Raw genomic sequence first — 72,089 nt, 5'->3', positions numbered from 1 at the left:
CACACACACACACATTTGTGCACAATCTGCACATATAATTTCACTAATCAGCCGTATGCCATCATAAATGTGATCACTTTGTGGGCGGACAATGAGCCTCGCCGTGTCCTGTGCTTGATGGCTGCAGTGTAAGTTCTGATATGATCAAAGACGGTTTTCCTTTTGTGAAGCGTCCCACCAGTTCTCTACTCATGCGACGTCTGGTAGACCCTGTACAACAGTAGTTCATTGTGAAAAACGAAACTCTGTAATGTCGTTTTAATGTGATAGTTCGGTTGTCACATTTTGTGCACTTTTATGCTTCTGTGTGGGGATTTTATCTTAACTTATTACTGATTCCATTCTCTGTGGGATCCAATTCATCACAGACGGAATCACTGGTAGAATTTGAATTTGATGCAACTAAACCATAAATTGTAATTTACTCTTTCAGCCTGTAAAGTAGTTAATTGTATTATTTATTTAAATGAATACTTAAGAACCACTTCAGGTGTACGTGACCACAGAGAGCCACAGAAGATCAGTAGGGAAGTATTAAGCGTTGAGTGGTGTTAATTATATAGTATTGGAATGATGAACTGTGTTAGAAAAAACTATGTGCGAGTCTGATTTATGGTTTAAGGGGCAAAATATTTCCTAAAACATCTGGGCTTAGTTTTTAGCAAATGTTATTTAAACAGGAGCAAGTAGTGAATTTGTTGGGAACTACTTTCGGCTGTGGATTAATACACATTTGATGCTCGTGAGTTTTTACGGTAATAGGTTGGCGTTTGTAAGACTGGGACTGAATTTAGTGGGTCAAGAATACTGAATAAGGAAATGTTAAATCTGCTAAAAAAATGTATTTCTTTCGGGCTTTTCTAGAGAAATATTGTATTATTTTCTCTTCATGTCTACAAAAGTATTCAAATGTAGTCTCATAGGGGAAAATCACATAAGTCTGACAGACCTTATTCATATGTTTTCCTCTCCGTTCCTCTCCCACTTCTCTGCTAATTGGATGATTTGGCATTAAATATTAAAGTGTGAGTGTATTGGTCCTCTGTGTGTGTTGCGTAACACTCTGTTTGAGAAGTGCTTGAAAAGGAAGCAGAGCACTTGTCCTAGGGTGCTGTCAGTCGTGGCACCGAAACCAACTGTGGGCTTAAATAAAGAGGAGAGAGACAGAGATGATCTGAGAGAGAGAGAGAGAGAGGAAAAAAAAGAAAGAAGGTTGTGTAGATGCTCAGCTGGGGCCTCACAACACCCGCGGGCCAGCCATCTATTGGCCCACTGGGATGTCGTGCTCAGGATACAACAAGACCATGTTGGGGAGAAGAGGAGAGGAAGGCAGGCAGGGGAGGAAGGAAGTGGCAGAGACAGAGACAAAGAGGAAGCTGAAGACTTCAGAGAAAAGAGTTATGAAAATAAGATGAGTAATGGAGTCGAACATGATTTTGTTTTCAATAGTTCCCCATTGAAATCTTGTCTGAATGTTTTGTGACATTCAAAATCTTTTCTACAGGGCTCAACTAGAAACTAAAGGGATTTACATTGCTTTGTATTGGATTGGCTTCTTTATTGTATTATCGTATTTTGCAGTTTAGAAGGTCTCGAAGGCTTTCGTGTGACATTTGGCACTTTATGTCTATTGTAGTAGTGACATACGTCGTACTGAGGTTTCACATGAAAGTTCAAAACCAGATGAAATGAAACCATTTCACTGCTCGGGGCTGGGTGAAGATGATGTTCAGTCAGATGGTCAGCCTACCGCCCAAAACACGGTGGTTTACTTAACTAGACAACATTTAGGTGCCACTAAAGGCATTGAGAATAGTGCGTATGAGTGAGTGTATAAAAGGAAAAGTCAGAAAGGAAGACAAGATTAAAAGATTTGGGAATGACTCAAAGTTGGTCCATTACAAATAAATGTATTGTTTCGCATCTGATTGCAGGAAAAAAGTGCTTTAACCTCCATCCCTTTCCTTCCAAAGAGTGACCTGCTGCAAAAATTTAACTCCGTCACAACGCTGTGATCTGTTGCTTCATGCAGTGTTTTCCACAGCACATCCACCCACACTGACACAGCATTAAACATGTTTTTCACACAAGAATTTTCAATCAATTGACCTTATTCCCTCAGACTGACCTGAGACTCCCCCTTACTGGTCCAACCTGATTGGCTGGGTTGCTCAACAACAAACATTTTCCCATGCCTTGAACCTGTTGCTTGTGCAATTACTGTAGTGTTTTTTTTTTTTTTTTTAATGTGTCCCCATGTGAGGTTCTCAGGGACGGTCTTATTGGATTGATTCAACCTCTATAAATGTTTGCGTATCGTCCTAGACCCCTATGGATTATTAACTTGTCTCAGCTGCCTCTTGTCACGTTCGCACAGGACTCAAAACGCCCCCCAAACATTGAAATAACAGAGCTGACGTACAGCTTGTTCATGCACGTACTGTTTAAAGGTGGAATGGGAGTATTTAGTGACAAAGAGGGAGGAGAGGAGGAGGAGGAGGAGGAGGAGGAGGTGAATGTTTTGGTTTGGAGAGGGAAAGTGTGCGTAAAGGTTCGGGTCAGCATGGAACCAGGTTATAAAAACACTGGAGGAAACACTATGTGTAATGTAGATGAATGAACTAAGGTTACTAAGGTTACGATTGTACATGCGCTGAACATGGATTTGTTTGTGTGATACATGGATGCTTGAGTGCATGGAATACATTAGCAGAGAGCATAAGAGCAAGTTGTGTTAACATTCATTGACAAAATTGGACAGAATGTAGTTTTCAAACCAAAACAGACTAATAAAACAGTAGCCTGCATTATTCATTTACTCTAATTTGGAGGCTTAATGTTCCCCCAATGTCATCGCTTTTGCCATATTGGTAAATCTGCTGCAGCAGCAGCGACAGCAGCAGAGAAAAGCAACAGTAAAATAATCTAGTAAAACAGAAATCACCGACTACATTTTCTCCTCAACTTCTCCCTCCAAAAACAGTATTTCGAGCAAAAAATACCATTTCAATTACAAGCCCGCTAGTTTTAAACTTATCACTGTACCTTGTTGATTGCAATTATTAGACACAGACAATAATGAGCAATAGAAGTATGTTAGATTTGTGATTTGTGCTCCAAGATAAGCCAAATGTCGTTTTGGCTTCTAAACCTATTGGAAGAGTATGAAGTCACAATTAGATGGTACGGCAAAATGTGTAAAAACTTACAATAATATCCAAGTGCACAAAGGATAATCTACACATAATTTATTACACTCACCAGATACTCCTCATTATTTCGGTTGCTGCCCAAACAGCGCAGATCTAATGATACTAGGATGGGGTAAATATCATGTTACAATTGTCTGCGGCCTCTGAGATCAGCACTGTTATTCATATATGCCCAATCAGCAACACGTCCTCTAATTCATCAACATACCCGACCCAGTGCATCATGGGATACATTTTGCTCTTGGTAGGCTTCAGCTAATGGCTAATGACAACAACAACAACAACTCCTTTCAATGACACTGCTGATCCTAACGAACTATTTAGAGTATGAATGTGTTGCATTATGTTTATATCTCATGATACATTTCTAGTTTGTGACCACAAGTAGGCTACATGTTGTCAGTGACCCGCTCTTTGTTAGTGAATTAACACCTCCACAACTTTTGTCCAGTTGTGGAGCGTATTTTCTCATTAATGATAGCATTATTTTGAAAGGGCACATCGCCTGTGAGTGAGGACACAGACGCAGTTAGATACATTTTCAAAAACAATCCTGTTCTGCCTGCTGCTTAATAATGATAATAAGGTGTGTGTGTGTGTGTGTGTGTGTGTGTGTGTGTGTGTGTGTGTGTGTGGGGGGGGGGGGGTTCACAAAGGAAAGATCAAAAGACAATGAGACAGGAGAGGATAGAGATTGGGTCATCACCTCCTCACAGGCTGACAGAGGCTTTGTGCTTCCTATCTATTAAAAGAGCTTGTGTTGAACTCGGGGTCGAGTGAAAGTGTGTGCATGCTCTCCGGTGGTTAGAGGTTAGGGTCTGTATAAACAGGAGAGGATTCTATGCATCAGTTCTTTTCTGATTCACTACCTCGTCCATACATGTCATCAGATAGCGTGTGCATGTGTGCTTCTATTTGACCTGCAGGACACCAGCTCAGACTGCTGTCTCCATGGCGAGGGCTGCTTCCTGTCATCGGAAGGCTGGGCTTCCTGTGCTGAGGGCGCTGTTACAGTTGGTGAGTGTGCTATATAAATTTCTCACATTGGATTACTTTTCAGCATCAAGCAGATGGGTGAGTCCATACGTTCGTATACTATGAAAAGAAAACAAATATCCACGTACTGTTGTTCGTGGTACATTCTACGTAGGGACAAAAATATTTCTGTAAAAGCAAATCTGAATTCACCCCTGACCCAAAACACCTCACTGGCCGGTCTTCATCCCATTGTTCGAATGGCAGCAGGTTGGGGAGGCAGAAACAACAGGCAGGAAGCTGTTTTCAGTCCACAAGAAGTCCTGCACACTGTATGACCCCCCCCCCCCCCCTCCACCAATCTTGATTAGTATTCTGCTGTAAGCACAAGACCAAAAAGATGAACTGAAACAGAGGTGGGAGGGTGATGTTTGGGGCGAAGCTCAAGTTGGAGGGAGCCTCTCAAAATAGTAGCAGTGGCAGGTCAAAGCCATTGTTTGAACTGTCCCAGTGTCTGTAGACTACTCCATCCCTGTTCACCACACCCCACTACTCTACACTGACTGCACAGTAGACACAGAGGCACCGAGGGGGGGGGGGGGGGGGGGGGGGCTGCTATTCTTTGAGGATGGCTATGGTAAAGCTTTCAGTAAAATAAATGACAGTGCCAAATGTAAAACGTTTGCTCTTGTATGTCAGTATACATTACGTTTTATGCATTTTTAATACCAGCGCTTTCTAGTTATAAGTCATCTTATAGTCTGTGTAACTGTGTTGTTTGCATGCATCGACAGTATAGCAGTACAGCACAGATACATTATAAAGTATTGTTAAAGTCAGTCCAGAGTGTGACTTCTTATTCCCACTGACACTGAAGCCCCCTGAGTATTGATGGAAATGTCCATGAACTTTTCTACTTACGTTGCAGCCTTCTAAATGAACGCAGTGATTGACTTACATAACAATGCAAAGACAACGCAAAGTCTTAAGGCTGTTTTGTAACTTTATAAGTATAAGTAAGTATTTAATAGTGGACTTTGTGTTTTTTGAATTATGGTATGTTCATGTGCTTTAGAAAGCTCAGAATTTCTATTTGCCAGCGATATCAAACATGTCGAGAAAATTTTGAACACATTTTGGTCTTGTATTTACAAAGGTGATATTTGTACAACTTTATTGTTATAATGGGTTATAATAAGACACTGTTTGGACAACATAGACAAATGGTTTACAAATTCTGAAAGCTGTTTTCAAAACCATTTAACATTCATACTTCCTGTAAACAGAGCATCTTCCATCAGAACTTTTGTAACCACGTCACAGAGGTAGACGCGGTACCAGGTTCAAGCTAATTCTGATACCGGTTTTGAGTCCAGCTCTTGTTCCTGTGACATGCATCAGTTCTAATATGAAATAACACATTCCTAGACATCAGGCCATTGGATTTTCCTATAATGCATTCCATAAAATATTCATGTGTCTGGTATATATATTGACATTTGAGACTGACAGTGGGAGATAAAAAGTGTTGATGTCCATCTGTCTTTTTGTCTTCTGTCAGTTAAAATCTGTTTTCTTTTCTCTCTCACAGCCACTCCCTGTGGCATACAAACACTTTTTGACAAACAGTTTTTTGCTAGTGATTGTTGACATACGCAGCAGAAGTCAACTGTCAAAAGTCAACTGTGAAGAGTTTTCTGCAACTGACAAACTCACCTTACACTGTTGAGCCAATGCCATCCATCTAGAGCTCCACACAGGGTACAATGTACACTGCCACTTATTTGACCCAGTTCTGATAGTCATCTGGCCAGGCAAGACTGGTACTGCAGCTCTGCAGTATCTGATGAAACTGTTCTTCTGACAGCACTTGACATTTCAGAGCAGCACTGCTCCCTGCACAGTGAGGCAGTCAGCATCTTTACGTTATAGCTGATATGTATCAAGCAGAACTAAGAGAGCGATACAGAGTGGCGAGATTGCACAAGAACACCCACTCTATCTAAAAAAAACGGTGTGTGTGTGTGTGTGTGTGTGTGTGTGTGTATGCTACCGCGACTAATCGGTCCATAAGAAGCAGTAGGTGTCACAGCAAAAATATTCAGGATGTCGGAGTTACAAAAGTGAGTTTTCAACCAGGAAAGTTGCTGCCTACTCAAAGATTAGATAAAAGACAATAAACTCTGTGCACAGAGGCGTCGTTGGAAACCACTCAAACCTGGACCGAGGCGTACTTAAAATACTCCACTTATAATCTTTTCTGAGGGCTCGGACAAAGAAAAATGCAATTAATCGACTCTCAAATAGTTTCCTGAGATTGTTAAAACTCTATGACTCATTGTATCGTCCTGCGAGGCAAACCATACCCATCTGGCACACGAGGAGGATAAATGAAAACCTGTGAAAGAATTTGCAAATAGCATCTGTCCCATTTTGGCAGTTATCTTCAAAACTGGCCTCCTCTCCCATGCAAATAGTGCCACACACACACACACACACACACACACACACACACACACACACACACACACACACACACACACACACACACACACACACAGACTTGCAGCCAGAGACACATTGGTGGTTGTGTTAAATAGACCAAAAATAGACCAAAAATAAGAAGTGTTATGTCATAAAAAAGGTGGCTACCATTTTCCAAGAAGGCACCCTTTAAGTAGTAACTAGCTTTAGCAACAGTAAATAAATAATGTACTAATGCTTTAGAGCTCACTTATTAGGCATTGACAAGATATAATTATGAAACGTCTTTTCTTAGACATAACCATAAAATTTAGAGCTGCTTTATTACCAAAGCAAGTATAAACACCAGCCAATGGGATTTTTCACAACCTGGCCGGCAAAAATGTTCTCTTATATGGTTGTAATTCTTAAGATTTCAGTCCTGGTTGATGTGCCAACACCTGTGCTCAGCGGTGGTAGCAAAACATGCGGTTCAATTCTGCAGCACTGTGAAGCCTCGGTTATACTTCCAAACATGTACGCTGACTGCTGCGGACATCACAGACCTGCGAGTAGTTTTCTTTGTACTGTCCTCTTGGAGGACGCGTCAGATTTCATGCTCCGTATGTTATTTAAATCCAGCGTGAGAATGGCGGACTCCACCACTAACAACAACAAAAATATATGAAAAGAGTTCATTGCAGATAGAATACATTTAAAAGCCATTGCCAAACTATTTTAACCATTAAGAATACCATTAGTTACAACTTATAAACCTATTATAAATGGTGCTTCATTAAACAATGGTGCCACGATGCCTCTTTTTTTCCACAGACATATGCACTGACCCCAACCTTCTGACGTGAATGACCCTCATCCCTTCACTCCAATGACTAATCCAGCGTACTCCCGTGACGCAACCACAAAGTCAGTGATGTAATTTTGGCGTAACTGCACCGATAGCCTTTGGCACCGGTGTTCTTTTCACCATAAAGAAGAGCGTCAGACTGAGACGATAATATTCACCGACAGACAGAGACAGAGCAAACTCACAAAAATGATTGACGTTAAATGTTATGTAACCTGGTGTGTGTGTGTGTGTGTGTGTGTGTGTGTGTGTGTGTGTGTGTGTGTGTGTGTGTGTGTGTGTGTGTGTGTGTGTGTGTGTGTGTGTAGAAGTTGTTCACTTCTTATGCAGCAGTGGTTCTCAGGTTTTATCATTTATCAAAGAGAAAATAATATGCTCACACATTTTTCCCTTTTGACCTCTTCCCCCCCTCTATCATTCTCTTTTATCCAGCTTTATTTAGCTCCGTCTCTTCTTCTTTACTTTCATCTTTTTCATCATTTCTACAGATATCCTTGTATCCTTCACAGATCTAAGCTCATATGTAGACACATTGTGCTGTGTTTCTCAATGAGAGTACAAGTTAAGTGAGCACACTGCTGATTTATGAATGTGCTATATCCTTGCTGGGAATACAGGCTGATCGCCGGCCCAGAGAAACTAATTACTCTGTCAGTTGGAAGCAATATGCAAGACCAGGGTGGAAGAGGATGGTGAGGAAAAGAGCAGAGGAAATAAAGAAGCTGATGTAGGAGGAAGGGGCGATGAGGAATGAAAGAAGAAGAGAAAGCGAAGATAAAAGAAAAAAAGCATAAAAGGAGGTGATGACTATGAAGAACGGAGGAAGGAGGATGATGGAGGAGCAGTAAGTAAGATTTGAGACCTGATAATAAACAATTTGGAGGAAGAATGTGAACAGGGTAGAGAAATACAGAGCCAGAACCAGGGGGAGGAGAGAAATGCTTGCTGTCATAGAGGAGTCAATTAGTAAGGGGTGATGAGAGGAGAAGGAAAATAGGAGGAGACAGAGCAGACAGAAGACAGAGCGCACACACAGAGACACACACGGAGTCAAGCAATCAGTGGTAATAATAGTGATGTCACATTTCCTTCATCCTTTTTTTAATACGTCTTTCTCTTTGAGACAGATGGGCCTGCTCTGTATGCAAGACATGACCCACTTCCCCTCATCTGCCCTCTGTGTGTGTGTGTGTGTGTGTGTGTGTGTGTGTGTGTGTGTGTGTGTGTATATGCTCATGAATTGGCATACCAAGATTCAGTCACCGAGTAGTTTCAGCAGGCCCCCAGTATACACAGACCTGTCCCGCGCACTCATTGGTTCGTGGGGGATGTGCCTCAGCCAATTAACTTGCAGCAAGATTTTATGGCCACGTTTGTGTGTGCAATCAATTTGTGTGTGTGTGTGTGTGTGTGTGTGTGTGTGTGTGTGTGTGTGAGAAAATACAGAGAGAGAGAGAGAGAGAGAGAGAGAGAAAACAGAAAAGATGGTCAAGAAAGAACATTAATTAACACGTCTGTGTATGTAGGAAATGCAATGCGTCTATGGAAATAGAGAAGATGCTGCGTAGTGACACATTAGAAGCAATGTAATCCTTCTCATGAGGCACCAGGAGTGATCACGCACACACACACAGCACCTCTTTCTCATTCTGTCTGACTCTCTACCTCCCTCTCTTTCCCCCTTACTCATGCCAGCTTATGGTTAAAGGAGCCGGAATAATCCCCTCAGGAATCAAATCGTAGGGGTCAAAGAACCACAGTCTGCAGCCAGCGTGGTCAGTGGTGCTTTGTACACCATACCTGTGGGTTCTCTGTGGATTGGACGTACAGCTTTTTGGTTCCATTTTGCTGCCTTTGTTGTCACTGTGTGGGATCTAAAAGACTAAAAGAGAACCACTATGGTAGAGTGCACCGCCCACTAGTTTATTTTTATTACTAGAGAAATTTCAGGTCTGTTTGTTTTGGAGTTAGTAATAACATGTCTTGCCGGGCCACATTGGGATGCTTTTCCTATAGTGTTTACAGCTTCATGATAAAGTTGATGTCATAAAATATCTGATTGATTCAGCACAAATCTTTGGCCTACTTTGACAACCAAATCTTGAAAATCTTACAAAGTCAAATTGTGTCTTTAGGGAATGATTTGTTTTTCCGAGTCATTTTCCTTCTTTTTTTGTATTTTTGTTTTTCTCTGTTTTTGTCAGGAGAGTATATTTTCTTTCTCAGCTCACTATTCCCTGGAACACGGCCGGAACATTTCCATTTCAAAGCAATGCTGGAGTCTCTAAATCAGCGTGTGTGTGTGTGTGTGTGTGTGTGTGTGTGTGTGTGTGTGAAAATGCGTGCATGTGTACGTGCGTGTGTGTGCGTGTGTGTGTGTGTGTGTACGCACATCAGTGTTTGAGTTTGTTTGTGTGTCAGGCGGCTGAACTCCGTGACGAGACAGCGCTCTGAAATTTTCTGCTCAAATGTTCAGTGACATCTCTCTTTGCCGCTTACCCAAAAGCCAAACTGTTATCTTATATACACACTCTTCAAAGGCACACAAATGAATGCACTTTTTCCCAAATAGGAAGTAAGTGAGGTGAATAAGGAACAGAAGGAAAAAATAGTCCTCAGCAGACCTCTGTCACTGCCTGCATATAAGAAGTGCTCCCTGCAAGGAAACACCGTTTTATGTAAAACAACTTTGGCTTCAATTAAATACCTAATGCTTGGTTCATATTTTGCCTATTTACAACTAGTCACATGTATTTGACATTATTGTAGGAGTGCATTTTCCCACCCTCAAGTCAGCTACAGATTTTCTTGATACAGCACAAAGGATACTTGATTTGTTTGTTTATTTGTTTGGGGGGGGGGGCAACCATTATTCAATTAAATAGTAGACCTTTTTGTGCAATATTTTTTCATTGTCCATGCTAAAACAAACTGTCGTCCTTTTGCGACATAAATCAGTCATGCATTTAAAACACCCAGACTCTGTGCCTTAAATTTATTGGCATTATTTCTCAACACAACTGCAGTTTGGTTAAACTTGGATTAAGATTTTGGTGATATAGTCTAAAAAAGGTTCAGCTCAGGTCTTCATACAGAGAAGTAATCTGGTTTGAATCCAGGTCACCAGAAAGAAGTTAATTCAAAATGTCTCTCCTCCTGACTTGCACATCTTTATTTATTAGCACACTACTTGCTGTTAATGCAATTTTTTGAAGACCAGGTTGACTGGTGATGTATTTCTCCTAGTTGTGCTTCTCTTTGCAGTTTGGTGCATTAAAAACTGAATAAAAAGTGCCACTTGCGATACATTTGATACAAAGAAATGACTTTGTAATGAATGTTTTGAGGCTGAGTCCTGTATTTCTTTTGAGTTTTGGTTTTGCCTTTCCCTCAGCAGAAAACACACATGAATGAATGATAAAGGTGATTACAAAATAAATATGGGAGTGTGAGATCTAAAGTAGCAATGTGTAGATGTGTAGTGATCTTGGGAGTGGGTGTAATATGAGAGCCTAACCCCCCCCCCCCGAATAGCTAACAAATATACATGTAAAACAAAAGGAGAAAAACAACAAGCCTGAAAGATGAAAGAGAATAAGAGATGAAGTGTTTCTCACTGGGGGCTACGACTCAGCTCGCTCTATCTTTCCCCTGCATTTTCCCTGTTCAATAAGTTTATGTTTATCTTTTCAGAGTATTTTACATATCTGTGTGTGTGCAGAAGTGGATGTCATTGCCTATCTACACTGCATATTTATTCTATATAATACATCTTGTGTTTTTTAAGTAGTGTTACTTCAGTAAATGTGCAATGTAGACAGAAAAGAGCATTGCCCTTACTGTAACAGGATGAACATCCACTGGCAATGATAAATCCGTCCAGTCGACCTGTGGGGCACCGGCAGTGAATGTTGTCCTTCTCAACTATGACTTTTAGCAGGAAAAGGAATTTAAAGGACAGGAAATAGCCACAGAGGAAAGAGAAAAAGCTCACGCAAACTTTTAGGGTCATCTATCCCGACATCAAGAGAGCACAACTGATAATGTGTCACAGTCAGTATCCTGGTGAATGGGCCACCAAAAGTCAACACAGTCTAACACCGGCACGTCGGTAAACCTTTGGTGTGCTAAAGGAAACTCTACCACTGGAATTGGAATTCTCACTGATACTTATTCAATAAAATCAGCAACACATCTTCTGATGGTGGGCAAGAGTGAGTCAATGAATTGATGCCAGTTAACTTGCACGATTTAATAACAATAAATAGTCCATATTGAATGAAAAACAGAACTTCAATGTGGGACATTGGTTGTTAATTCTGGGACAGTTGAAAGTATGTTGGAACAGTAGCGGGATACACTGAGGAAAAAGGTTCATTTCCAGTCTTGGTCGGGTGGGCGCTGGTTAAAAAACTCTGACCCTTGTATCACCACTAGCTAGTAGTTACTTCAGGAGGAATTTACGACGCAAATTTAGGAACAGATTTACGTACAGCTGGTGCGATCCAATCCTGGACTGAGTCTGCTGGAAGCAACATGTCATTGTGTTGCTTTGAAGTCTGTTGAGGTTGCTGTCAGCGGAGGAGCCGTTGATTCTGAGAAACCGGCAACAAAAGGCTGACATCTGCTGTTGATGCTCAGAGTGTTGTTCTCACTTAAGTTTGCGTCAAAGCCTTTGTTAATACATTACATTAAGAGGGAAAATGAACTGCAAGAGAAATGAATTTGGCTCCGGACATACAGTTTTTGAATTCACTGTATATTTTACCTACTTTGGCTTTCATCTATCTGAATCCTCAGTCCCGGCACATATATTTGTTTGTGTGCTCTTGGTTGATATAGTGTTAACTTCTACTGACGGATCACTGTATATGTGTGTATTGGGAAAACAGAAACCAGGCCACATCCCCTGGGGAGACAGACTGAGGCTCATATCCAATGCTCTTTATGAAAGAGAGCTGTCCCCCCTGTCAGAGCTCTCTTCTCCCATTGCCTTCATCTCTCTCTCTCTCTCTCTCTCTCTCTCTCTCTCTCTCTCCTCTTTATATTCATCTTTTCTTTTCTCTCACATCTACTCACCCCTCCAGCACACTCCCCTGTATTTCATTCATCTCTTCATATCTTTTCTCAGAATCTATCAGGATTTCACTTTGAACTGGTTCCCTCCTCTCTCTCTCTCTCTCTCTCTCTCTCTCTCTCTCTCTCTCTCTCTCTCTCTCGCTCTCTCTCTTCGAACTTGTCCGCGGCATTCATGATGAAATTGAAATTCTTACCTTACAGCTAAAGCAGATGATGACTTATCTTTCACAATGAATAAAATCACTCCAGACTTGTAATTAGCCTTGTAACTTTAAATGATTAGAAGATCCGTTAATAACCTGTGTGCTTTTATAAAGAATGCCATCAAATATATCTAGTGATTCATTCAATGATGCTCTTTTTATGTTGGCAAAATAAAATCCTTTCTTTCTGGATTTTCCAGGCGGTATCCGATGTCTGTGTCTGTGACACGATCTTACACCTTATACGGCTGAAGCGCCTGCTGCATGGCAAAATCACTCTGCAATTTCCACAATCTACTCAAGTTTGAATCCTGGAATGTCCCTTTTCCTCGTATCAACATTTCTCATCTTTCCTCCCTCTGCTCTTGACCCCCTCATAGTGTTAACGTGGCGATGGGGGGCCGGCGGTTGCTCATTGGTGTGGCGCCAGATAGGAAGCAGCTGACCGCTGTGCAGGAAGTGGACAATAAAGGACAAACTGAACCTCAGGCAAGTAAAGAATAGAATGAGTGTGTGTGTATGTAGCCTATGCGTGCATGTATATATAACCACATTGTAGTGTGCTAACATTTGTTAAGTATTCATATATTATCTAAACATAACATGCGTCAATATGCATCAACAAACAAACAAATACAATTGCATTTGATGCCAATAGCTTAGTTAGAATCTGTTTAACTGACATTCAGCTGCTGGTAAACGTCTGAGACTGAGATCATAGTTGTGTAAGCTCATAAGACTACTTTACAAGGTAAAGAGTGAATATAAGATCGGGGCAAAGGGAAATGATTGGCATGCCATGAGCCTGCTGAGAGACAAAAGGCAGAAACAAAGCACGTCTGTAAATAGTGCTGCTGTACGTCTGCGTGCTCTCTGTGGCTCCTGCAGACTTCCTTATCTGAGAGGCATTGCTTGGATCGCCTCTCTGAAGTCAACGCTTCCCATTGTTCCTGGAGAGGCTGGAATTTCACTGCTGGCTCAATGAGAGTGACAGACAGCGGTGCACAGGGGAATAGTGAAGGGTTGATAAGGACCATACATGTAAAGAGAACAGACAGTAGGAAAAGTATGGAACACAATAAGACTTTTTTTGTTGCCATATTGAGTTAGCAATGAACCAGCTATGTGTCAAAACATAAGGCTTACATTACTACAGTCTAGTTCATTCTAAGTAAAACAACTAATATACAAATGTTTTTACGTTGGAGCGATTTTAAAATGGTGACACTATTGCACTGAACTGATGACCTTATGACATAAACGTTGCTTGGACCAATAGGCAACAGGAAGAAAAGAAGATTCATGATTCACCACAGGCTCAATATCTACTCCCCTGTAATTCGCTGACTGTCCCTTTTAAATTCTGAATTTAGCACTTCGACTTTGGGAGAGACTAAACCTACAAAAAAAAAAGTTTTAAACAGTGTAAAAAAAACATATCCCTTATGAATAAAGACACTTTTCATGCCTTGCGCGGAAACTTTCCAGTTTCATAACTTTTTCAGCAGTTCAGCTCAGTTGAGATGTTAAAAATCAGGGTTTGAAACAGAAGCTTGTCTTTATCTTTTTCACCAGTGCTCTGGCTCCAAACGCTCTAATTTGTGCTGCAGGGGAAAGAGTGTTGTGTTGAGGTACATTTTGGTAACTACGACTGTACTATTTAAACTGCCAAAAGTTGTTATTCAAAGAAATCACAATTTTAGGGTTTGCAATCTCTCTGGAAATCAAATTAAATGTGAATCCCTTTAGAAGGATCTGCATTTGGAAAGATACATTTTTTGACTAGTGTTTCAGTATAAAACTATAACTGCAAATGATTAGTTGACTACTTGCACGTGCATCCTATGGGCGTACTCCTGCTGTCTTTAATCACCAAAACTGGAAATGCAGCATGCATATAACAAGTGTGTGTGTGTGTGTGTGTGTGTGTGTGTGTGTGTGTGTGTGTGTGTGTGTGTGTGTCTTTATTCCTGCCTTTGTGTTTTCTAGGCAGACTAAGATCATTATCTGGTCAAATATCTAAAGATATGATATAATGCCCTTCTCTCTTTCTCCATAGAGACACATGACTCCGGTGTGTGCTCGCGTGTGAGCAGGTAATACGTCCCCGACTCCCCCCCCCGGCTTATTCCTGTCAATCGTCCATTGGAGACTGTCTTACTGAAAAGGTCACAAGGAAGACAAACAGACGGATGGAGAGAGAGATGAATACTTTGAATAGTTATTGGATCAAAATAGAAAGGGGATGAGAGGTTTGCACCAAAGTCTGAATTATAACGGTTCCAACATCGGCACTCAACACACATTTTTGGTTTGTTCAAAATGAAGTCTGACTAGAACAGAATGTTCCTATACCTGCCCTGCTCAGACTAGAGACCAGGTAAATCATACATCTCAGCTATGCAGCAGCAGCCCATCACAACTTAAGGCAGGACGCCAGGGCCACTGTTCCACTTTCTGCAGACATTTCACACATACAGTACATACTTCACATTCTAAACCTTTCACGTCACGTGCACAACTTTCACATCAGCTGTTGTTTCCCCCTTGACAACACATCTACAGTATTATGACGTCCTTGTTCCCCAAAAAGATCCAGCATGCATTTTTTAAATGTTTTTTTTTTTGTGGGTATAGGAAGTCAGAAAATGAATCACCATCCATATGGATTTTACTGGTGCAATTGTTCCTTTACTTAATGTCATCTACAATAATATTGATGTAGACCTAATGCAAAAAATACTGGATACATGCAATGTCTGAAATCCCCAAATGCACACCAAAAAAAACCTAGGTTATGCTACTAGGTTGTTCAAATTTGCAGCCATATATTTTTTTACATTCCTTGGATTTTGTTGCTTTGGAAACCCCGTGAGAAAAATCGTGCAAAGCTAATGATACCTTAGTGTTTGGCGCTCCGTACACAGATACAGTATGTGCTATAACATGTCTATGTCCCAAACAAACACTGGGTGCACTCTCACGTACAAACACGCACACACACACACACACACACACACACACCCTTTTTAGAGCATCATTTTGTATTGTGTGTAGAATTACAGACAGAAGAGAAACAAACAAATTAGATACACAGCATTAGTGCGTAACACCACATGTATCCATATCATTACAAATAACTCCTATATTAATATACACATGAACACTCTGCATAACTAACAGCACGCGTACGTGTACTGTACACATGTCACACCACCATTCAGACATCAGATGGTGAACATCTGATTTATGCGCATCAGGTGACTCAACCACAGCACCTCTGCCAAGCCTCCGAGACATCACCACACCTCAGCGGCACATGTTTTTGCCTCGTTCTTGCTTGTATGTGTGGAGATTGTTATTGAACAACGCTCTATGAGGGCGAAGCAGTCAGACAGGAAGCGATCACAAGTGAATGTAAACTCCAGAATCTAATCGGTGACTCAAATGCAAATAAATTATGGTCGCTGCAAACTGTAGGAGCAGATTCTGCATTAAGAAGAACATTTGGGTGCCATCCCTTTTCAATCATATTCTTGTTGGTTTGTTAATTAATTACTTACTTTGCTCTAATAACCAATCCATATCTGAGCTATTATAAAGATGTATTCATACACAAAACAGTCAAACATAGAGTAGTAGTAGTTTTGACAGCCACACATAAATCAAAAGCATACAGATACTAACACGGTCACTCGCCTTGTCACTCTAGTTGTCCAAAATCTCACCATTTTTCCTTCCTATTAATCAGTGATTTCACTATTTCTGCATTTCTCCCCAATCAATCATTCATTTAATCAATTATACAGTACATGTCCTGCAAGCTGTCCTTTAGCTATACCTACAAAAAGTAATGCGCCTGTAATTCATAGTAATATCCCACGAAATGATATCGTATGTTAGCCACATAATCCTGAATGAGGAAGTATAAAGACTGCAAAACAAACACTTAGGGAGGGTGGGAGCATTGGTGGACCGGTCCAACAAACAGCCACCTTTCAGCCGGGAAACAACCATCCGTTCCTCATGTGAAACAAAAAGTCAACATTGATTTATTTGTCACGTCACACGGATTCCTCAGTAACGGCCGTAGTTATTGTAACCCAAACGTCGATCTTTCCCCGAAGTTGTTTCCTGTGAAGAATGAAGTTTGACACGTGTTGCTGGCTTTCGTTGGAAAATGGACGAAAAATAAGGAGTCACTTTTTCGTAAGATATGAACCGTTGCACTGAGATACGTTGACGCCCTGATATGCCCCCTTGTAGCAAAAAAATATTCTTGTTTGGTTGAACATCAGCAAAATGGGTGAAACTTATTCGCTTGTTCTGAAGCGTTTAGCTGTATCACATGGTCCGAATCAGGCGATATGGAGATCAGAAGACGTCAGTGCCATTTCCAAATTCAATAACGACGAGGCAAGATCAATTTTAAGTCGATGATATGATGATAAGTGCTTTGGATTGCAGTTTGCGCTCAACTTGCTGTCAGTGTAAAAGATGTCTAGCTGTTTGTGTCCCAGTAACCCTTGCTAGCTGTGAGATGTCTGTTACAGCGAGACGCCTGAGCCTGGTCTACTGAAGTTCTGTGGATTGAGCGCAATGTCTTCAAACACAATGATGTTCTGTGTTCAGAGAGAGTTATGTCCGTCTCTGAGGCGATCGACTGATGATGACATGGTTCAGAATGACCATTGTGTTTGAAATGTACTGTAGAAACAAACTTACCTTGCGGTCTGAAGAGGTGTGTACAGGGTTGGACAATGTGACAAACATTCTTGACATCAAGCCAAGACTAAAGCAAACACAATTTACCAACTGTCATTATATTATAATATTTCAATTGTTTTGATCTAACCCGTAAATGTGGTCAATTGTTGCATTGTTGGGATTTTTCTTTTTAAATCCTGGAATAAAATAATATAATAAAATAATAGATATATAAGAGCAGGTCATTGACTCAAGTCAAGTTTTAAATTTAAAGTTACTTTGACAATGTTAACAACAGGAAAATAGTTCAAAAACCCATTCCTCTTATCTCCCCCCATCACTATGTCTTTTTACATACACCCTTAGCATCATGCCATAACATGATGACCTATATACACTAGATTGGAAGATTCATAAGCTTTGGGCTTGAGGAGGATATCAAGCCTCAAGCTCAAGTCCATATAAAGTGAAAAGTCCCTTTCATATGTCATGTTTCATGTGTTTTATTGTCAACAAATCCCATTTAATGAGCAAAACCAATTATAAGTTAGTTTATTTCTCAATATTTCTTTCCTATCCTGTCTGTGGCACTCAGCCCCGAGTCTATTCATTCCTCACGATGTAAATCCTTTAAAACAAGTGATCTTCTTGAACAGCTAGGCAATGTTTTTTAACAAATGTCACTCAGAGAGGAATATTTCTGCTTTTGTTGGGGACTACTTTCAGCAGCGGAATAATACACAGGTCAGGCCAAATATAGTTTTTTACAGCAGCAAGATGTGGGAGTAACTCAAGATAAGATTGTTTATTTATTTATTTTTTTTCCTGGTCTTTTTTCACAATAATATCATCCTCAGCCTTATCCTTTAAAGTCAAAACTGAGGAGCAAGTCTGTTTTGATACGGTCATGTCTAATGCATTAAATATGTGACTTTTGTGTCTGACTCCAATCCAAGTCACGTGACTTGACGCCACACAACTGCAAAGTACCGACACTAAACCATATTTATGCCTCCGAACCGGCGACAGCCGTGGCGTTATGTTTTTAGGTTTTCCATTCTCGTCAACGCGATATCTCAGGAACTCCTGGAAGGAATTTCTTCAAATTTGGCACAAACATCAACCTGGAAACAACGATGAACTGATGAGAAGTTGGTGATCAAAGGCTAATTATGACAGTTTCTCACAAATGTCTAATTAGATAAGGATAGGATGGAGTGATGGAATTTTGCACATGGAGGTAAACTGCAACACAACTGGTTGGCGGAGGCTTGCAACCGTGATACGGTAATTCTCGTTGTCAAATGAAACATTATGTAAAGTAAATCCTGAGTGAGGGAGTCTCACCCGCTGCGTGTTGCAGTCGCTGCTCCTGTTTTAGCTGACTGAGCACACTTATCAGAGTCGGCCAGTGAGCCGTCGTAATTGGTTGTCTCCTCTCCAGTTCTTTCCCTCTGTCTCCTTAGCTCAGCACTGCAGTGTTGTCAGTCCCACTGGGACTTGTTTCATGGCTGCACTCCCACCCACGCACACCAATGCACGCACACACACACCAACACGGTACTGTACCCTGGCAAACAAAAATACACAACCTCACACAAAGGCACCAAGTGGCACGTAAGCATGTGTGTGCACCCCACTAAAATCTTACAACCCATCCCTCTCTTTGCAAACAATACTACTAACTCTTATGTCTCTCTCTCTCTCTCTCTCTCTCTCTCTCTCTCTCTCTCTCTCTCTCTCTCTCTCTCTCTTCTCTCTCTCTCTCTCTCTCTCTCTCTCTCTCTCTCTCTCACTCACACACACACACACACACACACACACACACACACACACACTGGAACCAACAGTAGGCAAGTGGCTTCATATATGCTGCTCATTAGGCAATGATAAATTCAGTAAGCTTGACTTGAGGCCCTGGAGAGCCTAATAAAAAGTATGACATACACATGCAGATGCACAAACACCCTGACACTCCCAAAATGGTGTTCATCACTCTATTCATTAGTCAAATGTGCCTGTCAAAGTGATTTAATGTGGTTTACTGCGCCTGTCAACAGTCTGTATTTGCTTGCAGGTGGCAGTCCTTCACTAAATCTCAGTTATTGTTATACCTAGCACACACACACACACACACACACACACACACACACACACACACACACACACACACACACACACACACACACACACACACACACACACACACCAACTTCTCATCTTGTTTAATGATCCTCTGTCATTCCAACACCTTTGCTTCCTGAAATTATTCACACTAAACAAATGTTGTAACTTTGCATATATGTGCTAACAATCTCACACGCTATCACGCGCCTGATCAACGCACACACACACACACACACACACACACATACACACCTACAGATGCAGATTTTTCACCCGGTGAATCAGATTTGAAGGAATCGAGAGCTTAGCGACAAAACGTGTGCAAGGCAGGGTTACTATTTTCAGCGTGGAAGAGAACATGCGGTGGTGTGTGAGAGAAGCACTTCTAGATGCTCTTTGCTGCAGCCGGTAAAAAGCAGAGCAGAAATATGGTTAATTCATGAAAGTGAGTCTGAGTCGAGAGCCGCTTTTCTAAAGACAGTTGATGTGAATGTGTCTCAGAAAACCACTTGCACAACACAGAGATGCATGCAGTCAGGTACACATGGTGGAGGGAGTTTCGGGGCATTGTTCCCAGCGATGAGCTCACCGTCTGGATGTCAATGGCCAGAAAAAAAACTCAACTTGTGGGCAAGACGGCAGCCCATTACCCTGAGTCTCTGAGTGGACAAGCAGAGCTAAGGAGGGCAGTGGAAATTGATCGTGTTTGATGCTGTGGTAACAAGTCAGACGACAAAGTAAAACAAATAGAGAGAGGAAGATATGCTGCCAAAAATGCATCATTTCATCATCTTCTCTTCTGCAATGTTGATTTACTCTTTTCTTGCAAATGCAACTTGCTGTAAATGTGAATATTGTTAATCTAGCTGTTGAGGTGGAGATCTCTTTACACTGTAAGGCTTGTAGAGCAAGAATAAACATAATCGATTTCCATTGATGATCTTTTACTGCCCTTTACACTATGATTCTAATTTGGGCTGGAAAGTAATTTTGCCGAATGTATATGTGAAATGAGACACATTCTCATTTTCAAGCACTGTATGAGTTTAAAGATTTAAAATATAGCGGTAATAGAAAAATATTTTTCTCATTGCGTTAGTTTTGTTCGCCCTGTCTGTGCTGTCCCTCAGATGCACTGGTTTCATCAGTGAGGCGAGTTGAGTCAGGGTGTTTTCTCTCTGAAAGGGCTGAGGAGGATTAACAGATTCTTTTTTTTTTTTTTACCAGGTCTTCGGTACATGATCAAAACATGCCCAGTGGAGCTCATTAGCAGACTGAGATAGAAAGTGTATACCACCTCTGACCATCACAAGGACTTAAAACCGCCTCACTTGGCTTTCTATTAAAAGTTCTCGGTCGGAAATAAATTGTCTGATTATTCTGGGGAAATAATAAGCGTGAAAATGCCTGTAAACACATCAAACGCCACTGATCACGTGGCCGTCACGGTTTGAGGCTGTTTTTGAGGAGGAGGGGTTGTATATGAAACTTTACTGCATCGAGCTCACTTTTAGGAAAATCCATAATTTATTGACTTTGCGATAATTTTGGCAATTCTCTGAACCATTTAAGAAAGCTTGTTATTAATTATGTATTCGCTGCATTTGAATTCACAAGAGCAGCAGAGAATCTTTGGGTCTTTAGGGAGATCACAGAATAATTTATGTGCTATTGAGCTATGTATTTGAGTGAGTGTTGCGGTTATGTAAGAGTGTTGTTGCTGTCAGACTATATAACAGCACCCTACAGATCTATGAGGAGATATTTTGGCAGGCTAGGTTTTTCTCTTCTTTTACTTTTCTGACTGGATTCACCAAAGCAAACCACTGGTGCTCAAATGTCAAGAGCCCAAAAAAAAAGCTTTTTCTTCTCCTTATTTCATTGACTATATGCAGTGAGGCAAGTATCAAAAATGCACTTAATAGCTCAAACTATCTGTTATATCTTTGTGTGCTATTTTTGCGTAGCCCTTTCAATTAAAACCATTTGAGGGCTCAAGTTAAAAACAACTCTAAGGACTAATAATATGTAAAGTTTTACAGCAATTTCTTATAATTCAATATTTTACAGGCAAATTTGATTTTAACAGATGCCGGTGAAACCAAGTCATGAAAAGCTTTCTGTAGAAGAAAATAACATTGTTTGCCTCTGTTGGTTAAATTGCAGGCCACCCTCGCTTTTTATCCAGCTGGGTGCAAAGCTGATTTCACCAATCATTGTTGCGTGTCATTACCGACGAGTCACAGTTGATTGACTATGACTGATCCTGATTACAGTGAATACTGCACAGTCACTGTTTCCCCCCGCAAGGAAAGACACATCCGTCTCAATATGAAGCTGGGGAAAACTGGCTCGCTTGCTCCGTAATGAGAGTTTAATTTCCGCATATACGCCGCCGAGTGTTATTAAGAAACACCTTGTAATTTACTCAGCGAGATGAGGTGGTGATTTTTTTTTTGTCCCATTGAATTATCAGGCTCTTAACCTTTCTTTATAATTGGTTCAGTCTTGATCAATACACTAACAGTATTATTGTAATTAATAACACTCCAGCAAAGTTGTTTATTTCAATATATTTTCTGCAAATCAAATTGTGCATTTACAGCATTTCCTGCAAAGTTGCTAGTACAAATGTTGCACAGTCAGTTAACTGTCACTGAAACAAATCTTTTTACATACAGGCCACATCTACATAAATAGATCATAAAGAGGAAGTATGATAAGACTTGACTGAAAGGAAGCAGAATTTAATCCGGCGTTTATACCTTTGTGGATTCATTTTGAAGGATTAGTTTAAGAAAAATACACTTTTTTTTTGCTTTTGGCCAAGAAGTTCCACTGGGACTAAAAGCCACTGTAGTAGCAGAAATGGAGAAAAATCATAAAGTCAGTAAAGGGACTCAGTATTGCCACATTGCCTGCAATTTGCTAACATTAGCCATAAAATACCGGAACAAGTAAAGCTGTGGCAGCAAAACTGTTGAGTCTATTGGATTGAGCAATGGTGTGTAATTCCATTCATCTTCTGATTTGTAACTCTTGTTTTTACAATCATAATATAACACCTTAATTAGCGATAATTTGTATATTTCTACCTTTTGACAGGGCCAAGTTGTTTCTCACTTCTATATTTGTGTATATGCATCAAGTTAAGACAGTTACCTGCATGGATTCCTTCATATTTAGCATAGCGATGTGAAACTGGTATTAATCTTCTCGATTTGGCAAGAAAGCAAACAAACTAATTTACCTTAATGTCAAACAGTTCTTTTAAAGATGCTGATGTTTTTGAACTGACTCCAAGTGACCAATTTAAAGACAGAAACAACTAACAGTCAGTAGATTCAAAGACCAAAGATCTTGATTTTCACTCCAACTAACCACGGTAAAAACTGTTTTCACTGACTCATACCAAACACGAACTGATCAGATAAGAGCAGTTACTTCTGGTAAAAAACAAAAGAAACAAAGGATCTAGCCCCAATTATAATTCAAGTCACACTTTGACATTAGCCGCTAGAAATGCCTCAGGCCATTTGAGTTTGTGAGCTACAGTCGGCAAAGGTCAAGTCAAATCCAATTTCCTCATCATGAGTCAATTTATCTTCATACAACGGTTCGTATGATCGTGTACAAAAAAGTTACGTTTCATTTTTCTGTACGACTGTCATTGGCACCAAAACTACCTGGTTTGGGTTGGGAAAGATCACAGTGTGGATTAAAATAGGTACATTTCTTGCCTGACTTACTTATGTAGCGTTAGTCAAGAATGCAAGTTACGTAACACAGCTAAGGTGATATAAGTCACAACTTGGGTTTGCACAGGACATGGACATCAGTCTCCTGGGTAAAAGTCCTGTGCTTGTTTGAGCCATCCAGCCATCCACCCTCTATGTGGACTTTGTCACTGTTTAGACTACGCCTCCTGACGTCCTTGAAGAGAGCGCCGCACGTCAGTTCTATAAAAATTAAATTACATTTCGTAGGTATAAGTAGGAACAGTGAACGATATCGACCTGGATGGGTGATGTTAAGCAAACATCAGTTGTTAATTGGACATTGCAATTATTTCAATGATAACAATCTAACTGTTCTTTCTTTTGGCTTAATATTTAATTTATTATTATTTATTTTCAATGCAATTTAGCCGACTCGCAACTAGAAACATTTTGTTATTTTTTAAAATTATTTTAAAGATTTTATTTGTGTTGCCAGGTTTGCTGTGCACGTTAAGTACATGGACTCATAAAAGGAACATGATTCATCTTTATCGTTCTTGAGTCACATCAGGAAATTAAACTACCCCTGTGTTATAGGTACAAAGGCAAGGGCATACACACAGATATGATTACATGTGTGTGTGTGTGTGTGTGTGTGTGTGTGTGTGTGTATGAAAGCCATCTGGATCAAAGCTGGAAAGATAGCACACTACATTAAACCCTCACACACTTACTGTGGTGGAGACATATTTTGGGTGTCCCTGTCTTTTTCAGTCAGACAAGAAACGAGAAAGAAATCATGAGAGGATGAAGTGTGAGGTGGGTTAGATTGAAGGAGGAGGGAGAGGGAGAGGGAGAGAGAGAGGGAGGCGCCACCATCGACTGCAGCAGAAAATTGAGCGAGCGGAGGAAATGGGGGAGGGCAGTGTGGTGATGAGAGAGGGAGAGAGGGAGAGAGGGGGAGATGGAGAGAGTGGCGGCATTTGCTCATTGCAGAGCCTTTCATTGATAAAGTAGCGCTGGTGTGAGCTAGAGGACTGCAGCTGGACACATCACACACATGCTATACTCTCATGCAAACACTTCCTGGGTGTTTGTTTACAGGCTGACACCACGGCATCGACATCAATGCATTCACTCACAGTGCACTCCAAACAGCACCACTGAGGACACACACACACACACACACACACAAACACACACACACACACACACACACACATCACACACTGAGACACTCTCCCAACCCTCTTTTGGGCATGGGAGCATAGTTCGGTAACAACAGGGAAGAGACACCTGAGGAGCAAGGAGTTGGTGCATTTGATCCAGGATCCTTGGATAAAAAGAGGCTGTTAAAGGTGCAGCAGAACCAGCCAACACACCAGTATAAAGGTATGGAATGACGAAGGCATGTGTGCACGCAGACACACTTTGGAAGGATATGTAAAGACGCTCTGCATGTGAATACACTTAACACACGCATTGGTAAACTTCACACACACACACACACACACACACACACACACACACACACACACATCAGACAGCTTACTGACTCCGTGGCTGTAAACAGAGCTGTTTTCTCCTCACAGCAACAGGAGCGGGTACCTTCCTCCTCCTTCTTCGTCTCTCCATCTTTTTGCATGCATTCTCTCTCACATCCTCCCTGTCTTTTTCTCCATCCTGACCCCTAGTCGTTTCAGTGATATCATTTTTATTGCAGCGTCCTGCCTCTGTCCCTCTCATTTTTACAGTCCATCTGTTTTCTCCACCTCCACCTCCACCTCCTCTCACTCTCTTTCTCCCACCCTCTTTTTTTTGCCACCTCTCTCTCTCTCTCTCTCTTTCTCTCTCAATGCAGGAGCGTCCCTATCATTTCATCTACCGCGCTCGCACTCTTTCTCGTGCCTTAATCAACTCTTCCTCTTTCTGTTTGAATCCCTGTCAGTCTCTCCGTCACGCTGGGATCTACAGAGGCAAACGGAGTGCCGGTGTCGGCCATGAAGCTGGTGAACGGGGGAGGAGGAGGAGGAGGAGGAGGAGGAGGAGGAGGAGGAGGAGGAGGAGGAGGCGGGGGAGGTGGGGGAGGTGGAGGAGGTGGGGAGAAGACTGCCTTTTCCTTTAAGAAGTGCTCTGCTTTCCAGTTTGTCAAGAGAAAGGTCAGTTTGGGTGACACACACACACACACACACACACATTTTGGGATTGATGCATCTGCGTGTGTGTCTGCCTACACATGCACCTACACTACCAGAGTGAAAAGTGTGTTGACAGTAAGAGGAGGTGTCACAGCCGGAGTGTTCCCTCTCTCTCCTTGTGTGTGTGTGTGTGTGTGTGTGTGTGTGTGTGTGTGTGTGTGTGTGAATGCCAAAGATGATGTCATTGTAAAAGCTAAGCCTTGCTAATCAGGCACAATATTCGTCTCCCTGCGTACTTGGGTTTACTGCAAGTGTGTGTGTGTGTGTGTCTCTCTTTGCATGTGTGTGTGTGTGTGTGTGTGTGTGTGTGTGTGTGTGTGTGTGTGTGTGTGTGTAATGCATGCTCCAAAACACTGTTTCAGTACAGAACCCACAAGTGTCTGTTGTGTTAAAATCATGACATCACCGAGCTGGCGAGGTCCTACAGTTAAAGATCTGCTCAGCATATCCTGCATTATGCTGCAGTGCTGTCACAAGGCTCATTTCCTGTGCAATGCTAATGGTTTGCGTTAATTAATTGGTTTTCTTGGTGTGCGTGTTTGTGTCGAGTGTGTGCGCTGACGTCGACATTTGGTACAGCTTTCTGTTTAGGCGCACTTCATAAAGGTTTTACTGCAGGCGTTTTCCTCATCCAACTTAAGTCAAATTGCAGTAAATGTTTACTTTTTAGCATTACAATTTCATAAGTATGTCTTGGACATTTTATTGAAGATTTACATCCTAAATACCTTTGTAGACTATTAAAGTGGATTATATGATTAATTATCATTTGTCACTGACTAACTAACCCTTGTAAATGACTTATTTTCAAATAATCCACCAAATCTGCAGTTATAAATGTTAGTAAATCATTAATAAAGGGTCATGGGTTGGTTACCTTTAAATGAGACATCAAGATAAGAGAAAGAGCGAGCTAAAAGCAAAAAGGAAAGTTTCCTACAGGGGGATTTTTCACAATCAGGAATCTTACGTTGTCCTTATTACTGCCCTATAGGCATCAACACATTGTTGATTATCTTTAATCAAACCATTTATTCCAACTTGTTAACCCTCTACGGAGTATGCCATACTAGAAAGTAGAAGATTGTGCTTGAAGTATATGCATGTCATGCATAAGAAAAATAACAGATGTAGAGCTAAGAAAAAAAAGAAAGAATGCATGAACAGAAAATGAATCAGCAACTATAGTTTGATCATTTATTAATCAGTAATCATCAGAAATTGTCCGAGCAAAAGTTCAAACAAAGTCAGGTTTTCCAACTTTTCAATTTGCAATCAATTAATCAATCAAAAAGTCTGATTAATTGATAAATACAATTGTTAGTTTAGGAAAACTAAATGAAAACTAAATCCATTTAAATATGCATGTCAGTGACACGCTGACAAACCTTGTGCTATAAGCTAATGAAGAAAGTAGAAAAGCAACAAAGAGAAAAGATGCATATGTTGATGCATCTGGGTGCCCATTGTTACCCAGTGAGTTGTTAATGTAAGTGACGTCATAGTGTTGACATGATCTGGACTTGTGAGCTTCAGTTGATATGCTGTTATCTGTCAGAACCCCAATTAGTGTTTGTTACACTCCCTCAAAACATGCCGAGCTTGACAAACAGTACAACTTCTGCTCCCTCAGATCTGAATGATTTGCCGCAGATTTACATGAGATCAAAAGAAAACATTGAGCAATATGACTTCGGGGCAAGATGGGAAGGAAATGACTAACATTACTTCCAGCTTGTGGAGGAGAGGCGGATTGATGCATTGATTCAATAATTACAGTATTGCTTTGGGAGTAATGGCACATCATTTTTTCCATTACCTAAACATATTATAAATCAGATGATAAAGTAAGTGTTTATTGCACAGGTTGTTGCGTTCAAGTTACCACATTTTCAGCCTCAGGGAGTGAATACATTTCAACAACAATTGGAAACAATCAACCCTCATGTGTACTTGATAAATACTCCTTGGTTTTAGGTTGCTGGGAATACTTAGATACTTTTCTAGTCTGGTTGTGTCATCGACATGGGTTCTTGGTCACAGTAGGGTTTTTCCGAAGTGTGTGTTGGTCTCAGATGGTGTACAGTATGGTGTAGATCCCTGATGACTCGGCCTGTTGATATGAGCAGATTGTGTTGTGTTAACACCCACGCACAAACACACATGCACTCCCACAGGCACATTCTGCTCCGACGAGTCTCCCATGGGATTAAAAAAAAGAAAGAAGTCAAATATTAATCAGGTATGAGGCTCCATCAATCTATGCATCTATGATACATCTTTAGCTTTTCTTGCCTTTCTTGTGCATATTTCTGTATAAAACTGGCTTTCCTTCTGTGCTCCACCGTATAAAGAAAAATATAATCTTCCAGATATGCATCGGCACATCGCCCCAAATCAGAATGAATGCCTGCTGCTGTTGAGCGTTTAATTGTCCCTCTATTTGTGTCTAAATAAACCCGATTACATAACGGGGACAGCAGACAGAGCTCTGTATCATACAAATGAGTACAGGAAATGATGGAGGAAATATAAAATCAATCGCTCTGTGCGTGCGTGTGTGTGTGTGTGTGTGTGTGTGTGTGTGTGTGTGTGTGTGTGTGTGTGTGTGTGTGTGTGTGTGTGTGTGTGTGTGTGTGTTGTTTTGTCTGTGAATTTGGACTGTATCAAGTGAACATTTTGAAACGCAACATTTAAACAAAGTTTAAATGACGGTAATGTAATGTAATGTATACAAACAGAAAAAACCCATATTCCTACTGCTGTGAGCACTGTGTTTCTGAGGTGAATACGTGTTAAGGTCTGGATGACAACTCATCAGTATCATGGTCAGAGTGACATGTTAAACAAGAGGTATGACAGCGCACTGTCTGATCCACAGGGCAATGCCAAAACATGTGTGGCTCTGCTTTTGATGCGATAGCAAATATCAAAGGAAAGAATCCTCTAATTGGATGTAATGTCAATCCAACGTTCATGTTCTGTGTGAAGAAACTTGTGTGGTAGTGTTCTTATTTTACTGTAGGTGTGTGTCATCAGATACGTCTGCTAGTCCTACAGTGGCTGGTTTGTTTTTGTGGCGACCTGCTGGAGTGTTTTTCCAAGTCTTTTTTTTTCCGTCAGACCCGACATGCCTTGACGTGCTGTCTGGCTACCCTTCGACTTAGGCATTCAATCCCTGTGTGTGAATGTGTGTGTGTGTGTGTGTGTGTGTGTGTGTGTGTGTGTGTGTGTGTGTGTGTGTGTGTGCGTGCGTGCCACAGCTGTCTGCACTCTGTGCTGCACAGTCACACAGGCTACTGCCCCCGCTGTGTGTGTTTGCTAAATGTTCGATTCACGCTGCAGGATGAGATTTCTTAAATCTTCTCCTGAAAATGATGCTTTTCTTTCCCTGTTGCTATCCTTCTGTCTTCCATGATCCACTTTTTCAGTTTCCTCTCCACTTTCACTTTGCATGCACCAACTTATGCATGTGAATTAAACACAATGTCTCGCTCATTGTTTGCATAATGTGAACATCTGTTAGTGACAAGGACGTAGAAGGGCTTTTTTTCTGAAGTATTGCTGACATTAAAACAAGTAAAGTCAAAGATTTTGACATTACGCTCAGTCATATTTGAGGGTTCTATCAGCCTTTGTGCTTTGTGTCATCTACATGCGACTGGTGTGTGTGTGTGTGTGTGTGTGTGTGTGTGCATGTATGTCATTTTGTGTGCGTTCCCCTATCTAATTCATGTGTTCAACGTGTGGCAGAGAATAGAAGCAATCTGTGCCTCTTTGAAGGTTAATTCGGTGTGTCTTGAAATGACATGTAATCAGGGATGATGAGAAACTAGAACATGTAACAAGTTAAAGTGAGGTCAAACTAACCTTTTTCCCTCTACGCTTATTTCCTGCGTAGGTACGAAGATGGATGCGAAACCCGAAGGTCAGCGTTGAGAAGGCCCAAGGGAACGGTCTCCTTTACTCCTGTCCAAAGTGTCCACTGGCCGATGACCTGTGGTACACACACTTCCCCTCGCCTTACGGCTGCTGTCACTACAGCGGCCTGCAGGGCGGACAGTACTACCACCAGGAGACGAGCTCGCCATGCCCTGCCAGTGGGCAAACCGGCGGCCATGACAAGAGCAAAGGCTGCAAGGTAAAAAGAAAAACAAATATATATATATATATATATATATATATATATATATATATAGAGAGAGAGAGAGAGAGAGAGAGAGAGAGAGAGAGAGAGAGAGAGAGAAAGAGAGCGTGAGAGTGCCAATGAATGCATTTGTGTCAGCAGTCAGTCATTAATTCACTGTACCTTACATAATCACCTGCAGTATCATTTGTCACCTCCATCACACACACACACACACACACACACACACACACACACACACACACACACACACACACACACACACACACACACACACACGCAGCTGTAGGCAGTGAATACTATGCCCACTCTTCATTTAGTAGAACTTAAGTCTTATTTTCAAAGCTTGGTCACCATTTCTATCAATTATAACAACATTGTATTTACCAAAGACATCATAAAGTTCAACAACGCAAAATGATTCAATAATAAATTAATTTAAAAAAATAATATTACAGTAATGTCAGGAGGAATACATTTAATTGCGTATGACATAATGCATTTAAAGAAACATGATAGGAAATCTAAGGGTTAAATGAAGAGTTAATAAGGACAATGCAATCTATTTCATAATGTGTGCCATACAAAAGAGGAATGTCCACTCCCATCATCCTGCCTTTCTCTCACCACAAACGTCCTCGTCTGGCCTGCAGGTGCAAGTCGATCCACTAACACACTCTGTAACAACACTCATTTCACACAGCTCCCTCTGTTTGCCCATTAGCGCTCATTAAAATAAGTCAAAGAAGCGAATTAGGTATATTAACAGGACCCTAGACATTGTTTTGTTTGTCTTTATTCTCCCTTTAAGCTCTACCGTGAGTGTCGTTATGTAACATAAACAGTAAGAAGACTGGGGCGTTTTAAAAAAAAAAAAAAACGTTGTTGTTGTTGCTCAACACGAGCTGGTGTTACTGACCATGAACATTGTGGTGTAATTAAATAAAAAATTAACTCCAGAGAATGCTGTCAACAAAGGCCTCGCCCAAACACACCCCCAGTCCATTCACTCTGATGCTGCTGCAGGTGTCTAGGTTATCCTTGCAACTGCAATCATAATAGCCATCCCCCTCTTATCAATCATCACCCATCAGATGGTTCCCTGCTTTTGTGTGTGTGTGTGTGTGTGTGTGTGTGTATGTGTGTGTGTGTGTGTTTCTCCAGTCCCATGGGCGACAGGAGAGAATGAGTCATCACTGTCCCAGCAAGACAAAAGCCACACTGTGCACTGTGTGTGTTTGCATGTGAGTGTGTGCACCGAGAAACAACGTTGACTCATGTAAGGATTTATAAAAGGACCGTGTTGTTGTCCATCGGTTTGCTCTCTTTCCTTCAGCCCCTAAGTTTGTGGGGGTTTTTCTCCATTTTGTTTCATTTAGCTCTGGATTTCTTCCAGGCAGTTCTATCTCACTCTATCTCCCCATCAATTCCACCTCTTGCCCTCACAACCAATAGATCTGTCACTAATGTCTCACTGGAGATAACCGGTGAGTGTGTGTGTGTGTGTGTGTGTGTGTGTGTGTGTGTAGAATGAATGGGTGTTTGGAGCAGGCTGGGGGTGGGGGTTGTTAAAGAGGAGGGGTTTCTGCGGTGAGTCATAGCTAGTTCACACTGCATAGTATGTGTAAAGTCAATGAAGGTCAATGTGGTGTTAAATTGGACTGACCTATTGCAGCTACTCCACTGTGGTTTCGTGATCGAAGACTCAATCATTGATTAACCACATTCAAACTGGAAACTTACAACATAGAGCAGCGGTTAGATGCACAACCTAAATATGGACTGAAATGCACCCTTCCTGTGTGCCGTTGCCAAATAGTCCACTACAAAAACACACAGACGTCATGTTCTGCGCTGTTGCATACATACTGTACCATATCTCGGCACACTCTGTCCAAACACTTCACAACTCAGGCCCTCGAGTTGGCTTGCCAAACACTCGCAGGGCAGGACGCTTGTTCAACAAATGTAACAGTAACGGAAAAATTCCCCGTCGCTCCAACGAGGCCACCCACGTCCTGACTCAGATGCAAATGAGCAGAGCTTCAATAGGAAATTTGTCAACCCATCAAAGTGAACCGAATCAGTCGCTGTCTATACAAGTGTCTCAGACTTAAGAAAGTGGGGTGATGACGCCGAGAGGCTGCTGTCACATTTTTAGTGGAGGAGGAGATGAATAAGACGCCAGGCGTTCACACACAGTGTCAGTTTAGGCCCATACTCCTAAAGGGTGCAGAGACAGAAGGGAAAGCTACAGGGACATTTGTCATGTCTCATACGAAGCTTTTCATTTTTTGCTTTTTATGCTGTTGTAAATGTAGGATAGTTTTCACTAACCCCTTCTAAATCATGAGCTCTGCAATATTTGAATTAATGTAAGGACAACTACCTCGGTTGTTCTCTCTCCAGAACAGCGTCCATGACAGATTGCCCACCTCCTACTCATTGAAAATCCATCACAGCAGCTTTTGTTTTTCTAATTACGAAGCATTAGCACCCTTTAGAATGCAGGTAGCTTAGCTAAGCCTTGACCCAGTGCTTTGCTTATAGCCTTCACCCCTCTGCTGCTTTAGTCTACCACAGCCAAGGCTAAAGATAGACCAACTTTATGGTGCTGATCTTATTATATTATGAAATCAGTGTACTCAATTTATGGTGCCTGCATTTTTTTTTTTCTTCCATGGGGCGATAACAGCAGGTACAATAACAAAGAACAGGAGGGGAGGTTTACTGTAAGTAGGAGGAAAGATTGGTAATTCGGAGGAAATTAGAATTAAAAATAGACAAAGGGTAAACAATAATGGCAGGAGAGGAAAAATTAGTCAGTTGAGGGATTGGTGGAGCTAAGGGGAGAGACGTAAACACTGGACAGTGATATAGAGAGAGACGAGAGGAGCTGAGAGGACAGTATTATCAGTAGATGGAGGATGAGGTCAGAGTATCTGCCCCACTGCCTGAGCATGACCAGAAATTAAAAGCTTATAAATCCTCCTGATAAGGACGTCCTGTACTGTCCCATGTACGCAACATCACGTAGATATGCCACACACACACACACACACACACACACACACACACACACAGAGCTAATGCAAACGCAGCCTTTCCACTAATCTCTTACATCAAACCTGTACTGTTCTTGATGAAGACTAAATTAAAAATGAAAACAACATGAACTTTCGCTGACTGCTGGTTGTGCCGTGATGTTATCTCTCTTGTTATCTCACAGTTTCAGTACTTTTCTAGAATCTTACTGGAACTTCAGAAAACACTTTAGATTGCATTTTGTAATCAAACTGCTCCTGAAACTTCTCATCAAGTCAGATACAAGAGACCAACAAAACATTATGTATTATATAAGCCATTACCCAAGTGACTTATGGCATCATTTTCACTTCCTTATGGTCATTTCTGAGTATGGATCATGTGATAGTGTTGTTAATCAGTCAGTATATTTGCTATTGTTTGAACACCAACTGTATCCACAAAGGCCTGACCCGCTCTGTCCATTTATTATTCATGCAAGAGAATAAGAGAGAGAGAGAGAGAGGGCATGAGAGAGGAGGAATGAAGAAAGGAGAGAAGGAAGGCAGGAAGGGAACAAAAAAGATTGGGGGTGAAGAAATCCAGGGAGATGAGAGAAGCCAAGCGTGTCCAAGAAGAACAGTGATTTGTATCTGCTCCCAATGCAGCCTGTGTTGTCAACTATTGATTAGATCTCAGCCAAAAGTGGTGAAAAACATGAATTTCTAGAAACCCCATTTGTCTGCGAGGTAATCTCATTTTGTTAACGACGGCTGGAACTAAAAGCTTGATCAAAGCTATACCTTTTCTTCACAGTCAAAAAAACACCACCCAGCTCAGATGATCAGTGGCATTTAAAGAGTGCGTTTCTCATGTGGAAGTCGGCCGCACCGGTTCGCTCTCCACAGTGACGAAACAGAGGGAGACGACGTGTGACGAATCTCCCTCTCGTTCTCCCTCAGCAGTGACAAGGCCCCTGCAGGCTGAGCTCTGTTCCACGAATGCTAATGCATTGTGTCTGAAAGAGTGAATGAGAACGCGAGGAAGGCAATTGTTGGTGGACTGATTTAATTCAAAGACCCTGTCAAGTGAGTCTGTCAGTCGATAACAAGCGCAAATGCAATTCAGGTGCTACAATCAGATGACAATTCGGGGGATTTTAGGAACAGAAATGCCCACACCTTCCTCCCACACATTAACTTTTGTCGAACATTTTAACATTGTCTTGTCTTGACTTTCATGGTGCCCGAGGTTTTCTAGCGTGAGAATACGTTTCTGTTGGACTTTGGCTCTTGACATAGTCTTATCTGTGAGGTGTCTTGTGCGTTCTGAGAGGGAAGTAGATCACTTCTTAGTGAAGCTAATGGTTAATGACTTGTGTGTCCTATTTTACTTTTTAATGGCACTTTACTGACCCTTTCAAGGCAAGGACGCCAATTCTGGACTCTAGCCATCAGCAACTGTTAAAATTTAAACGGCAATCTCCGGGTGGAAAATCTTGGTTTTTGGATGATTTGGTGTTTTTCCGCAGATAGTTAAGTCATTATTAGAAACAGAGTTATGAAACCAACAAACAGCTGTCTAAAATAGAATTATAAACTCTCGGACACAGTCTGAACAAAACAGTATGATTCATTGCAGGGCTGTTGTATTGGATAACTAAGTGCACCCAAAAACATGAACTTTGTTGTCTGTGTCTTTCCAAACCAACATTCAGTTCACTTGCCAAACAGCTTACCTGATGAAAAACTTCCCTTGAATTCCAGCCGTTGATGCATTAAGCATGAATTACATAACTGTGAAAGCGTTTTTTAGCTTGTATTTGGGAATAAGTGGATATTAAGAGGATCAACCCACATGGTCCAATTATATTTGATACAAAGAGTCACACAGAGAGTACTGGGAGCAAAAATCAATTTCCAAGTGGTTGGCTTGTCATGCATATTGTACCAATACCAGGGAGAAATGCTTCTCATTCCAAACTTCTGTTGTACTCTTTTAAACAATTCAGCTAATTGACTCAAAACTTTCTTTTCTCCTTGTTAAAGACCTCAGCACATATTCATATTCGCGGCACAGGTCAGAATCCCCTGAGTCTTTTACACTCTGCACTCAGTAATGAAACTGGTGAGGTGCCAGCTTAGCGTTGGTGTTAAGCCAACTTTGTATCAGTCTGGCACACTTCCAGCTCCTTCTTGTCCTCCTGGTAATACTGGTAAAGTCAGCTGGTTGACTGTTGAAAACCTTGCCTCTAAACTTATTGGAATCATGCTCTATATCCTTTACAACCTTGATGATTTCCTGCCATCATTCATTGCTCTTCCTGTTGTTATGACTCTACTATGTTTTTTCTCTCCTCTGAGTTAAACATATAATTTAAGCAGCATTTAAATGAGGAAACTATCCCAGGCTCTGGAAAGCAGTTTTATGCTATACCCTGTTTAGCATACACTTAGCAATGGGAGGCTACTAATCCTCTGGCGTTCATTTGTTCCAAGGCCAAGAGCTCTGGCAGTGGAAGAACGTGGTTTGCAGTAATAACCTTTCTTGCATGATCTCTCTTCTTTGCTCACAGTAAGCGTATACACGCACACACACACACACACACACACACACACACACACACACACACACACACACACACACACACACACACACACCCCGAAATGGCACAATGCATTTGTTTCTGTTGCTACTGCAGCATTATACAGGCTTCCTCTGCCAAAGCACAAAAAAGGAGATAAATACAGAAGGCACTTCATACCTTGGCTGCGGTTTGCTGGATTTGTCGTGACACAGGGGGATGTGTGAATTAGCTTTGTTGTGTTTTACCACAACCCTAGCTATAATAAACTAGAGTGGAGCTGAAGAAGGAAAAGTATACGCAGGTGGTTTGTGATGCTAAGAGCCATCCTGTCTAAGCTGTGTCTGGTTTGATACAGATAACCAAGGCATTCGGTGTACTTAGAGAGAGATATATCTGCATGACTGCATGTTGTGCGGTGAAATGTAAGGGTGAGTGGGTGTGAAGAAGTGACACATCTTCATTATTGATAAGACTTTCAGGGTTTCAGTGCAAGAGTGCTTGAAGAAAGAGGTTAATCGTGAGAACAACTGATATTGACTGACTGAAGTGGACTATAATGTAGGATAAATATTAGTGAATAATCAGTCATTTGAATATTCTGTATCCGTTTCTATAACTCGTGTGGTTCAACTCCCTCCGTATCAGGGAGATCCACTAGTATCCTCCCTTCCCAGTCTCATTGTGGGGGAATTTGGGAATTATTGTTGTTCTAATCTACCCTGAGAACCCAGCTAATCCCGTCTTCCATCTTGATGTTCCACAGCTAATGCCAAGAAACTGCTGAGCCACAGAGACTCTGCAGCACCCTGACTATGCAGTGTAATTTTTTTCTTCTTCCATTTCCACACTCAGCTCTGTTGAAACTGCTTAGTGCATTGAGGTTTTGGGTCTTATGGCTCTCCCTCGACAACTAAGCCTAGAGTTGACCTGATCTGCTTCCACATGGACAATGTGCTTACTCATGGCATTACTAGTGCACAACAAGCTATTGTACTTGTACTTTGTTACATACTGCATTTTGTTGTTCTGTTAAAGCCTCAAACCTATTATTCCATTTCCACTTCAAGTCAACCTCAAGACCTCATTCTGGTTTTATGGTGCTAAACCCTGAATCCACGAACACAAAACCAACGTCATGCAGCAGCAAAAAGTAGGAGGAGATGCAAAACGAGTATATTGGCATGCTGTGGAACCTGTGTTTTGAATGGACAGTTAGCGCTGATATCCACCGCTTTGATCCAAACTGAAATATATCAGCAACTATTGCCTGAATTTTGAACAGACATTCATGCTCTACTGGCTTTTTCATCTAGCACCACCAGGATCTTATGTGTCGTTTTGAGTGAAATGTCTTCACAACTAGAAGTTGGATGACTTAGGTGACTTTTTTTAAGTGAGTGTTTTTAAAGTCAGTGTACCAAGGTTTCCACCTTTGGCCAATTCAGTCAAACTGTGCTCATGTAATTTGATATGTTTGTCTATCTCGGTGAGACAGGAGGTGTGGCTTGACATCAGAACAATGGAGAATGAAACAAATGAATAAATAGGCTTTTCATTGCAGAGATTGAGGCACACTAGAGGACCATGAATAGGACTATTAGTCAGTAAGTCAGGGTTGACCTCAGCGCTCCTCAGGATTTATGAAAAGAGTCAGAATATGACCCCAAAGGAGGAAAATGGCCTCAAAGCAGCTTCAGTTTGAAATCCCAAACTTACTCCTTTGTCTGTTCCCCTGTTCAACAATAACGTTGCAGTTCTCTCTGTCCTGCTCTCTTTTAGTAGACTATTTTCTTTAAAAGTTTGTGTTTGCGATCAAGGAACTAGCAAAAGAAGACAGAGCAGTGACCTTGTCGGTTATCTCTGTCGGGGAACGGGACGGCTTATGCAAGAATATCTCACACTCTCGTTCTCTCTGTTTATCTTTTTGTCTTTCAAACATGTTTTTCTTTGTCTCCATATCTCCACTCGCACCTCATTCCTTTCTTCTACTTTATGATCCCCCCCACCGATGCTCGCTCGCCTTCCCCTCATTTCATTACTCTTTGATGCTCAGACATATGTGGGACGTCACACAGCTTGTTAGAGGTGGAGGAGCACACCGAGGAGAGCCGGTAGAGGACAGAGAAGGATAAGCAGGGCGATGCAAACAAAAGGGGGGTTACCAGGAAAGAGGGTCATAACACAACATAAGAAACACCTTACGATGCAATACAGCAGCGTTAAACACCAGTTTCAAAAAAACATATTACATATTTTGCCAGATCAGCAAATAATCTATTACATGTCTTTCAGGCACTGTGTGTTTCTGACCGCTGTGCCTCTCTGTCAGTGCTGTTTTTCTCTTGTCTACCCCTTTATGCAGAACCTGATCTGATGTATTATGCATTTGTTTATCATGAAGTGTATTTGCAGTATGCACAGTGTTGTTGTGAGCCGTAGCAATGCGAGTGATGTGTTTACGAGAATGTTCACAGCTTTATCATTCAGCACTGTATCGTATGGCTAGATCATCTGTATGAGAGCAAAGGGCAACTCTTAAGGTAAAGGTTTTACGTAACTCTGTCAATGACTCAGACACTGTTGTTGTTGTTTTACATCTTTACAAGATGATGTGGAAAGAACACAGGCAAAGGGCAGTTGAAGAGGTTAGTGAGGAGAAGGCAAAGGAGACGGAAGTGGTCTGATGAAGTCTGGTATGGTGTGTGCATCCTGGCTGTAGTATGAGAATGTCCCTGTATTATATTACATCCTGAGTTTATGAGGTGAAAGGACACATCTTATAGGACAGGCCTTATGCAACCTAACTAATAGCAGGACCACTGTTGTCTTAAAGGGTCGCAGCACAAAACCAGGTCAAAGGGGAGGGAAAGGAGATGGTATTCATATACGTGTGTGTGTGTGTGTGTGTGTGTGTGTGTGTGTGTGTGTGTGTGTGTATGTGTGTGTTATACTTCCTGTGCACATATTTTCTTACCCATTAAAGGAATGAATGGTACTTTCTCTGGAAGGCTCAGTAAGAGGCCATACAATAAAGAATAATTTGAATGCTAAACATGTACAGTTCAGACTAATAAAGAGCAGTTTATGGGTCTGTACATACATAACTATGATGAAATGTTGCCTAGAGAAAAAGTGTTTTGGCAATAAATATGTATGTGCTTTACATATTCACACACATGTGTTTGAAATAAAGAAATATCTGAATTAGATGTGAAAAATATAGTGATGTAGATTCAAAAGAAATAAACACAAAATCCAACATATGTCTGGTTGTGTCCAAAGGTAACCAAATCTGCCTAACTGAGTTTTATAGGTGCTTGTTGGCAGATTTTGTTGGACACAGGCCAGGCTAGCTGTTTCCACATTCCCAGCCATTGTGCTAAGCGAGGCTAAGATAACCAACAGTAGCTTTATGTTTAACTCTCCATCAGAAAGCGACTAAACGTATTTCCAAACAACGCTTTAATGGTCATATCAATGTATTTGATTGAATACAATTTTCACAATTTTGGCAAAAAGTTACTGTATCACTTTGATTTCACAGTAGATACAGATAGCTGTAGTCCTTAAACACACACACACACACACACACACACACACACACACACACACACACACACACACACACACACACACACGCACAGACACACAGTGTTGTGATGGAATGGTATCATATTGTGTTTGACACTCTGTGCAATTGTTTGGATCCATTTTGTCCTTCCAGCACTGAGCTATAATTATAGTCAAGGGAGCAACCTTTCATGCACAGGGAAAGTTTTTTTGCCGAGTTGCAAGTTTTGAACTCGCACGATCTCTCTCACACAAAATTTCCCCATGCCAAGTTGTGGTAATGCAGAGGCCAGTAGAGCAGCAGCCACTGATAGAGGCCTTGATAAGACTCATTTAAAATGGCTGCAGTCATTGAACCTGTCCACTCTGTGTGCCAAGGACACCATTTGCCTTATATAACAGCCATTCTGGGTCACTGATCCACCTACAGTATGCAATTTGGTTTCCTCAGGAACTCCCTCACCTTCTCTCTCCTGTAAATGTGTGCTTGAAGGCTATTTTTTTGGCTTATGCCCATGATATGTATTCAGTCAGTGTTGCCTGTCGCATGCTAAATGATTGAGTGTAGCTGTCACACGGGAGGAGATTTCTCCCAAAGCGGAGATCTTACTCACTGCCTCCAATGCAAATGTGTCCCTCAGTTATTTTACTCATAAAATGAAGGTGTTGACTCAAGCTGTGGTCGTTTGTTAGCTGGTCTTAAATGTTGCTTTTCTTCCACATGTAGTACTTGGTTTTAAACTATTGCAAAATACACCTTCACTTGTCTTCGCTTTCAGGTCAGGAAGTGGAAGATGCTTTCCCGCCATCACGGCGACGATACAGGCAAGCAGAAGGAGTCAGATGTCCACCTGGGCGGTTGTCAGTCCTGGGGGATCCACGCGTCGCCACTCATGGCCAGCCCTGTCATGCTGGAGTGCTCCATCTGCAGCGGGCCCTACATCAGCTACGCCATGGAGGATACCTGGCAACCACGTCAACGCACACAGGTAAGTTAGCCAACAGCTAATTCAATTACAGGGAGCAAACACTAAGTTATTACGTTAATCAGTGGATCGCAAAGCAGGGGACTTCCACATGTCCTTGATGGAGGTTTTAAGGTAATCCCCAAGTTAGTCGTGTACAGTAAAAGATTATTTACATTGTGGTTTTTTTCAACTTTAACTTTGAAATAACTTAAATTCTGAGCATATCTAGTGCCTTCGCAGGATTCTCCACATGGCATCTGTTCACTGTTTTAGTACTGACCAAAACTGTTAATTGGTATTCAACATAACATGACCCACCTTTGTATCAGTACTTGTAATTGGGCTACTTCAGAGAGCTATTTTAAATAACCCTATGGCATCAGCAGCATTTGGTCTAACCAAACAAGACTGCTAAAAAAACAGTTTAGAAAAATGTCATAACATTTGCAAATTCAAGGAGAAAGGGGCATGAATGGAAAAGTGATTGTAGACTGCAGAGAGATGTTAACAGTATAAGGGGATGTGAACAACAAGCAATATGTGTGTGTGTGTGTGTGTGTGTGTGTGTGTGTGTGTGTGTGTGTGTGTGTGTGTGTGTGTGTGTGTGTGTGTTTGAATGTATGTGTGTGTTTGTGTATGTGTGTGTGTGTGTGTGTGTGACAGCAAAAAGGAGAGGAAAAGATGGATAGACAAAGCTGCTGTCAGCTATATTGAGACTTACATGCAGATGACATGACCATGTCATCTGCATGCAGGCAGATTGTTGAAGTGTTCTCACACTTAAACACACGCACACACACATGCCTCAGCTTGTCTGGCTCTCTGAAAACACCTACGGGAGAATACTGAGTTTTCAGAGCTGCAACGTGGAATTGCAAACTAGGCTAACACTGTATTTAACAGCAATACTTGCAAAGGCCCATTAGTGACTACAACATCAAGTAAAATCTGACACAACGGTGTGGCTTCACGGGAATGTCCTGTGACAGCTGCCAAACCCACTGTTAATGTATGTGAAACGGTAAAGTGTGACAGACTTACATAGCTGCTGTTGAACAACTATGTGAGACCTTGCGTGCACATTCTTGAGTCTTTACTTGTACATTTCTGTGTCATTCAACCTGCCATGTATGTAGAGCAATGTATTGACAATTATAATCAAAAACGGTCACACACAAAGACAAAAACACCACTTCACATGCACTGGTGGAAAGCAGTGCATGTGAACAACATATGATACATTTGTGGAATAAATGTTTAATTAATCTGGTGGTTTAAGCCTTTACAAAAACGCAATGTCTAGTCGGGGCCCTTTGTGTCTGAGTTGGTGTCAGTTCCACTAAAGAGGTATGTCCCCTCTGAACCTGCCAGACTGTTTTATTTTGATAATGGTTTGGGGTCCAAATTATCCATTATTTCACAATAAAAAAATATATATTTTCAATGATTTCATCAGTACTTTTACTTTCTAAACTTTAGGGACATTTTGCTGATAATATCTTTGTACTTAGGATTTTGAATCCAGGACTTTTACTTGTTATGGAGTATTATTCCATTAATATATGGGTTTACTTAAGATCTCTAACACTTCCACCACTGCCCACATCTGATAGATAAAGAGAGATAAATGGATACATTTGAAACTCTCTTGTGTCTCTATGTACAGTTTGAAGACATGCTGCAAAGTGAACTTAGCCTACAAGATCAAGAAGCAGTTCATCTTCTTTTCATGGCGTTCGGTCTCACTAAAGCACAATAACACGGTGTCGTCATTTTGTTAGAGCAGAGGTTTCTCACCGCTTTCAGCACAGGACTCGAGTGATTTAATGCAGTCTCACCCTGGAAACCCGGCCTCGTTAAAACACGCCACGCGTGGAAACCGACTGAAACTGGGGCACGAACAAGTCTGGGTCAGAATCAGTGGTTCCAGAAATGTTGACTCAGAGTGCTGCTGTTCAAAAATGTTTCATTTCTTTTCTTTTAAAGAGCTTATAAGCAGCTTAGATCAGTGTGCGCTTCCCCCTCTTCACAGGTTACATTTGTTCGTTTGTTCAGTTGTGACCACTTCAACCGGCCATCCGGAGTGCTATCCTATCCCCCTTTAGATTTGTCTTGTGACCTCCTTGTTGGGATCTCAACCCCCAAGTTGGGAACCACTGACCTAGTTTGTAGCTTGGCCAGCTTATTATTTTATTTATATAATGAGGGCTTGAAAAAAACATTACAAGCCTAAGGGCTGTACCGTTCCACAATGCTTAGAACACCTTTTGTTATTCAACTGAATTCAAACAATATATCCAAAACCGGATTTGCAGGGACGTACGCAACCAAGCCAGTGTGTTGCCTAACATGTCAGGTCAGTTATTAATGAATATGCATTTCTTATAGACTTTGAAAGAATGATTTGATGGCTTTGGAACTGAATCCACCACAGTCTGAATCTCAATTTGCTATGTGGGTGCATCTAATACTGAATATATACTTTGCATGTTTTTGTGATTTATATATTCACTTTGTTTTACTAAGTAATGCCATATTTCTCCCCCAGGCGATGGACCTGTACTACCACAATGAGTCAGACCCAGACAGCTACTGTTGCCCTGGTGAAAACAGTAAGTCCCCGGCGATTAAACCTGTACTTTTGTAGTCCTCCACTTCCTCCTTTCCTTCCCTCTTTCCTTTCCATCTTGCACACCGTGACTCTCATTCCTCTGTTATCTCTCTCCGTCATTCCTCGCCGTCAGTCCTGAGTCATTTCTCTTTATTGTCTGCAGTTTTGTTTATTTTCACCTCATCATTCCATAATAATCCTCTACCATTCATTCTCTATTTTTCTCTTGTTTGTTGTTTGCTTTCTGTCCAAACATGATGGCTGTGGGAGCCAAATGATTCAGCCTACACACACACACACACACACACACACACACACACACACACACACACACACACACACACACACACACACACACACACTGGGTAACTTTAACTCACCTCACCATTCTAATCCAACCTCATGAGCTCCCATAATAACTGTTGTTCATAAACCAAAAATTACTATTTTGTTGTTTTGTGGAAACTGGGCTGGAGAGCAAAACAGTACTTACAGACATAATACTGAGCGCTGATCATCACCACACAGTTACCTTTCCCACATCTGTTCACAACTTTTGTCATTCGCTGTAGTAGAAATATGTGTTTGTTTCTGTCCCTGGGTAAAAGTCCAGCATCGGTTTACAGCCAATTTACAGTAAGTGACTGTAAGTTTAATATTCCACCATGCCCCTTATTTGTGCCACAAACCATAGTCCAAACCAAAGTACACAGTATGTGTGTGCGTCTCATGCCTTGGCTTAAAAAAATCCTTTTTTTATTGCTACTTTTACCTTCGCTGGGAATTTAGCGTGAGCTCTACACATGAGTGTGTGTAATGCGTGTGTGTTTGAGCTCACCATATGTCATTTTTAGCAACACTTTCCTTTACTTTGGACTCAAAAAAATATCTAATTCTGTGCATCTTTAAACTGCAATAGTTAGCAGATGAAAACCAATATTTGACATTTAATTTGTAATGCATTGCTATAACATTGTTTTACGATTAAATGTAGAAACCATTCATTTCCGCTCTTGGATAATATGCACATCCTTGTCACAGGCAGTGGAGGAAGGAACTTAAGTAAAAGCAGTACTGTAATTTTAAAATACTCCTTCACAAGTAACAGTCTTGCATTGAAAAGTTCACTTAAAGATGCTGGATTTGATTTTCAGAGCATTAATACAGCAGCAACCAACTGTTTGTTATGTAAAGATACGGTGGAAAATTGTCTATCTGAACAGAGACTGAAGTGGCTTTTCCTCTGTGTGTGTCGTTATCCGAGCTTCTCCTTCATTTGTTTTCATAGCCCGGCCGGTCGCGTGCGCTTTTATTGCATTTTAGTGCATGTGAGTGTTCCCCACTGGCTAGCTAATCGCCGCCACTCTGCACCGCTCTCATGCAGCGGTTACAGCTGATAACACCATTTCGGTATGCATTAATGTGTAAGTAGTATTTTACTGTTGTAGAAGGTCGAGGCCTAACACATTTTCTAATATATTGTTGGGTACTTTAATCTATAATATTGCATTATATTATATTATATAATTATTTTTTAAGTTCACAAGAGCATTAAATGGAAATACTACAAGTACAAGTAACAAAACTTTGTGGCAAATGTGCAGGTACCTGCTGCCTGCTGGAGAGAAATGTGACAACAAACCATTTCAACACGCATAATAGCCATGTTCAGATTAAAATGTTTTTCACTGGGAGTAGCCTGCCTGTTAATTATGGGAGTTTTTTCGGCACATGGAAAGACATCCAAGCAATTAGCCAAGCTGGTGACAAGCTGTTTCTGTGGCCTCGGCGGTAATGCTGCTACACCCGGTTGTTCCAAGCTCAGCAATTAGTGGCTTTCCGAGCACAAAAAAAAAAAGTTTGTCGCATATGAGTTATTTACAGTGATGCAGCGATGTGGGTGACAGAAGGAGCGGTAGAGAGCAACGGCGGAGTGCCAGGGATGGATACGGTAATAATAATTATAGGGAGTAGAGTTCTGGCCGTCCAATTTCACAGAGGAACAAACGGCAAACTGTGTGTTCCCTCACTGTGTTCTCATGCATCAAAGAGCATCTGCTCATTAAAACATGTTAGTACGCTCATCATCTTGCTAAAGAGCAGTTGATCAGCATTTACATGCTGACTTATTGCATAGTGCTGAGATGCTAACATGTTTAGTTTATGTGACGTGTGACTATATCGCCTGAGCATGTTCTCTTCTGTTCTCAGTGATTTAAAAAAAACCCATCAACATAGCAGCTCCCTCTCTGAAGCTGTTGTTTACTCTTTTCTTCCACCACTCATGACACACAGCTCACCTGTGTCAACCTGCCCTTCATACAAGCAAACATACACACCTACGCACGCACACGTCCTCAAACTGTACTTAATAATCCAAGGCGCTCCCAAACCAGAGACAGTTTAGAGACGATCGTCTGAACATGTTTTTTTTCTTCCATTATACCCTGAAGATTTGCAGTTAGACAGATTTGGTTGTGTGTACTGTATTCAAAGCCAGGGCTGCCAATGACATAATCCCTGTTGCCTCCATCACAACCTAATTCTAGCCTTAATCCAGTAGCCAAATCCTTGCCTCTCTTTGCAGAAATGCTCTCACATATTGGGGCGTCCAGATGGCCAAAAGGGGTGAAGAACGCAAGTTTTTACACTTCACGTCCTTCTGGACCTTTGTTGCATGTCATTCACCATCTTTTTTTTCCCAAAAAATAGTTTTCAACTTTCTTAATTTTAGCTTTTAAAAGCTAAGAGTTCCTAGAAATAGTAACAGAAGTATTAGAACACACTGTAAGTCTTATTTTGTATGTATTCATAGCTTCCTGTTGACTTACTAGACTTGTACAACATTTGGAAAGAACAGAAATTCAGAGAAAATAGAGACAAAGTTCTGAAACAATACGCTTTTTTTTTAAAGTTTATAAGCAGCTTTGGATTTCTTTAACACGACTTCTCCATTATAACACAGGTAAACCGGTTTTCCTTGATTATTTATTTCCATATGTGTTAAATTGTATTGTTAATTGTTTGCATGTCTAGCTGACCTCCTGTGCACTGACTTATGCTAGCAATTAATTGAGAGTTAAATAATTGGTAGTGTGCTTCCAAACAATTGACAGTTATATCTATTAATTTCTAGCTAATTATTACAAAACTCTCACACACACAGACCAGGAGTTACCTTTAACAGACAGAAGCCCAAGAATACCACATTTCAAACAGTTTGGTAGCCTGGCTAGCCAAACACTCAACACACACCAGTGGCAAAATAAAAGCCTAGCTGTCCTCTCCGAATGGCCGGGGCCTTTATGTAATGGTGTCATCTGGTTTCTCACCACCGAGGCTCATTCACATTCAACGCCAGATCAACAGTAGCCACAAACATCCTCATCATCCCCGCCACAGAGAGCGGACATTATAAGACGGAGGGATTGGTGGACGAAAGAGATGAAAGGATTTAAGGGCTGGATGTCATCTGCCAGAAGACAGCGTGAATATGGAGATATGTTACTCTTTGTGTGTGGGTATACTGTACGTGTGTGGGCTGAGGGAGCGTGTGTTGATACTACAACTCTAATATCCTGCACCTCAACCCCACTGGCACTGCAGCTAAACCTCTTCCTGTCCTTGTGTGTGTGTTGTGTGTGAGTTAGTCAATTCCGGCTTTGGCATCAATGACAGTGCCACTAGTGGGTTACATAACAGACTAGTGTCTCACACACAGACACAGAAAGGCAACAAACACACAACTTGAGTATTGTGGAGCCTCCTCTTGTTCAGGGCCCAAGCGGTCTTGCCAATCCAAAAGGAATAGAAGGCCAGATAGGAAAAACACTGAGTGGACCTCTTGTTAGTACTGCTCTCTCTCTCTCTCTCTCTCTCTCTTTCTTTCTCTCTTTCTCTCCTGATCTTACCTTAACACCTCTCTATCTCTCATTTCGTCCCGGGGGTATAACCACAGATGCAGACACAAGAGCAGTGCTCACATCCTGGCGAAGGTAACGTCTTCTTCATGCTCACTTTTAATCTTCACCTGTCACATGTTTTACTTGTTATTACTTGGAGGGAAATGCAAGAGTAGCAGCTCGTCATTCGGAGGTTAAAACCACTTTGCTTCTGTACATCTGTGTGCAAGTTTTTCAAGGGCATCGCCTTTCTTATTGTTTGAGAAAGCAATATGTGATGTATGAGGTTTTTGCTTGTTTTCCCACATGGACTGCTACTGTATAGCGTTCAGTCGTGAGATATTGTAGATTAAATGAATGTTTAAGGACGGCAACATGTGCTGATCTCAAGGAGAAATAATCGTTTTCTAACAGACAGCTCAAAGTTCCCCTTTGGTGCAGTGAGGAAGAGGTGTGTTGGACACCTTGCGGGAATTTAGGATGTACCTGATGTGCCCTTTCTCCCTGTCTCTCTGTTTTAGAAAGAGTGTGCGTGTGCATGTGCAGGTTTGTTTTGCCCTCCAGCTTTGTGTGTGTGTGTGTGTGTGTGTGTGTGTGTGTGTGTGTGTGTGTGTGCGTGCACATCAGGTGGCTATGGGGGACAGATTAATAATAGATTTGACCTGAGTAAGGGGGAAAAGAGAGACAGCAGTAGAAAGTTGAGGCTATATTTAAAAATTGCAGTCACACGTGCACAATGATTTTCTACAAGAGGCTGGGGGTCAGGAGCAAAAGAATACACTCGCTCTCTCTCTCACACACACACACACACACACACACACCCATATTCCTGACTCTTAGTCATTTGTGTACAAACCTTAATTGCTGCTGTCTGATGCACATTTCCCTGGTGTTTTCCTTACTGCATAACCTGTGCATACCTTCAGTCCTCACATTCTATACTCTCTCACACACTCAATAAGACAAAAATCTTCAAACATTATCCTGAGATAACGTCCTGCGTGTATAGGCACCTGCAAAAATAGTCGGGAGTGCAATGCATCAAGAGTTGATGATATGGCTTCAACTTGTTGACAGCTCCCAAATTTTTAATTAAAGTAAACTCAGTGAATTTCCAAATTCGGGTTACTTTTTAATTTGGAGCTCTGCAGGTGAATGACCTGAGCTTATAGGCTGTAGTGGAAAAAAAACTGCTAACAACAAAAATAAAAGGAGGTAAACCAAATTCAACCAAGTGAAATGCAGATGACTGAAAAAATAACTAACTAATGGTTAGTGAAATGGTTCATTGGTGAGAATAATCATGCGGATTGATTCTATTTCCAGAAGCCTAATTCATTTTATTTGGCTCAAAAATCCATCGGTGTCCTGTGTTAATACCTTTCTATCCATTGTGCTGCAGGGGGGAAGCAGCTGTCGATATAAATGAACAAATGTGTTGTGTGTTTAATTGTGTATGAAATACTAAGTGAAGTCTATATTTCCAATGGTTGATCTCGGAAGTAGGAGCTTATGAGTAGCTTTTGAAGGCAGCACGCCCCCCCCCCCGAAGGAAACTCATTCAGCCTCGCATGAAACGCCAAAGTGTGGACTGGAAGGAAATAGAGGCGGGACGTCTCCGCCCTGAAAAGAGGGAAGAAAAAAATCTTCAGGATGAAAATCTGGAATGCGGTGTAGTTCGATTACCTGTTTGCCGAGGAACCATATAGCGTCTGTCCTCCGGAAAATAAAGCGAGCCTATGAAAGACAGAACGACCGCTTTGACGTGTAAGTAGGCTGCATATTCATTTTTTAACCGACCGCGATGTGTTTCCCCATTCGAAAAACAAATCTCACGAGAGCCATACTCCTGTAGGGAACTCTTGGTCCATTTGGACTGAATGGTTTTCCTGCGGTTACCAGCCTATTGTGATATTTATAGTGTCTCTTTTAAGGGTAAAGCTAAAGCTCCCTAACCTACTTTCTGTGCCTGGAGTGTGTGTGTGTGTGTGTGTGTGTGTGTGTGTGTGTGTGTGTGTGTGTGTGTGTGTGTGGTTGGGAAGAAAGCGCTGGAAGACATAGGCCTACTTGGGGGTGCGCTCCATTCACCCCATATAATCCTTTGATCTGGATTCATGGTGCTGTTATGTATGGCAAAGCCTCCCTGATTAGGGGAGTCTGTTAAAAAGTGGCAGAGGAACTTTGGCAACTCTCTTTTGCAACTTGTTGATGAACCTTGGCGCTCCAGGCAATGCAATGAGAACCCCTTCAGACCTGAAAGGTTTGTTTGTGTTCTGGAACTGAAGTGCATGGTAACATACTGGCGTATGTTTTTATTCTCTCCCGGTAATTTAGAAACCTGTGAATTCATACAGATTTTTTTTTTTTTTTTTTGCGTAATTGTCATTGTTGTATTTTGTTTGTAATGTGCATCAAAGTTGATTGTTTGCATTGTTCCAACTCTGCAGCGACAATTTAGATATTTTTTCCATGTATCCTTTTTTTCGCACGGTTATCAATAATAATTGTTACGTTATACTGTATTGCATACTTCCATTCCACTCAGGCGTGTTGATAAAACTTGAACTAGGTGCCTTACGTAATAACTGAGCCCGTCTGCTCGTCTGCGTGCCAGCGCGCAAAACGAGAAACGACTGGCAATTTCTCCCAAAATGTCATTCTGATCATCACATTAGAGTGTTTTTGACTGCTTCTGAGAGCCAGGTCCACACAGATTGTGGGTCTGATCTGTCTTTTTTTCCCCTTTTGAGTTGGATGCTTTCAGAAGTTTCTCCGTCTGTACTTTTCCACTACCAGCGTCTTGTTTTTTTTTTTTTGTTTTTTTTTCTTGGCATCGGGCCTTCCTCGGCTCAGGCTCTCCCCTCGAGAGTCTTTTGTATACCAAGGGAACCTGCGTCACTCCCAGCGGTTTAAACTGAAACACAGCCAAATGGTGAAGCCGATAGTCCAAGTTAAGAGGTTATTTGTGATCATTTCTACGGTACAAGGTTGCAATCTCGAGGGGGATAGACGGGGAGCATAGATGCACTGTTACAAACAGTATCAGGAGCTTGGAGAATAATCCCGAATGACATGAATGTTCACTTTTTGTACAGTTTATTCTGTACTCCTGGTACATTAAGGGTCCCCATATGTCATTACTTGACACATCTGGACATCATTAACCTATAGGATTTGTTTTCAGCTGTGTGTAAACTGAAAAGTTGCTGTTTTGGTGACACAGTTCAGACTGTGTGACACGTGGGATGGTAAGCAAAGTTGCCATGGTGTTGCTTTTCCACAGCCTTTCAGTGCGTTGTGGGAAATAACTTATTTATTTTTCCATTTTTTTTTTTTTTTTTTTGCCGCAAGCACATCGTGAGGCGCGGCTATGACATGCAAGGAGCGCAACGGCCTCTGATTGGCCGAGCATAGGATCGATCATCTTCTCTCGATCCATTTAGCTGAAAGAGATGTTTCCAGAGGATCACGCCCACCCAGGGGGGTGTGGGTGTGTGGAGCAACTCCTCCCCCAGCCTCTTATAAAGCAACAAGCCAAAGGCATGATCGTTATATTTTACTTTTGAGGCAGCTGATGAGTTGTAGATCATGACGGTCAAAACGGAAACAGAAGCGTCTGTCCTGACTTACTCAAAATCTAGAGGGCTCGTGGCATTAGTCACCGGTATGGAATCCTAACTATTTAAAGGCGACTCTTCACGACATGTATGGAGTACTTTTTTGCTTTTTTATTTCAAAATCTAAACATTCTTTTTCTTTCTTTTTTTTGTGTTGCAGCTTTTATGAAACAGAGGAGGATGGGTCTGAACGACTTCATTCAGAGGCTCGCCACAAACTCCTACGCCTGCAAGCAGTGAGTATACCATCTGACTCATGTTATTGTTCTGCATTCACTGGAGGACTAAACATTGAGAAACACAACCAGAAATGCCGGTTATTTGTCCTCTGGAGAAGCTTTGTGTGACTCCCAGATCGGCCGATTCACATAAAAAAACAACAAAGTGTGGATGGTTTTGTTGAATGAACTAAGATTGAACTCTTTCCTTTTTTCAGTCCCGAAGTTCAGTCTATTCTGGACTTGAGTCCTCCTCAGGATACTGAGCTCATGAACGCAAATCCCTCTCCTCCTGTAAGTATATCTGCATTATCCTCTGTTTACATGTTTATCATACATTTTGGGGTTCATAATGTGGCTCTAACTTCCTCATCTTCTCCCCCTCTCTCAGCCCAGTCCCTCCCAACAGATCAACCTCGGTCCGTCCTCCAACCCTTCTGCCAAACCCAGTGACTTCCACTTCCTGAAGGTGATCGGCAAGGGGAGCTTCGGCAAGGTCCTGCTGGCACGCCACCGCTCCGATGACCAATTTTACGCAGTCAAAGTCTTACAGAAAAAGGCCATCCTCAAGAAGAAGGAGGTGAATGTGGACGCAGTCGTGCCGAAAGTACACACACGCGACAAAAATGGGGTCTCCTTGTCAACCTCTCTAACCCCGTGCTCTTTGCATTCCTCAGGAAAAACACATAATGTCAGAGAGGAATGTGCTGCTAAAGAATGTCAAGCACCCGTTCTTGGTTGGCCTGCACTACTCTTTCCAAACAACGGACAAACTCTACTTCATCCTGGACTACATCAACGGAGGAGAGGTGAGTTACCGGCTGAGCTGCTGCCAGTGAAAGATAAGGATATGGAGCAGAGATGATGGAGGAGAAGCGAGCTGTTTTAAAGAAGAAGCTACAGATGAATGAATAGGGTAGAGGGACATTTTAACGATGGAAGAAGGGAAGTTTTAAGAGGAATGATGTAGTGCCAGAATCAGAGATTAATATTGAGGCAGAAACACAGACAGAAAGAGGGGATATCCTGTCATGAGAAGCAGAATAGAAGTTGCCACTCTCTTGTCTTTCTTTCTGTAAAGGAAACGCCTCTCAGGAAATCATGGGGTGGGTTGGGACAGCGGGAGAGACTCGGGGCCAAAATTAGCAGCGCCATTCAGACTCAGTGTGTGTCTGATCCAGCTAATTTCCTGCGATTGTTGGACGAGCAAAGACAGTGCTGATTAAATATGGGCCTCATCGGGGAAACGGGACACATTTACTCTCCTTCTCCCCTTTCTTCCCCTCTTTTCCCCCCTCTGTCATGTTGCTCTCTTTCTCCACCTCTGGCCCTCGTCTCATCTGTCTTCCCTTGTCAAACTTTTTAAGCCTTCCTGCCTTCCGGTTTCCTCTCTGTCTCTGTACCTGTCTTTTCATCAATGTTCTTCCAATATCCGTTCCTTGCTCATGCTGATAATCTATATTAGAGATAATCTATAACACAATCAAGACATTTTAAGGTTTGTTAACTAAAAATATATATTTTGTTTCTTGTCTTCCAGTTGTTCTACCACCTACAGAGAGAGCGCTGCTTCCTGGAGCCCAGAGCCAGGTTCTACGCAGCAGAGATAGCCAGCGCACTGGGCTACCTCCACTCCCTCAACATCGTCTACAGAGACCTGAAGCCAGAGAACATCCTGCTGGACTCACAGGGTCACATCATTCTCACAGATTTCGGCCTCTGCAAGGAGAACATTGAACCCAATGGGACCACGTCAACCTTCTGCGGTACACCAGAGGTGAGGACAAAGTTTTCCGGTGATTCCGAATTTGACATGCCCTCTGTAATATTCAGTATTGTAGCTTACCACTTCTCTGTGTCTTTTTCTGTCTACAGTATTTGGCTCCTGAGGTTCTACACAAGCAGCCGTACGACAGGACAGTAGACTGGTGGTGTTTAGGAGCTGTTCTCTACGAGATGCTCTATGGCCTGGTGAGTACCATTGACATTCACCTCACATGATTTTAGAGTAAAGTTACACCTCCCCCTCAATTTTGTCTTAAATGTCAGAAATATTCGAGTGATACTGTACGCAGTGGTGCAATCTTACCTCATCTTTGTTCCACTTGTTTGCACATGCGTGATTTTTAAAATGATGCAATCAGTGTTGGTCATGTGGATTCCTTGCTCCTTCTTGTTGGCCAAGATGCTAATCGGTTCTTTTTGTCCCTTTTGCCCAGCCTCCGTTCTACAGCCGTAACACAGCGGAGATGTACGACAACATCCTGAACAAGCCGCTGCAGCTGAAACCCAACATTTCTAACGCAGCCAGACACCTGCTCGAGGGCCTGCTGCAGAAGGACCGAACCAAGAGGCTCGGCTGCACAGAGGACTTTGTACGTGCTTGGTCATTTTGTCGCATGCGTGTTTCTGTAAAGAATTCATATTTACATATTATGTGCGTTAAAGGACATCATTTAATTATTCATCATTTGTGTCTCTTCACAGACTGAAATTAAGAACCACGTGTTCTTCTCCCCCATCAACTGGGATGACCTCAATGCCAAAAAGATCACCCCTCCCTTCAACCCCAACGTGGTACGTTCCTTTTTAATACCCCAATAAGTCTTGATTATGGCAGATTTAGGATTTTCTACAGAGTCCACAGACTCGCTATTGTCTTAGTCCTCAGTATTTACATTTACACGACTAGATCAAGAGCATGGAACACCCTCGCTGGGAATTCACACATTTCCAGATATGGCAAGGTATTTAACAGCCTGACTAATCCCTACTTGTCCCCCCCCCCCCTCCCCCGTCTCCTTCCTCCCTCTCAGACGGGACCTAACGACCTGCGGCACTTTGATCCAGAGTTCACAGACGAGCCGGTGCCCAGCTCCATTGGCTGTTCCCCAGACAGCGAGCTCGTTACAGCCAGCATCAAAGAGGCTGCTGAGGCCTTTGTGGGCTTCTCTTACGCCCCGTCTATGGATTCCTACCTATAGGAACACAGGACACCAATTCAGACTTACAGGACATGGAATGTGGCGTGTCCATGCACTTGCATCTTGACCCCCCACCTTACATTTACAATTGGGGTGAATACATTTTTCTGAACCAACCCCTGCAGCAACTCTGCATCTGCAAAGAATTGAAACATGTATACTTGCCATAATTTCTCCAGCTCTTAAAAAGAAGACTTGCTGCAAGAGGAAGCCTGCTTTCTTTAGATGACTCATTGAGGTCGTAGTCCTCCATCTTACCCTGATTAACCAACGCACAATTTCTTCAATTTTCCACAATTGCCCATCTTTTTACCTGATAGTGGAGGTCCTTTGCATACAGCTCAGGCAGCTTAGAAGCCCCCTCAACCCTGAACCGACACACACAGACACACACACACACACACACACACACCAACTTCCACCTTCTCTCAAAATAGGAAGGCTGCACCCTACTGTACCAGCCCTGACAAGTATTTCCATCCTCATCTATGGAGACAGTCTTGAGATTCTGTCTAACCCACAGGGGAGCTTCCTTTTGAGTTTTTGAATAAGTAGAGATGACATTCATTTGGTGCTTTAGTTTCTTCTCATTTACTTTCTGTGTGGTTGAAAAGGGACTTATTTGAAGCTGAATGTTACAAAGGGGGATCTTTTATTTATTCTCTCAAATGTGCCTTTTATTTATTTTCTCTCCATCATATCTCACATCTTTTGGGTTTTGTCTGCGTCGACCTTAACGTTACCACGTTTCATTTGTGGTAACGTTTCTTTGAGACAAGCATATGCTACTGGCAGGATCAACCAGGTAGCCAAACGACACCGGGCGGAGCGGGACGCCGACCGCCTGCGTGCGCTGGATGGGGGGGAGACTTTACACCAGCTGAGAGGAGCCGGGTTGTTTTTTTTTTAAGGTTACCAGAGAGGAACGGTGTAGCACCATATCAACACACCTGTTGCAGCAATAACGTGAGACGTAGAGAACTTAATGTTTCATATCTTCATTTGCACATAAAACAATAATGGCGATAGAGAGAGAGAAAGAGAGAGCACAGCTGCTAGGTGACTAAGAGAGTGATGTGTTCAGGAGTGTTTGTGTAGTTCTGCTTGCCAACTGTGTCCCCCTTATGTGGTCTTCCATTCGCCTCACAATAAGTTAACGGCGGCCAGGCTGACGACATCGAAAGTGAACATTCCATTTTAATATTGCTGTAATGCAGTTTGACGGTATTTAAGTTTGTTTGTATATTTGAGTTATGTGTACTAGTTTTAATGTATATTATTGAACAAAAACTGACTTAAGGTATGCTTAAATATATATATGTAACAATTCATGTTAAATGTACTGTAAATTGTAAAATTGTTTCAGATTTATGTGACCATGTCTGGTTTGCAATAAAAGTTTAACTTTATTACACCGTATAACCTTGTGTGTAATTTTATATTAATTAATTTCATTGATTTGCCTTTTAGTTTGACATTTGCTTATAATTTTTTACAACATCTTGTTTTGACATTGCACCAGAGTCCATAGAAAGTGAGCACATCAAAGCATGTTTAAGTTATAGAGTAAACTCAAACATGTAGAGAATAATCCGGTTAACATTTACTATTCCAGCTTGGAAGGAGCTTGAGCTACTGGCCACTGGCAAACCTCCCACATTAGTGTAAAACAGACTTTACCCCCCTCCATGCGTCAGCAGCCTTACACAACAATTACTCTGACGTCCAAGTGTCTGTGTGTGTGTGTGTGTGTGTGTGTGTGTGTCTGTGTGTGTGTGTGTGTGTGTGTGTGTGTGTGTGTCTGTGTGTGTGTGTGTGTGTGTGTGTGTGTGTGTGTGTGTCTGTGTGTCTGTGTGTGTGTCTGTGTGTGTGTGTCTGTGTGTGTGTGTGTGTGTGTATGTCTGTGTGTGTGTGTGTGTGTCTGTGTGTCTGTGTGTGTGTGTGTCTGTGTGTGTGTGTGTGTGTGTGTGTGTGTGTGTGTGTGTGTGTGTCTGTGTGTCTGTGTGTGTGTCTGTGTGTGTGTGTGTGTGTGTGTGTGTCTGTGTGTGTGTGTGTCTGTGTGTGTGTGTCTGTGTGTCTGTGTCTGTGTGGCCTCAGACAACGCAACTCCAGGTCAAAGCATATTTATGAACCAGAGGAGAGTTACATTGCACTAGAAGATAACTGATTTTATGAAGCCAAAGCTGCAATTGCATGAATGATAATTCAAGTAGAAAATGTGTGTTGGGAAGGTGTTTTAGTGGAAACCGATACATTTTTTAACTCTGTGGAATTGTCCTGACGACAGTTTGACATTGTTGGTCTGAGAAGTTGCTTGAATATTCTGAGTCCAGTTCAAAATACCCACACGAGATTTATCAACATAAATATAATTGGGGAAAGTGTTGTCTTTTAAAGTAACTTCACAACTTCACACCTGTACTATAGTCTCAGTTTAGTGAAATTCTGTTGGGCCAAAGATGTTCTATAATATTTCCAGATCTGCTCAGCAGCAATAGTCATGCACTGCCATCTGCTGGCCAACTGATGAAGTAAACCAGTTGCTCTTACTTTCTCAGACAACAAATATGACATGACAGACTTCAGTTTCATCAACCCTCAATTACTAATTATCTTTAATACGTGATAATAAAGGACACTTTATCTATGCCTGTAGTGAATATGTATGTATGTGTGTATAATGTATAATGTATATGTATAATACATTATACATTATACATGTGTATATATACATTATATAATTATATATATATATATATATATATATATATATATATATATATATATATACATTATACATATACATTATATAATGTATAATGTATATGTATAATGTGCTGTATGTGTCACATTGTTAAATACTAAAATTACTTTTTTTATGATATATTTTCTGAAATAGAATACTATGACTTTTCTGAGGCGATCTTTATTACATACTACACTTTGAATTTTTCATGATATTTTTAATGCCTTACAATAATACGAGTTTTTTTTATTTTTATGACACACATTAATATGACTTTTTTTATTCTTTTTTTAATGACATACAACACTATGACTTGTTAATTACTTTTTTTCACGACATAAAATACATTGACTTTTTATGATATTTTTTCTACTATAAAAAGTATATTTTTTACTATAAAATTACTTTTTACAAAAATAAATTCAACATACTATATTATGATTTTTTTGTGTCTTTACACTATTTTGACTATGACAGTTTATTTTATAATATACAATAATATAACTTTTTCATGACATTTTCTGACACTTTGATGACTTTTTTTAATGATTTACAATATTATTACTTTTATTTCATTGTTTACAATATACAATATTATGTTTATTTCGAAATGGTATACTATGACTTTTTGTGTTTTTGAATGCCTTACAATATTACTATTTATACAATATTTTTTTTACGACATACACTACAATGATTTTTTTATACAATAATATGACTTTTTCAATACTTTTGCCACACACTGCTATGACTATTTTTTCATGACCGACAATAATATCACTTTTTTGACATATTTTCATTTATGTCATAAATAAGTCATGACTTATTTATGACATTTTTTGCAACATGCTTTACTATGAATTTTTAACGACATATAATACTTTGACTTTCTTATGAAATTGTTTTCGACAATGACTTTTTATATTTTCAACGACATACATTACTATGATCATCTGCTGTTCTCTGGGTTTTTGTTATTTTTTATACTATAATTTATAATTTATACAAAATTTTGTGACATTTTTCTATGACATACCAATAATTACTCTTATGATTTACAATACCCTTTTTACATTATACAATACTACGATTTTTTTAGAACATTTTTTCAACAACCTTTACTATTACTGTTTTTCATGACATGCTGTACAATGACTTTAAATTACATTTTTATGGCATACTGTAATATGACCTTTGAATTACTTTGACTTTTTCTTTCTGACATACTATACTATGACTCTTGTGACATTTGTAATGGCATACAATACAATCTTTTAAAACAAACTACAATATGACTTACAATACTTACATTTTTGCAACCTCCTTTACTTAAAAAAGTTTTTTATAACATGCTGTACTATATCTTTATAATCATATTTTGTTCATTGCAAACTATACTATTACTATTTGTCACATTTTTTGACAATTTGTTATGACACAATGTAGAATGAAATAGATTTTTTAATAAAGAATAACATTACTTTTTCATGCTATTTCTTTACGACATTCTTTATGATAATCACTTAATATACTATGACTTAATGACATTTCTTTGACAGTTGTTTTATTACTCGTACACTACGACTTTGTTATGAATGTTTTGAATATTTAGGCTTTACAGTTTATTTGTAGTAAGAATAATTTAATTAAATGGAAGTGTGTTAGTAGTATAGTTCTAGCACGTAGTGCTCATATGTGTAAAATATGATCCATGAAGTGTCTCTAGTGTGACCACAGTTAATAATCATCTTTATTGTCCTTGGTGAATATTGATTTAATAATATAAATTGTATTTATTTTGGTGGTGCATCTGGTTCATGGGTTGAGTACTACGCCACTCGATGTGGGGTAACAGGAGTTCCACAAGATGGCACTGTTTTACTTTGTACTTGGTGTTTCAACTTGTAATGAAGCCTGCTTATTAAATATATAACTTACCTCCTGTTTTCTATCAAGTTTTCTACCACTTTCAAGCAGTTAAAATAGCTTACTTCAGGATATTTAATTGTAGAGGCAAGTATGATTTTAAATATACTTGGTTTAACTTGTAATGGAGTGTTTTCACACTGTGTGTTAAAGGATCTGCCCACTTCAAATTAAGTTTGACCTTTGTACCATCAATATGTGTGTCTGCTGATTATGTTGCCAATAACTTCCTGCTGAGTGAGTAAATCTTTTGATTGTCTTGAATTAAGAAGAAAAAAGAAGCCTTGCCATCACACAGTGTGTTTGACTTAGTGCAGCTTAGTCGTGTCCCTGTTGAGACACTGCATTTCTATATTTAAACAAGGCTAAACCTAGATAAGAAATGATTTTCCATGGGACCATTTGCCAAGCTACCATGTCAACTTGTTGTATAATAATAACCACGTGATTATTTGCTGTCATATTAATGACCGGTATTCAACAAGTAGGCAACCCGTAGTAATCTTGGTTACTGATTTATTACATACCACACACCTACACAAACCTGCCTTTGGTAAAGTTAACTGAGGATGAAATGACAGATCAAAAACAGGTCACTATAGGCCACGTCTGAATCTCTAAATACATTTCCAGAAAGGAGGGCCAAATACAGAGTGTTACACGCACTGTAAGGATACATTCTGTCATCTGTGAAGCTGCAGGACAGGTGTGACAGCTCAGTCCTGCAGCATTCATAGAAATAGGACATGGGAACCGAGCAAAACAGCAGGTGACCACCCTGTTTGTTTTCACATGCAGTATGAGAGAGAGACCATTATTGATGCAGGTGTATTCTATCACTGGTAACTTTAAAGTGATGATCACTGCAAAAAAAAGGGGAATGAAACGCTTCATAATCCTTTATAACGACGACTGTAAGCTATACAAAACAGCACCGAGAAAGATATGCATATCGCTAGTCCCTTCATAATGTAGCACAAAGCAGACATATTAGCCACACTGGTCCATTACAAATGCATTGAACTACATATATTTGCTTCTTGACACGTGTGAACCAATATGGATCTACGCTAGGCGTTTCAAGACTTAATACGCGTTTCTTATTGGTGGTTTGGGCGGATATAGGCGGAGCTAAACAAGTGCTTCAGCAAAAACAAGTTGCGTGCGTGCACCGACACGAGAGAAAAAGAGTTGGGAGTAGAGGTAGAGCGAGAAAGTTCCGAAGAAGACAGCGAGTGACCGGTACACACGAACAGAAGCGCCGCTGGGTTGTCAGGTAGGGAAGTGTCACATTTGTTAATACGTATTGCCTAAATGTAGATTGCACGAGGATGAATCCATGCAATTCTGTTGCATCCATCTAAAAACCTATGTACTGGTTTTGTAGTTTATGATTTAGACCAACGTTTTGCGGATTTGTTCAGAGAATTTTGGCTTCTATTTTTAGCTAAAAAAAACTGTTTTGTAGATAAACATGCATATATATATATATATATATATATATATATATATATATATATATATATATATATATATATATATATATATATATATTAAAAAAAAGTAGGGTATAGTTTTGCAATACTTTAGCAAGTATAATTTTAGTGTCATATTGGCACTAGAAATGAAAACGTTCATAGGTTAGATAATAAGAAGTTTTACATCATCTTCATCCTCATAGAAGGAGAATGGTGCGGCATCCATCAACACACAGTCTGTCCGATGGTTTCATGTTTATTTTGCATAATTAATGATGTTTCTTTGTTTTCATGTGCTGGTTGGAATCTGTTAGCGGTGGTTGACAATGGACCCCAACAGTGAGACCAAGATTTTGACTTCTAACCCCTCTGAGACCCAGAACCTGGAGCAACAAAGAAGCACAGGTACACAAAGAGGGCAGTATCAGTATTATTTTGTCAGATAAAAGAACATGTTTTTTTAAGGTGAGTACTACAAGTCTACACCTTAACCTCCCTACAGCGTGCACTCCCTGAAATCTGTAACTTGGACTGATGTAAAAAAAAAGTCACGTGGGAAGTTATCTAGATGAATCATAAACCAGATCTTACAACAGATCATTCAACTAAAACTAGAATGTGCTGTTTCTTAAACACGGATTAATGATGAAGCCAAAAATTGTTTATAACTTTTTATATGCCTGTGTCCCGGGTCACTCTAACCTTGCTGGCGTTATACCAAATATCTCACATGCACTCATCACAAACTACTTGTCAACAGGCACACATTAATTAAATCTATTGCATGACTTAAATGGAGCACGTGGAAGAGGAGCTCATAGACATCCGGACAGGACTCAAAGAGGAATCAGAACATATATAGTTTCTGGGAGTTTTTCCAGCCAATCCATCCTGGATACACACCGAAAATATCGTACAATTGTGACAATACTGAGTATCGGTGCCAGGAGTGAAAAAGTAGGATTGGTTCAGCACTATAGCTGTTTCGTGGCAGAACATCAATTAAAAGTGTTGCACAACAAGTTAATTACCAGAATATTGCAGTTATATACATTTTAATACCAGCGACGCTGGTATTGTTTTTCACCTTGTGAGTCTGTGTGTGACTCGTCATGGCAAAAATTGGAAATTGGAGCGGGAACTAACACAGAGGCGGTTTTGAGTACTCTGTCAGTTGTTCATGTATCTGTCTGTCTATGCACAGACCGGGCAAGATGCAGTCTCGAAACTTTACAGGTGTGTAGCTGAGATCAAAATAAAGTTCAGTTTGAAGATGGCTGTGGTCCGAGCAAGAGCACCGAAAGTAGGAGGGTAGACAGTGGGGAAGGTGCCATTGGCCCCCACCACTGGTCCCATTTGATGCCAAGATGCTCTCTAGTGTTACATGTTTCAGGGAGAAACCCCAAATAGAAATGTAACTACAAGTCAATGACGCAGTAGCCGAAAAGACTCAATACGAAACAGTACAGTCGAAGGTGTTAAATATTGCAATCACCATTCATACATAGTGTTTGTTATGGAAAAGGATTGAGAGAGGGGAATGAAGTGCAACAGTCAAAGCAAATTACTGTACAGGACCCCGCAGTTTGCAGCTGCATCTCTGTTTTTCTTGCATGTTGCGCCATGAGAGTTACATTAAAACAAAATAACAAAAAGTCTCACTTGCAGGATTAGTAGGACAATTGCAATTAAGTTAAGTCTACGGCCTATTATAAAAACAGACTTAGCAGGTTTAAACAATAACCGTAACCATTCAAGTGCAGTCTCCTTTAGTCAAAGCTGCACTTAAGCAATATAGCAATAGTCCAAGGATCTATTCTGAAGTTTATGACATACGAATATCAAAAGGCCGTGTATATTACAACAGTTAATATATATATATATATGTATATATATATATATATATACATATATATATGTATATATATATGTGTGTGTGTGTGTGTGTGTGTGTACATGCTAAGCTCATCAGTTTTGCTTCATTCAGACGTTTTTCTTTCCTATCTCTCTAATGATAAGGAATATCTGTCAGCTCACAGTGATACATTCAAGATAAAAAACACTCACACACACACACACACACACACACACACACACACACACACACAGTGACTTACAAGATTGCCTCAGCATTCTTCTTGTGAACTTTTGACCTCCAATTCTGCACAGTCAGCACTTTTTAAGTGACTTCTAGGTTGGGGGAGAAAAAAGATGTGACCCTGCCGAAAAGTTATGACACACAGTTCCTTCAAATGAATTACAATATGTTTTACTTTTATGACCTTTTACCACGTTCTTCCCTCTGACATCATGCTGTCACGTATGTACGTACCTGTTCTGATGGGTGATTTAGATTCTCATTTTATTCTAACGCATTTCCTTGACTGAGGTGGTTAGTGGAGTTTCTGTGCTATGACATGGTATGGACACATAATATGTATTATATTACATTTTTCATTTATAACCTTTGCTGCCTGCCAACTCTAGTTTTTTGTGAGATTACCACACTGTTAACCTGATACCTGCAACTGCACATGAGACCATCCATTGCATTGAAACTTTACGAGCTTTAACTAAAGCAAGAACACTAGCTCTAAAAGTTGCCATGTCAGCAACACTGACAGCCCCTCCCTTCAGGCCTCCTTCCAAAGCCACTTCCCCAAAAGTATCATTAATAAGATAAACATATAACTAGAAAGGTGCTGTCTCACCACGACGGGACACATTTATTTAGACTTTAATTCTTCTGAGCTTTTCCCCCCACTGTGTCTCTGGCCACAGAGCAGCGGCTGGGAGGTACTCAGCAGTGTGTGTACTGGTAGTTCTGTTAGCGTTAAGCCAAACACACCGTACAAAACATTAAAAGTGAGCCAACGAACAAGCGGAGATGTACACAACCAATCACAAAGCACACTTCATTCAAACTCAAAAACAAGAGCAGGGATGTATGCAAGCGATCGGCTCAAAGTTGTCGTAAAGAAACTCTTTGTACGATCTTGCCATGAACAAAATGAAACCCAACAAGCTGTCTGGCCGCTTAGCAGCTACTGAGTTACAGCGAGGCACAGTAGGGTGTGAACTGGTTGTTCTGTTAGCGTTAAGCCAAACACACCGAGCAAAACAATGAAAGTGAGCCACAGAGCAGCGGCAGAGAGATACTCAGCAGTGTGTTCATTGACTGCTGTCGGGATGTAAAGAGAGGATTTCAACAAATACAACAAAAAAAGGTTTCTAAAATACAGTACCCACCCCACACAGTCATGTCTTCACAGAACAAAACTAGACACCTGTCCACTTGTTTGTGTCTGCTCTTATGGGGAAATTTCGCAAAATCTGTGAGACCCCGAGGATGGACATGTTGTTGTTTGGCTGCTATCTTACATCCTCTGGCTTGCCCTCTTGTCCCTCTCTCCAGGCAGCAGCTGGCTGGTGCTGGTAGCGGCTGGAGCGGCCTCTCTGAGCGGCCTGATGCTGGGCTATGAAATGGGCCTAACCTCTGGAGTCCTGCTGCAGCTGCGGGGCCTCCTCCGCCTCTCCTGCCGAGAACAAGAGCTGCTGGTCAGCTCCCCCCTGCTCGGCGCTCTCCTCATCTGCCTGGCTGGAGGTCCCATATTGGATCGCTACGGCCGGCGCTGGTCTTTGCTCCTGAGCGCGGCCCTAGTGGTCGTCGGGAGCATCGTGCTCATCGCGGCCAGCTCGCTCGTTGCGTTCACACTGGGCCGGGTGATAGTCGGCATGGGAACGGCGCTGTCGGGGACAGGGGCGTGTCTGTACATTGCGGAGATCTCACCGAGGGAGAGGAGGGGCCTGCTGGTGACGCTGTACGAGTTGATGCTGGTTGTGGGTGTGATGCTGGGATTCAGCTGTAGTTACGCCTTCGCTACTCTGCCCCATGGCTGGGCGTATACATTCGGGCTGGTGATCCCCCCGGCGCTGCTGCAGATCAGTGTACTTGTGTTCCTCCCACCGAGCCCACGCTTCCTGGTCACCCAGGGTAAAGTGGAGCAGGCCAGGACAGTGCTGGCCAGAATGAGAGGTGGGGTCAATGAACATTTGGAAAAGGAGCTCATAGACATCAGGACAGGAATTAAAGAGGAATCAGAACATAGTTTCTTGGAGTTGTTCAGTAACAAGGCCAACTTGCGTTCCCGACTGCTAACAGGTGTGATCTTAGTCTTCCTCCAGCAGGCTACCGGTCAGCCCAACATCCTCTCCTACGCTTCACCGCTTCTCCGCAGCGTGGGCTTCGACAGCGATGCCGCAGCAACCTTGGCCTCCACGGGGTTCGGAGTGGTCAAGGTGGTCGGCACCATCCCGGCCGTGTTGCTGGTCGACAGCGTGGGAACCAAGAGCTTTTTGTGCGGGGGCGCCGTCGCAATGGGAATGTCGCTAGTTGCACTCGGCGCATTAACGCACCAAAGCCACACTAACCTCACCAGCCTGTGTAAAAGTCACACTACGTTAAACCACACACACGCAGCGTGGGATTTAAACGAAACCTCTGCAGACTTGGGAAACGGTGACATTTTTACAACTGACCTCCCCGACCTGTGGAACAGCGAGGAGTCACAGCGGACTACCAGAGCAGATGATGGGGTCATGGAGTCAGGAGGAGGACGCACTTATGGGGGAGAGTCCTCCTTACTGAAGTGGGCGTCACTGATCAGCTTGCTGGTGTATGTGGCAGCCTTCTCCGTTAGTCTCGGGCCAAGTAAGCAACAAATCAATTAGCGTGTTTAGTACAAAGTACAGCAATAGCTATCATACATACATATCATACATACACAATTGTCAAATATCCAAATTGGACAATTCTATTCTGGATCATGTTATTTGTATGTATGCATTATTAACCATGTTCACTTACATCCTTGAATATGTGCCCATGTGTTTTCTTTCCAGTGGTGTATGTGGTGATCAGCGAGATCTTTCCAATGGGAGTCAGAGGCAGGGCTGTTTCTGTGGTGTCGGCTGTAAACTGGGCCACTAACCTGCTCATCTCCATGACCTTCCTCACAATTACAGGTTTGTGTGTGTGTGTGTGTGTGTGTGTGTGTGTGTGTGTGTGTGTGTGATATTTGTTGTATTAGTTATATTTAATAACTGTAGGTTCAAATTAATTGTGGTAGAGTTAGAATTTTCCTGAAACTGTCTCTGCAACAAGGGCAAATATTCACTAGTAGATCCGTTTCTGAAATAATTGCAGGTAAACAAACATTTGAACCATTACACAGCTTTATGCTCTTCAGTTTGTGTTTTCATATGTTGTCAATGACAAAGGAAGAGGAATCTAGCAAACTCTATAATGTTTACAGCCAGAGGTTTTGTGCTAAACCGGTTTCATTAATTTGCTTTCTGTAGAAAAAGGGGTGTGTCTCACCTTGTTTCGTCCTGCTCGTCACTCTCACTGCTCACCTGCTGTGGAGCTATAATACTGTAGTATACTGTATACAGGCACAGGCAAGGCGTGACCTGATTTGCCACTCTTTCTTATTTGTGAAGTACCTCTAAACTTCATTAAAACATCTGTAGCCAATCGAGCCAACTATGCATACTAATGAGGAGGCTAGGTCATAGTATGCTGCCTGAGGTCATGTGCGGATATTTAAGGACACATTTCTTTGCTGTTGTCATTCCAGAAAAGATTGGCGTGGCCAACGTGATGTTCCTCTACGCTGCCATGAGCTTTGTTCTGCTGGTGTTCGTCATCTTCTGTGTCCCCGAGACCAAAGGTCGCACGCTGGAGGAGATATCGAAAGAACTGGCTAAGAAGTAAATGGCAGCTTACGCACAATCTTAACGTTGTCAGTGTATCTAGTACAGAGATTTCCGATCGTCTGACTTTTTTTTTAACGGACCACAACCGAACACCTCACCTGAAGGAGAGCGGAGAGCAAAGGGCCCGAGAAGGACAATATATTAGCACTATCAAGACTTTAGGGTACAACTCGTATATCTCACCCACATCTGTACACCCCTGGATTTCCAGTCGATTCCTATAATGACGTCTTTGTCATATAATTCCTTCTTGTTACATGCTGTAAGGAAAAGATCATCAGGAAAGGGATGGTGTTAATTGCATATATAGGAAATAATGAAATAATGGAGAAGTATATGTGAATTTGCTCAAATGAGGATATCTCAGGGTTCACTCTTGCTTGTTAAAAGGAAGTAAAAAAAAAAAAAAAGATAAGAAGAGGGATTGAATATATTTATATACTGAAATATATTTTAAATATATTTCATTTTATAAAATATATATTATATGATAATATTTATTTAGTCCCCTTCTTTCTTTATGTCCCTATTTAAGAATACAGCTTTCATTTTAATTTTGATCTCAACTACACGCCTGTTAAGTTTCCAAATCCAGTGGGTGGGCCAATGGCCTCTTCAACGTCTTTGTCGACACATCTGTAAAGTTTCACGACTGCATTTTGCACAATTTTGTCAGAAAGACAGAAATATTAACAGTGGGCAAAGTACTCAAGAATGCTTCTGTGGTAGTTCCTGCTGTAATAGGTGGCCTGGACCACATTTTGAAATGTTGACTCACACACAGACTCACAAAGTGGAAACTGTACCGGCGTGTGGCTGTGCTGTGGCGGCTGGTAAAGATCGGCTCTTTTGGACTACCGTGGAAAAAAAAAATCAAAGATGTTCCAAACGATGAGACCCTAATCACTTCAAATGTATTAAACATTCTTTGGATTTCAAATGATTTCCTTTAACATACCTTTTATTTATATGCTGCTCCCTGTTTTATGTAATTAACGGGGCTCAGACCAGTCATGCTGCAGAGCACACTGTCTACCACACATGATACGGATCTATGGATAAAGGCCACGGGTCTCTCTTCCTTTACATTTTATGGGAACAAGCAATCAAATTTCTTTGTGTTACTTGTGTCTGTGGTGCCAAAATGATACTTAGGTGATTAACAGGAGGGATGTTTACTGCAAGAAAGACTTCTGTGTGGACCTGTTCACAATTAAAATTGCACATTTTAAACTCTGTACTTTGACACCTCCTTATCTTTTAGTTTTCATGTTGGAAAACGTAGAAATGTATTTGTATCGTGTCCCACTGAAAAGCTTTGATAGCCATTGAAAGTGCTTCACTCCACCTGGAATCAGGAAAAGAGAGGACGTAATGACAAAGAGTAAAACAGCAGTCCAGTGGTGGCGTTTTATCATGAACCTTTATTTTTATACAAAATACAAAATTCGGAACAAATGTCACAAATGCTCAGTTGACACTGGTTCAAAAAGTCCATCCCACAGACTCGAGACAACATGTCCAAGTCTTTTTTTTTTTTTTTTTTTAAATCAACATCTTTTCCATCAGATCCCATACATAAATCTACGTTTGCCTGTCATTAGGTTTTCACATTTAAAAACACTTAACCATTGTTTTTTGCTGTTTAGGAAAGTTATATTCTATGAAGGTTTATTTTTAAAGGTACTGGCTAATACTATAAGCATGGGCTCTTTGAACACTGTGCATGATATGTTCCTTCAAAAAGTCAGATGAATGTACCGCCAAGCCTCTTGACGAGTGGCAGTGCGATATGAACTGCCATTAAACTGTGTTTGACTTAACTGAACGGCTGCATTTGTACTTAAACATTACCATCTGTTTTCTCACAGAGTTTCTGTTACTTTGCAGCGATTTCAAAGACCAATTCTGGACAGAGTTTAATGACTTTATTCCTGCGCTTTAGCCTGGGACTAAGCGGTAGCTGTCTGAAGTGAAAGACAGCTACTGGTTGGTATCTAGTATCCGCCTTTCCCTTAAGACGGCATCCGGTTAGTCCAGTAGTTGGCTTCAAGTGAAAGCGAGTTAGATCTGTGGGTCAACACGCCGACCTGAAACATTAAATATCCTTTAACTTTTCAAAACGTTTCACTTCATTCCAAAACATTTAGGACAGAGATCTTGATCTGTACGTATTTCATCTTTACCTTGTGTTTTAAAACGATTGTTAAGAAATGAAATCAGATGATTTGTGTGCATTCTGATCCAGTGCCACAGTTGAGAAACAAGAACATATTTATAGTGAACTAACCAAACTAAGCAAGGAAACCAACAATTCAAATCAGATGAATGTCTATTGTGAGTTGGATATGTCCATCTGCAGAAGGAGCTGCTCTTACTCTGAGTCCACGTGTATCAGTCGAGACTTAGTCTGTGGTCAGACTGCTGTTAATACAGTGGACGCCTCGTGTGTTTGCGTTCACGCGTCTACAAAGGAGCCAATGGACGGAGAGTCTTCCAGAAGAAAGTGGCAGATGTGACGTCGTCTTTGTATAAAGGGTTAAAGGTGAGGTTTCTTAGTGTTAGCCTAACGGTACTGGTGTTTCGCAATGATCACAACTGCTAAGCATTGAAATGGTGAAGACAAAAAAAAAAACAGAGCCAATTTATGAGTGAGAGCAAATAACTGCCTCTATCTTCAGTGTCGTGTCCAGTTCCCCTGAAGGATACGATGTTTAAAGACGTACTTAAAATCCCAAGAGCCACACAATCCACAACAGCAATACAATTTTGCGAGAGGGACATTTTAAGACTCCAACTGGGGTTGATGGAGATTTTCTTTAAAAATCCAGGTGACACAATCTGTTGATCGTGTTAGAAGTTCGTGGCATAGCCATTAAATCCGAAGATAAGGTGCTTCCTCGGTCCTTCGATGCCTCCTTCTGAAACTTTGTCTTTTACTTGCAGCGGGGTCTCTGACACTCGAACAGCAGTGGGTAAATCTCCTCAACAGCTGTGGCCACATTCTGCACATTTGGTCCTGAACCATGCAATAGGGACAAAAGCATAAGAATAAGCTTTAAGTACAATTAACAGCAATAAAACCCCATATACAAACAAATGCAGAATAGCAGATACCATCGCAACGTTGTTTGGGTCAAGTTCAGCCTAATGCGCGACATACAAAGAGACATTCACCCTGAGTAAAATGCCTCGAGGAATTGGGTTATTTACAAGCCGCTTTTCTGGTTGTAACAGACTACAAAAGTGCATTGCGACAACACAACCTCAATCCCATAAGCTGGAGTGCCCTCGAACTGTGTGTGAGAGAGTTACAGTAGGTGTGAGAGGTACCTGTAACTGTGATGCTGCCAGTAGAGAACACCTGTACAGTAGCCTTTATGTGTTTGATCCTGTACGTGGCAGCCGGATGGAGCTCTGGTTCATAACTGACAAAAACAAACAGGCACACGGTTAAGTATTGTACACTTCAGGCTTTCAGCACAGAAAAAACAAGTACATGCACAGCTTTGAGAGTTTTGAAACACACAACACATTTTTTCTGTCTGCTTATTATGGTACCAAAAGTGCTGACCACTAGGGGTCATCCTGTACTTGCAAATGCCATTAACTTCATAATACATGTATTGAAGTGTCTCAGGCTAAACTGAGTCAAGAAGTACATTAAAAAAGGTAATTATGACAGCGGTCAACATTTATAACTCAAAACTAACGAACCAAAATGAGCATCATCGAACTTAAGCAACCCAGTCAGCCACAGGAGGAACAACCAGCAGAATGAGTCCTTTCTAAATACCGCTGTGAAAGATGTGGATGGTGAGGATGTTGATGACTGTGGTGGTGATGTGTGGTACTGTATTACCTGGCAATGGGTCGGTTTTTCTTTGTAAAGTCTATGAGGTGGATCGCAAACGGCATGGAGCACACTGCCAGGACATTCACGACTTTGAAGGCTGAAAACCTCACCTGGACAGACAAAAAACACACACACACACACACACACACACACACACACACACACACACACTCTTTCACTTTTCACATTCAAGGATAACTCTTTCTTTTTCAACCTTATGGCCTATCTGTGTCGTCAACAAAAGTCATCGGATCTTTTCGGCTTCTCTCCCTGCACAGAGAAGCTTATTTTCAATCGTAAACTCTTGAGCATAGTCTGCTCCAGACCCGGTTAGGTTGTGCAGCATAAGTTACTGTAAAAAGAGAGCCACGTTCACGGCAGTAGAAACGCTGGCTTTAAGCCCAACATGGCTCTCTCTACGCCACTAATCTCGCTTCGTGGTGCACCCCTCTGGTTGCATGCCTCTTCTTAACCGAAGAAGAATTCAAAAGGAAAAGTAGTGAGGCAGTCAGTGTTATGTGTTTATGAAAGAACTGCTTTCAGGCCGAAGCCTCCTTGGTACAAAAGGACGCTTATTATACTAAACTTCGGGCAAATTAAGCCAAAACTAAGACAAGGATTGTAAAAACATCACCCAACATCTACTGACACACCACATACTTTGTTATAGGCCTTTTATTTACGGATTATTACAATCACGTTTTTACCGAAGTCTGAAATATAATGAATTATAAACTTTTCTTTCTCTCTAAATCAATTCTACAATTCAATTCATCTTCTTTCGCCACAAAATTCTGTGTGATATACTTAAGAACGTAAAATGTAAGACCGTAAATGACGGTTCCAGTTTGAATTTCTATTGCCATGCAAGACTTGAACCTGAACTGGACAATCTGAAATGCGACATTAAAATAAGCTCTATATCTGCATTCATATTCATTTGACAGTGGCATATGATGCAGTTAACAGGAAGGTTTGCTCACCTTGAAACCCAGTTTCTGCAGAACGCGTGCTAACCTGCGAGCGCCCCGCTTTGCGTCATCCTCACTGAACAAATGAAAAGAACATAGCGTGAAAGTCATAAAAACAGTCGGATACGCCCTGTACTGTATGGTTTGGCATGCCAGGTACACATAAATAGTACATGGCAACTTTTAGAGTTCAGGACACCAACAATCAAAGGCATCCCAGTGTTGGAATGAGGTGGCTGATGTGCCAAAAAAAATTATAATCACTAGCTCTCATGCAATGTCAACAGATGGTAACACCTCTACATTATTGGCAGATGATGTTGCACAACATTACTACAAAATGACTAGGCCTCAAACTCCATTTGTGTGCAGCTATAGATTGTATTACCACACTTTGCGTCAGTTAATGGAGTTTTTCGAGTGTCTTACCTTGTTGCTCCGGTGCAGATGATTTTCCCTGAGGACCAGATCGAGGCCGTTATTTTGGGCTTACGCAGCTTCATCAGGACTTTCTGAAAAATAAAAAGTGGTCAATTTTGAACGCTGCCAACGTGACCCATTTCATAAACGTATGCAAAACTGAACAGAGTCAAAATAAAAGGTGAGCTCTTCAGCAGTCTTTGGCTTCCTCACCCCTCCTTCTGGCTTATAGATGACATTGGTTCCCTCTAAGGCAATGGTGCGCAGGTTGAGGTGGCACCTGGTCCTGAAGGTTGCCACCACATTGGTGATAATGATATCAAGTGCCTCGTCATTGCTGGAATCCATGAGGAAGTGTGCGGCGCAGCAAGAGGACCACAGGAGCTTTCTGCTCACACATTTATCATCGACGCCACCACCATCATCTTTTCACGGACGGACAGCGAGACAAGTTGAGCTGGAAGCGGAAAAAGGCCCAGGATCAATATGTTTCACACACATTTACAAAAACTATCATGCAATGTCCCTTAGCCTTTATTGAATCTTATTCATTTCTTATTTTGTATTGTTTTTATGAGACAATTAATTGCTTTTATTCAATAAAACCTGAATAAAAACGTCGCGGAAGAGGGCATAACTTGTCACCTTAGTTCCAGCACCAGTTCATCCGATTCCCCAGCTATGTGGTGCCCAAACACTCGAAACACGAATCACACAGACATCTGCAACACATCAGAGGAGTAATTTAAACATTTCTTTATATACTTCTACGCTATTTGTGCCATGTATGTAACGTTAGCTTGCCCGCTGACGATACAGCCCCTACGTTACCTAGCGCTTTGTAGCTAGCTAGTATTATCAAACAAGATAAAGGCAAATTATAAGTAAAATCATGATGTTACAAATGTTAATGTTTAAGGTTTAGCTCTCCGTAGATTTTGTCTAAGATGTGAGGTGTATTGGCGGTACAGCGGATGCATCGTTTGTATCACAGTGTTGCATTACATAGTAACGCAACTGATAAGCTTATTTGGGGAATTGATGCTAAACTAGCAAACCTTGCTAGCCTAACAAACCGGCTGTCAACTATTATACGCTAACTAATTCAGCATAACAACATGGACTAGCGTTAAACGTGACGATCTCACTGAAACAAAAGACTGGAATTAAAGAGTAACGACACCCCACTACTGCCCAGCGATTGATGTGAACACAGCTATCAGTTAGCTAGCAACAAAGAAAGTGCACAAGCATTAACGTTAATGAATGAAAAGTTGTTAGCTAAGCTAGCTAGCAGGCTAGTTGTCTAACGTTACATTGGAGACGAGATATTTCCACTGTTTCCGGGTGGGTTTGTGTGTAAAAATTGCAAATGTGTGTATGTTGAATGTTTGCTTGAATTCTTAAGCTACCTCAGTTCTGTAACCCCGAGACATAAACAGCCCAGTCAACGGTAAAAAAAAAAAAAACAGAGCCCTTCATCTGTGGACGGCAAGCAAAACCTCTTCCTATTTTTGGCTTTCAAAATAAAATCAGGTGACCTAGTGAACGTCAAAATGATTCACTTCTGATAAGACCTTTCAAAATAAAACAATAGTAACTTTAAGTCAATCAGTTTTACAAGTCATGCCTAACGTTGCATGCATATCACTTTTTTAATTGCTAAACAGAAAGTTCGTTAGAGATGCATTTTAGGCTAAAGCCATGCCTTCCTGCAGAACATGATCAATGTTGG

At 41.2% G+C, this 72,089-nt stretch overlaps 3 protein-coding genes across 5 annotated transcripts; 2 read left to right on the top strand and 1 right to left on the bottom strand.

Moving 5' to 3' along the window:
- The first annotated feature begins 24,356 nt into the window (after positions 1 to 24,356).
- sgk1 (serum/glucocorticoid regulated kinase 1) lies at positions 24,357 to 54,588 on the top strand. 3 transcript variants are annotated; one of them, XM_068708792.1, is made up of 14 exons: positions 24,357 to 24,745; positions 25,302 to 25,512; positions 29,453 to 29,692; positions 39,659 to 39,868; positions 42,396 to 42,459; positions 50,138 to 50,213; positions 50,414 to 50,489; positions 50,587 to 50,775; positions 50,873 to 51,004; positions 51,736 to 51,972; positions 52,071 to 52,166; positions 52,415 to 52,570; positions 52,683 to 52,772; positions 53,012 to 54,588. In XM_068708792.1, exons 2-14 carry the CDS (start codon positions 25,354 to 25,356, stop codon positions 53,177 to 53,179), a joined length of 1,893 nt encoding a protein of 630 aa, XP_068564893.1. In that variant the 5' UTR covers positions 24,357 to 24,745; positions 25,302 to 25,353; the 3' UTR covers positions 53,180 to 54,588. The 3 variants fall into 3 exon arrangements, with proteins under 3 accessions (XP_068564893.1, XP_068564896.1, XP_068564895.1); XM_068708795.1 differs by lacking the exons at positions 24,357 to 24,745; positions 25,302 to 25,512; positions 29,453 to 29,692; positions 39,659 to 39,868; positions 42,396 to 42,459 and adding an exon at positions 47,978 to 48,127; XM_068708794.1 differs by lacking the exons at positions 24,357 to 24,745; positions 25,302 to 25,512; positions 29,453 to 29,692; positions 39,659 to 39,868; positions 42,396 to 42,459 and adding an exon at positions 49,872 to 50,024.
- Positions 54,589 to 59,029: 4,441 nt separating this feature from the next.
- On the top strand, positions 59,030 to 66,930 carry slc2a12 (solute carrier family 2 member 12). Its single transcript, XM_068708790.1, has 5 exons — positions 59,030 to 59,127; positions 59,644 to 59,734; positions 62,745 to 64,040; positions 64,232 to 64,354; positions 64,969 to 66,930. The coding sequence occupies exons 2-5, from the start codon at positions 59,656 to 59,658 to the stop codon at positions 65,103 to 65,105; spliced, it is 1,635 nt and encodes a 544-aa protein (XP_068564891.1). The 5' UTR covers positions 59,030 to 59,127; positions 59,644 to 59,655; the 3' UTR covers positions 65,106 to 66,930.
- A 90-nt stretch (positions 66,931 to 67,020) lies between these two features.
- tbpl1 (TBP-like 1) lies at positions 67,021 to 71,861 on the bottom strand. The gene is made up of 8 exons (XM_068708791.1): positions 71,767 to 71,861; positions 71,000 to 71,076; positions 70,568 to 70,811; positions 70,364 to 70,446; positions 69,947 to 70,010; positions 68,970 to 69,073; positions 68,441 to 68,535; positions 67,021 to 68,126 (listed from the first exon to the last, which is right to left on the bottom strand). Exons 3-8 carry the CDS (start codon positions 70,700 to 70,702, stop codon positions 68,044 to 68,046), a joined length of 564 nt encoding a protein of 187 aa, XP_068564892.1. The 5' UTR covers positions 70,703 to 70,811; positions 71,000 to 71,076; positions 71,767 to 71,861; the 3' UTR covers positions 67,021 to 68,043.
- Between the last annotated feature and the right edge of the window lie 228 nt (positions 71,862 to 72,089).

The sequence above is a fragment of the Cebidichthys violaceus genome, unplaced genomic scaffold (assembly GCF_023349555.1).
Source record: "Cebidichthys violaceus isolate CVI_PGR_0920_01 unplaced genomic scaffold, fCebVio1.0.p SCAF_14, whole genome shotgun sequence".
NCBI classification, from domain to species: Eukaryota; Metazoa; Chordata; class Actinopteri; order Perciformes; family Stichaeidae; genus Cebidichthys; species Cebidichthys violaceus.
This window is presented reverse-complemented; position numbering and strand designations above follow the sequence as displayed.

What these genes read in the sequence shown, in the direction of transcription:
- tbpl1 (XM_068708791.1), bottom strand. Translation starts at nt 70,702, where the DNA reads ATGGATTCCAGCAATGACGAGGCACTTGATATCATTATCACCAATGTG. An exon ending in TCTATAAGCCAGAAGGAGGG is followed by an intron (nt 70,447 to 70,567) that starts GTGAGGAAGCCA and finishes TTTATTTTTCAG; the next exon opens with AAAGTCCTGATGAAGCTGCG. An exon ending in AAAAACCGACCCATTGCCAG is followed by an intron (nt 68,536 to 68,969) that starts GTAATACAGTAC and finishes TGTTTTTGTCAG; the next exon opens with TTATGAACCAGAGCTCCATC.
- slc2a12 (XM_068708790.1), top strand. Translation starts at nt 59,656, where the DNA reads ATGGACCCCAACAGTGAGACCAAGATTTTGACTTCTAACCCCTCTGAG. An exon ending in GGAGCAACAAAGAAGCACAG is followed by an intron (nt 59,735 to 62,744) that starts GTACACAAAGAG and finishes CCCTCTCTCCAG; the next exon opens with GCAGCAGCTGGCTGGTGCTG. An exon ending in CTCCGTTAGTCTCGGGCCAA is followed by an intron (nt 64,041 to 64,231) that starts GTAAGCAACAAA and finishes TTTTCTTTCCAG; the next exon opens with TGGTGTATGTGGTGATCAGC.
- sgk1 (XM_068708792.1), top strand. Translation starts at nt 25,354, where the DNA reads ATGAAGCTGGTGAACGGGGGAGGAGGAGGAGGAGGAGGAGGAGGAGGA. An exon ending in AACCACGTCAACGCACACAG is followed by an intron (nt 39,869 to 42,395) that starts GTAAGTTAGCCA and finishes TTTCTCCCCCAG; the next exon opens with GCGATGGACCTGTACTACCA. An exon ending in CTGTTGCCCTGGTGAAAACA is followed by an intron (nt 42,460 to 50,137) that starts GTAAGTCCCCGG and finishes TTTGTGTTGCAG; the next exon opens with CTTTTATGAAACAGAGGAGG.